This window comes from Natrix helvetica (genome assembly GCF_964273705.1).
Source record: "Natrix helvetica genome assembly, chromosome: 1".
Lineage (NCBI taxonomy): Eukaryota > Metazoa > Chordata > Lepidosauria > Squamata > Natricidae > Natrix > Natrix helvetica.
The window spans coordinates 245,228,257-245,289,204 of record NC_138548.1 but is presented as its reverse complement, the minus strand read 5'-3'; the positions used below and the strand labels follow the sequence as shown (position 1 = coordinate 245,289,204).

The window sequence follows — 60,948 nt, the reverse complement described above, 5'->3', positions numbered from 1 at the left end:
CAGCAACGATCAGCCTTCTGCGAGAGACCAGCGGATCCTGCCTTGACATTCTCAAACCAACCTGTTAGAAAAACGGCTCAGCCCGCGTGCACTACCAGGACGTCTCTCCCATGTGCTTGTGCGCGCGTTCAGCTCGGTTTTTGACTCCTGGCGACTGCCTGGACCAGTCTCTGCAGTTTCCTTGGTAATATTTTGGGGGAAGTGGTTTGCCACGGCCTGCTGCCTAGGGCTGAAAAGGTCGACTAGCCTAAAGTTACCCAGGCGCCTCTCAGCCTAAGACAGGGCTAGATCTCACCATCTCGCGGCTTCAAACCGCTACCCCAAACTAGCCCCTTGAATAGGTATCCAATTTCCTTCAGTATAACGGCAGGGAGAGCCGATCCTCCTCCTTTCTCTTGTCAAAACAGTTACACCCCCTTCGGTGACGCTGGGGCACGGCGGGGAAATTCTGCAGAGGGACTCTTATGGCGCGGCCGGCTCTGACGAGAGACCCGGTGCTTCCTTCCCACTAGGCCCCGCTATCCCCGATCCCTACGCGCGCTTTTCGGCAACGCCCTTCGTTGCCCAGCAGCTTCTCCCGCCGGCGGAGACGATGATCTCCGCCCCCGTCGCGCTTTGGCGCCGCACAAGCTGTAGCCTGCTGCTCCGACGCCGGCCCGGGCAGAAGCGGACCCCCTGGACGCGCAGGTATCGGGGCCGCGCCGCAGAAGAACCGAAAGAGAGGCAGGCTCTCCTTCGCCGCCCCAATTCCTCGGCCTCTGGCGTTATTTATGCATTTGTTTTGGTCCATGCAGGTCACATGCTGGCGGTGTTGACAGGCAGATCTCGCGCGGGGTGGGGGTGGGGAACCAAAACAAATCTGGAGCAAAAAGGGAGGAGGAAAAATGGTTTCTCTCCGGAGTCATTTTGGACTCTGCTTTCATTTGACACTGGGGCAACTTCTCTGTCGGGGCCAGCTCTTCTGAGCTGCGTAACGTTCGCTCGACCTGGAAGAGATTCCATCTCTTCTGTTGCCGTTTAGGAGACTCTGAGAAGGCGTGGCTAGTTTTGATCCAACCCGGAGATCTGGAGGAGTGATCTTGGCCGTTTGCATGTCTACGGCGATATCTAGGGTCCTGCTTCGGAACCTCACTGATGAGGTTTCCCGTAATGGTATGCATAGATTCAGTGGGACGTGAAGAGCAAAAAGACCCGTGTGCGTTCTGCAGGCAAAGTCTGATAGGACACACAACTGCCAACTTTCTTTTTTTTCTGGCACGCTGATCCAGTTGGAAGCAGACTGGGAACTTAACTTTGGTCCTCCACCTGCCCGTTCTGTGACCTTGATACAAACTAGCTTTTTCAGGCCAATGTTGATTTTTGAGAACCAGTGAAATAGCTTTTCCTCCCATTGTTGCTCATTACCTTTTTGCTACATCATTATTGGTGTTTACTCCCCAAGTCTTCTTGCCCAACTTCCCATCCCTTTCTCAAAAAGCTATGTAAATTTAGTCTCATGCTGAGCAAGCCATCCATTACAAAAATTGAAGGGTTAAATCAGTGTAGTGTAAGAATCTTTACCCTATATGTCTTAAAATCTTATTACAGAAAAAAACCTGGGATATATGTGCTCTAAATAAAAATCAGTATTTAATATACTGATCTTTATTTAGAGCACGTATATCCCAGGTCACGCTGCTATGAATAATGATAACATACATTATAGTGACTTAAAGCCACAAATACATAATATTCATTATACTCAACTAGTATAATCGTGGGCTGGAGAAAAATTGAAATTGTAGCCAAACACATCTAGGAGGTGTCAGGTTGGGAAGACTGACATTATAACCTAAAAAGTATATTTGTGTAGAACATTGTGTATCCAAGAATACCCTAAAAGATAAGTGAGTATTTTCTTTGGTTCTGAGGGATTCATGGAGTCAAAGGCCTCACATGCAATGCACGCACACATGCACACTTTACCAAAACTCTTTCCTTTGCTCAAATTCCAAAGGAGGAAGGCTTATAAGGGTCCCTTTCTGTTTCCCACCCTTTGCCCGCTGTCTCCTAATATCTAGCACTTGTAGCCACTTTTTTTTCTGAAGTCCTCATAAAGTCCAGTGACTGAAGTACTAACATTAGGCCAGAGTTTCCTATAATCTTATACATAAATTCAGTGGGACCTGAAGAGCAAAGGGACCTGTGTGCATTCTGTAGGAAAAGTCTTACAGGTCACGAACTACCAATTTCCTTTTCTCTGGCACGCTCATCCACTAGGAAGCAGACTGGAATTAACCTTTAGTTTTAACATTAGGACAGAGCATCAGATACCTTGATTTCTGCAGTGAAAAGAATCTTTGGCTCCTGATGGACCAAGGATGCTTAATAAATTAGAGATAGTGGCAACATCAAGGGATGATTTGACCCCCCCCTTTTGACTTCCAGGGTGTTTACCCAAGAAGGAGTGATGCGTTAAAGGCTCTTGGATGGCAAGGTACAGTTTGAGGATTGTAATTTGCTCATCACTGCTAAAGAAAAATCTCAGTGACATTTTGGGAGATAAAATTGAAATATTTATTTCAAATTTATGGGCTCCGGACTAAGGTTGTATAATACGCCTCACAGATATACTATAAACATGATAAATAATTTATCTGAACATAGGACAGAAGAGGAGAACTCAGCCAGCTAAGATTCCTAGTCACATGTTTCTGCAGCAAAAAAAAAAGGCAGATTCTATTATATAGTGAGAGGAAAAGAGAGAGGAAAAAAACAGAAATAGTGGAAATAGTATAGTGCTATGAGACCACCAATATGGAAAATCACAAACTGATTTACAATATCTAAAAAGATCTGGGGGTTTTCCAGAGTATTGTATTGGTTCAATATAGTGCTTACTTCAGTGAATTCTTACTGCTGGTGATCCAGGTTACGTTCTGGAATGTGGGTGGAGTCAGTGCCAGTTTGAAAATCCTCAGCTTGAATATGTCAACCCTCCCAGGTAAACACAGACAAGAAACACAACTAGAAGAACTAATTCTATTTTATTGTAAGGCTACATTAACAGAATCTTGCAAGAGTCTGAAGGTACAAACTTCCCACTTTTGAGCCATTTTTAACCATCTGGTCAATTAGTTTTTTCCCCCCTGACTGTTAAGCCACTGGGAGCTCCTGCCTCTCTTGTCTGATCGTTTCCTGGACAGCATCTCTACTCAGTCACCAAGGTCATCCACTCATTCCATTACAGATATGGATTAGTAATGATGGTAGAAATAGGCAAAGGTCTTTGAAAAGGCTGCAGGAGAGGCTGTTCTATCTCAGTTTTAAACTGTGGTAGTTCTGAACTATCTTAGAAAAGAATAAAGCATTTAGTTATATTTAATGAGGGGCTCTTTTTTAAGCATTCAAAGGAATGCTTAGGAATAGCAGATTTTTGAATATTATAATAATAATAATAATAATAATAATAATAATAATAATAATAATAATAATAATAATAATAATAATAATAATAAAAATAAAAAATATTTATTTCTTAGCCGCACCCTCTCCCGAAGGACTCGGGGCGGCGTACAACAAAACATAGGAAATAAATATATAGACAAACATACATATAACAAAAACATATACCAGGACATATACAAGGAGGAGGTGAACTGATAGATAAAAACAAGTAAAAACACAATGTTTAAAAACCCCTAAATAAATTGAATGCAATTAAAATACCCCAAATAAAAAACCCGTCAGGAGCGATATAGTTGGATCAAAGTTGAGCCAGGCCAGCAACTTGAAATAGGTGGGTCTTGAGCTTTACACGAAAGGAGCGGAGGTCAGAGGAATTCCTAATATCCGGGGGGAGGTCATTCCACAGGGCTGGGCCCGCCACAGAGAAGGCTCTACTCCTAGGCTCCGCCCCCCGGCACTGCCTGGTGGACGGCACCTGGAGGAGACCCTCTCTGTGCGAGCGGATTGGTCGCAGGGATGTATGGGGAAGAATACGATCCCGCAGGTAATTAGGTCCTGAGCCATGGAGCACTTTGAAGATCGTTATCAAAACCTTGAAACGCACCCGATAGACCACAGGAAGCCAGTGCAGCTCACGCAGGAACGGTGTCACATGGGAGTACCTAGTACTCCCCATAATTACCCGCGCGGCTGCGTTCTGGACCAACTGTAGCCTCCGGGTGCATTTCAAGGGAAGCCCCATGTAGAGAGCGTTACAGTAGTCCAAGCGAGACGTCACCAGCGCATGAGTGACCGTGCGTAAGGCGTCCCGGTCCAGTAGGGGGTGCAATTGGCGCACCAGGCGAACCTGGTGGAACGCCCCCCTTGCCACGGCTGTCACATGGTCATCCATGGACAGCCGGGCATCCAGGAGGACGCCCAAATTGCGCGCCCGCTCCACGGGGGTGAGTTGAATGCCCCCGATGGCCAATGATGGGATTAATTGGCTGAACCGGGGAGCCGGTACCCACAGCCACTCCGTCTTGGAGGGGTTGAGTTTGAGTCGGTTGTCATCCATCCAGACCCGTACGGCTTCCACACACCGGGACATCACTTCGACGGCCTCGTTGGGGTGGTTCGGGGTGGAAAAGTACAGCTGAGTATCATCAGCGTACAGACTTCTAAAGTCATATAAAAGACTTCTGGACTCCCCAAAAGACTTCTGGACTCCCCAAAAGGGAAGGAAGTTTGACATTAGCACTGAGTTTAATTAAACATCTTCTATTTATTGTGGTGCTGATTGATCTCAGACCTCACTTGTAGTTTCATGTGGTGTACATATATTTATTGATATTTATATCCCAGTTTTATTATTTTTTTAAATAACTTAATGTGGCAAACACACACAATATTCCCCCCTCCTCCTATTTTCCAACAATAACTTGGTGAGGTGGATAGGGCTGAGAGAGGGACTGGCTCAAAGTCATCCATCCGGCTTTCATGTCTAAGTTGGGATTAGTCTCCTGGTTTGTAGCTTAATGTTTTAACGACTAAACCAAACTGGCTCTCAGGGAGTTAAGCTGCTGCAAAATGATGAAATATTCATGATGAATGTCACACACATGACAAGGTTTCCCTACTTGCATCAGAGGTTGGGATGCACATACATGTGGGTGGCATTTCTGTGCACTATATGTGTCATAAGTTTAGGTTACTAAGGGTTGCCATTGTACAACTTCAAGCAGCTGCTTCTATTGTACTGGTATTGTCCACATTTAAGAGGTTCATTTCTTTCATTTGCGCAACTTCCCATAATATAGAGAGGATTTTTTACCTAATGTTCTCAAGTGCTTGAAGTTTTATATGCATTTTCCCCAATTATGTGCAGTTTCTACCAAATATTTAAGCCACAAATGATGGATTTCGTGCATCAGAAGTACTATACATTATTGTTTTCTGTGCCCTAATAGGAATATGGTCTATGCGGACCTTGGCAGGTCACTAAATTTGTTTTTAAAATTGGCAAGATTTCTTCTTACTTTGAATCTTTATAGCATTTAGAAAGTTTTAGACCCTTGAGGAATGATCAGCAACCCTAGATAACAAGTGCAGATTACAAATATTCCTGAGAAGATTATGAGAGCAAGGGGCTGTTAGTATACCAAACATAGAGTAGAAAATTGTATTTATAAAGCAAACAACAGGAATAAAATGAGTAGAAAGTTTAGGGATTATGAGGTTACTGTGGAGCAAGGGAAAGGCTTGAGGTAAATGGGCACATTGGTAATTTTGAGAACTTCTCCTCGTCACATTCATAAAATGGCTGCCAATCATAAAGCACCCATTTTTCAAATTGTAAGGACTGGAACTTAGCTTTATGGCATGGTAGCTTCTTAAACAAGCTCTATAGGTATAGCAAATGACAACGTGTGCTGGGGGCAGGGCTGGAATACGATTTCTGCCTTCCCCAGTGCCCTCTGTACATGGCTTGGGTTTCCAATCCTCACTTTCTTTCAACTCAGATGCTGGCTGAGAGCTGAGATGGTCTGAAGAGGCCTGAGGTAACTGAACTGAAGGCAGTAGTTGCAAAGCTGAAGCCCACTTCTGCTGCCTTCCTCATAAATATGAATATGAATTTTGGAGATACTATATCCTTTATGGTTGTTCTGGGAAGGGAATCTTTTCTGTAGTTTTTTTCCCCCTTTCCTGTAGGCCCTCCTTCCTAGCTAATATGTAGTAATGTATAATAAACTTTACCCTGGCCTCAGAAAGAAAGAACCACATGAAGGGTAAAAACCGCCCACTCCATTAACAGCCTGAAATTAAGAAGACAGTTGATAATCAGTCTTAGTATGGAGATTATATAATAATTGGAGCAGCTTAAATTCTGTGACAATATCTAACATATCAGACAAGGACATTTGTCTGTCCCAGGTCCTTGGAAAGGACTCAGTGGTGGATAAAAATGATAAATCCAATGTAAAGATTTGTCTGACTGTGAAGCCAACAATAACAAAAACAACAATTTATCATAAAAATTTATCTTTAAATTACCTTAAAGAGCTCTTTGGGTTCTTGGTTAGGACTTGAACTGTTAAGTTTTTACCAGTCCCAGACTGTGAATCAAATTGAAGATTAAATCTTAAATAACAACAACAATAAAGAGAGAGAGGGGGAGGGAGGGAGGGAGGGAGAGAGAAGGTTTCTACATTTTGAATGATGTGTTGAAACTCTGGGCTAAAAAATAACTTCCTTCTGTTATGCTTAATGTGTGTAAATTCATGATTTATTCCCTGGAGCCTGTGCAAGGAATTGCCTTGAAAAGAAGCCTGTTTGACTGAAATCCACGTGCCTACTGAGCCTAAAGTCTAGCAGTAGGCCTCCTAGGTTCCTTTGTGATTTGAGTTTCCTTGCTTCCCTGCTTATTAATTGATTGATTTAGACAGGTTCGTTTGTTGGCTCTGCAATTTTGAGTTGGACAAAATGCCAATTTGTTTGTTTGTGAATTCAGACGGGTCTGTTTCCTGGCAATGCAGTTTTCAGTCTGATAAAATGCCCATTGAGGAAGTTTATGCTGTACATTGTCCTAGAAACCCAACCTGGAATCCAATCCACATCTAGCTGCTTGGGAAAGAAACTGACCAAATTGCCTTCTGTCTATATTTGGCATTTCTTGTTTCAGGACGGTCTTTCTGAGGACCACCTCAAGCATGGCCACAGGCGGGAAAGGCGGCCAGACCAGCAACAATCTCTATACTAACCGTCTCATCCATGAGAAATCTCCTTACCTCCTTCAACATGCTCATAACCCTGTTGACTGGTAAGGAATTTTGTTTTGCCTGTATCTTACTAGGCAGAGGAGTGAAGTGAAATAGATAGGCTTTATTATTTGGGGATATCGCCGATGCTCTTCTTAAGAATCTATCATTTTCCTTTAATATTTCCAGCAGCCTCCAGATTTAGCATTCTCATCAAAACATTTTTCCTTCTGCAGCTCAGTCTGTACATTTATGTATGTATGTATGTATGTATGTATGTATGTATGTATGTATGTATGTACGTACGTACGTACGTACGTATGTATTTACTTACTTACTTACTTACTTACTTACTTATTTACTTACTTTGTCACTCATGTACAAAATGACAGGAATAAGAATAAACATGAATAACAACACAGGAAATGAGTATAAATAAATGGGTACAGTAGGACAGGGATGTTAGGCACGCTGGTGTGCTTATGCATGCCCCTACTCTCTCAACTTTCAAATCCAGATCCTAAGCTTAATTTTTCCTTTGTTTCTGATTTCCTGTTTGTAGCTTGTTTCTGAGCTCTTCTGGTTCATCTGCAAAGGAGATAAATTTAAGGTTAATATAATCATACCTGTTTATACTTCTTCCTTGTTACCTTTGCATCACTCACTCACTTCAATTCTTCGCTATCATTGAGATTTGGATTTCCTCTTCCTCCTTCTCCTCGCCTATTTTTATTTTATTCTGTTCCGCATATTAAGAGATTATATGAGACTGCCTAAGCCCTATTATTAAGTGCTAGGACTCAAAATTGCTGAAGGTTGGACAGATGGTGATTAGGGACAGTGACTGAGATCTGCCTTGGATAATGAGCTAAGAGCTGACAAGTGCTAGGTATGAGGAGGTGTCAGCACCTCCTTAATTCATATGTCTTTTCCAAGATTGAACCCAGGAAAACTTGCAGCACCTTTGTGGAAGGGCCAATACACTTCTTTTCCTTTTCAGCTCTGAATTTGAAATGTATTTCGGTAAAGAACAAAAGGAATATTAAAACATCTTATTCACAAAGTTGTTTTAGTTGTTTCTTTCGTTTTAAATGTTTTATCTTGTATTGGGTTACAGTTAATCTTAAGTTTTTAAAAAGTTGCCCATTGTGACTATTTTGGGTCAATCTTATTGGAAAACATGGACTGTCAATGACTGCCTTGATCTGTATCTTGAGGTAAAATCTAAAACATTTAACCTGACTGAAAAGCCGAGACATCTCTGTGATTGATTTTAGATATCTTTTATTCTCTAAAACTTAAAGATCATATATATAACAGGTGTCCTTTGTTAACTTTTGAATTAGGATGTTGTTGAATTTTTTTGACAGAAGAGCAAGGAGATTTTTGAACTGTCAAAGTTTTTGAAATTGTTTTGCTTCTGATATTACTGTCTTAAGTTTTCGATGTTTTTCCCTTTCTTTCTAGAATAAATTTACATTTATATTATACTATCTCGCTGATATAGTATCATATATTAATTGTTTTCTGCAATACAATGCTCCTTGCTTTGTGGCTACCTCGGTTAGCAACCTTTTGTGCAAGTAAGATAGTAATAAATAGTAGTACACAATTCACTTTCTGATCCATGTGTTTACTTACAACCAAATTTATGTATCTGAAAGTAACATGGCAGAATGAAAGTAATAAAGGCATTGTTGCACAAGATAATTTTATCTAAATGAGACAGCAGCAACCAATGATCTTCGCAACTTCTCTTGAATGATGTGAATGATGTAGTTCATGGTGACTGTTTTGTTCAATGATAAAGTAGCTGGAATGGAATGGATGTAAAACATTTTTTTTAAAAGCATTTTTTTAATATGAGATTAGAATCCTGAAATCTAATTCTCTGAACCTATCTTCCAAGAATGCTCATTGAATGCTCATCATCAATAGGATGTTTCCCACTGTGTATCAATTAGATACATAGTCTACTTTTCTTTCAACAGCTTAGGATAGCTAACATTCAGGTCTTGTTTTAATTCCATCTTCACAACAGCCACCGTACAAAGTAGATTAGGTGAAGAGAGTGTCTGGCTTGAAATTATTCTGTGAATTTTCATGAAGATGGATCTGAGTATGGGTCTGCCTAATCCCAGTCTAACACCTGACTGGCCAGAACACACTGATCGTTCACTACACAGCAAGCTACTTTTAATTAAAATTGTTTCATGGATACTTAAAATCAGCAGCAGCAATGAAATCAAATTCTAATTAAGTATACACTTGACACCTAACCTATGCTAAATTGCTCTGCTCCCACTCCCTTTTAGACTGGAGACCAGCCAGGAGAGTTACTTTGGCATAGTTCCAGGCCTTACCAAGTATGTTATTTCCTGTGCAAATAATTTAGGCAGCACTTTTTATAATGTACATGGTTTCTTCTGCTTGACAGGGAATGCTGTCTTACATCAAAATGCTTTTCCAGTAGTTAGAAAAGGCAGTAGCCACTTACCTACATTTAGGTATAATAGGTATATTACAAAGGAAACACTATAAAAAATCCAGCTTCTTTCTTTCCTCAATTTTTCTCAGGTATCCATGGGGCCAGGAAGCCTTTGATAAGGCAAAGCGAGAGGACAAGTTAATATTTCTGTCAGGTAAAAATGAATGTATGATATGCGCCTTTGAGCTTACAGATAAAAACAATACTATACCTTTGAGAGCAGTTTGAAATCCAAGAGGATAAACCTGTGAATAAAGGAATAAATGTTGTTCAAAGCAGTTCTTCAACTGCTCAATATTTTTTTAATTTTTTTTTCCTGAGGGAAAATGCGAAGCCCATCTTTCTTTTTTTGTTCTAAAAATGTGTTTCTTGATATACAGATTGCTTCTATAATGAGCCAGCACCCCCCCTCCCATATTAGTATATGATCTCTGGGCCTGGGAGCAAGTTTTTTCTGGAACGGCAGTAGAGTGGGCACCACCTGTATCTCTGGGAGGGGGGATGCTGTTTGGAGAGCAGCAACAGTGACAGAGAAGGCATGTTTCCTCAATCCCACAAGATGATAATATTTAATTGAGGCTACATGTAGCAAACAAGGAAACATTCAGCATTATCATTAATGATATTTCCAGATTGCTTTTCCTGGTTCTACAATTTTCACAATCTTTTTACAAAACTTCACCATCATAGTTTTTTCTTAAATATCCAAATCACACTAATTCAGCAATCTTTTATTATTATGCTAGTATTATTACTTCTTAGGAATAATATTTTCTCATTTTTTGAAAACATATATGGGGTTAGAATCACTAACATTACTTATTGTTAGCAATTCTTGTTTGATCTGCAGTTCTTGTTCTTGTTTTGCTCAATCCTTTAAATGTGCTGAGGGAGATTGTGCGTGAATCTCTTCTTAAACTCCCATTATGTCCCCGTCCCATGGACTTAAAACCAACACTTTGGAAACTATGGTTAATCAATTTTTTCATAAGTAATCTTTTTTTAATTGATACTTTTTCAGTTGGCTATTCAACTTGCCACTGGTGTCATGTTATGGAACAAGAATCCTTTCAGAATGAAGAAATTGGTCGGATTTTGAATGAGAATTTTGTGTGCATCAAGGTGGATCGTGAAGAGCGTCCAGATGTTGATAAAGTTTACATGACCTTTGTGCAGGTGGGGAGTTGGAACGTAGAGAAAACTTGGTTATTTCCAAAACATACGTGAAAGGAATCTGATCCATCTCATTCTGTTTCACTGCAGGCAACCAGCAGCGGAGGTGGTTGGCCAATGAGTGTGTGGTTGACTCCTGATCTCAAACCATTTGTAGGTGGAACTTATTTCCCACCTGAAGATGGAATTTATCAGGTTGGCTTTCGGACTGTTCTGCTTCGCATCCTAGAGCAGGTATGGGATTCAGTATCCGCAATTGTAATAAGATGAACGTGTTGTTGGAATAATACATGAGAGATTAAGCCACATGATAGTGCCAATTTTGAGCTTTTACTCGAATGGCTTATAAGAGAAAATGTAATGAATGAGAAATTTTAGCTTAAGCCCAGGGACAACAGGATTTAAGGAGAGAAACTGAGTTATAGACAGAACTTTCTAATGGAAAATATTCCATGGATAGAAATCTATTTTGGTTAAAACAAAATATTTTAAATATTTTACATGATGTTGCATGTCTCTGAAGGCAGGTAATACATTAACAAAAATGTCAGCAAACATTTTTGTGGATTAAAAATTCATGTAATGAATTGTTTCCTATGTGTTCATGATGCAGCAACTTAGAGCATCTCATTAACTAGGCTTATACATTAGATCATTTAATCTATGTTTATTGAAGGAACTATAGGTTGAGATCGTACAATGTTCTAACCCATAAGTTATGATATATAACTATAATGGTTCAGTTTACGTGGGAACAAACATATACAGTATATGTAAAAACTCAGTTGGATTGCCCCTAATGCATTGCTATCTTATTTTTAAATTGATATGTGAGAAGTAGCATCTATGATGCATCAAATCATTTTCTAAAGCAACTTGAAAAGTTATGTACTATCTAAATGAGGCATGGATAAAGAGCAGCAAACTATGACTTAGATATCTTCTCCCCACTTCTCAGTGGAAACGGAACAAAAGTACCCTTTTGGAAAACAGCCAGAAAATCTTATCTGCACTGTTAGCTAGGACTGATGTTGGCGTTCGAGGGGATGAAGCACCCCCTTCCTTAAAAGAAGTGACAACCCGATGTTTTCAACAACTATCAGAGACTTATGATGAAGAATATGGTGGATTCTCAGAATCTCCCAAATTCCCTACCCCAGGTTAGTTCAAGATTGTCTAGCTATTTCTGTAGGAAGAGCTACTATTGCATAAACAACTGATTAATGTTCATTACTTTACTGTTTTCTTTTATTCCAGTTAATTTGAATTTCCTCTTCTCCTATTGGGCTCTTCAACGGTCAAACACTGAAGGAGCACGAGCACTTCAGATGGCCCTGCATACACTCAAGATGATGGCATATGGTGGTATTCATGATCATATTGCACAGGTAAAATCGTAATTTGAAACTTTTCATTAAAGAATTCAGAAATAATGTTTGTCAGGGCCTGGTAGTAGTCTCTGTTTGTCTGCCCGTCCTTCCCTTTCCAGTTTATGTTTGTGATTTCATAAATCTGCTTTCCACTTTGAGAAGGTAGATAAAAAGTCTAATTAACAAGTACAAAATTGCCTTTGAAATCTAATAATTCTTAAAAATTGTGGCACACTTTTGCATTCTAAAAATACTCCAAAATGCAGTTTTTTTAAAGCACATTGTTTGCATATTCTACTTCGATAGAATCCTCTTTCTTGAGTCCCATTCATTTTTTCTTCTGGGGAATGAAGAGTTTAACCAATCTTCCCTTTCCAGTGTAATCATATCATGCATAACTTGCTAAATAGTTGGTTCGGTGGTGTTTGTAATTGGAAGGATATTGCAAAGGAGGAACTATCTAAAGATGGTCTAACTAGTCCCCCCACCACATTTTAATTTTGAAATCTTTTTTTAGTGGTCACAAACTTCTTCCAAGATGATCTCTCCAAAAACTGATCCTTCAGAATATTATAGGAAAAAAAAGTCTGAACATTTCTGAATTTTGTAGAAATAGACAAGTTGAGACATCCAAATATCTCTTCAAATGCCTTCATTGCTACCTACCAAGTGGCAGCCTGTGACATCTTTCTTGTCTGTGGATTCCTGTACTGTTAATAGTTGATCCCAAACTTTGAGGACTCCTGTAGTAGATCACTTTAGTATACAAATGAACTAATATGCTCCTCCCTACTTATATTAAAATCTTCTCTATTGATTTCTGTGGCAATGTTCACTTTGTCCATGGAGATCTTTAAAAATAGCTTCACAGTATAATTCAGGAAATAACCTGTCTAAGATAGCCTTTTAAAAAAAACCCTATTCTCCCATCCCCTTTTTCAATTGCTCCATCAGTCCTGAATTTTAATTGTTATGAGAAATGACTTTTAGATGATTGATTTGGAAATAGAATATATGTTTTGTTGAAGTGACAGATTCTAGAAAGATAAGCAGAAAATGAAGAAGTTTGTTTCCTGGAACTTTTACTGCATATGCCAGTCATCATATCATGGGTTGCCAAATCCGATGTTTACTATGCTTTTACTGTTTTATTCCCATCCAATGTATTGGCTAATAGATATTTATGTTCTGTGTATGAGTTAAATCATTGCAGATTGTGATGAGACTGACTTGCACTGACAGCTCCGTATTACCATTAGGCCACTTATCCACCAAATGATCATGATCATTTGATGACTAATGAAGTAATTGACCTGATCAGTAAGCTCTCAAAATTATTCATCTTCCTGTTTTGTACTGTATGTGTAGAAGATTGAATCCTAATTCTTACATGGCAAAAATAATGAAAATATTTTTCTATACTCCCCCATCCCCAATTATTCTGCAGGGGTTTCATCGCTACTCAACTGACCAACGTTGGCAGGTCCCTCATTTTGAAAAGATGCTGTATGATCAGGGTCAGCTGGCGGTAGTTTACGCCAGGGCATTTCAGGTATTCCTTAGTAAAATATTTTGGCTACCATATTAAGGTCTGAAAGAACTGATGAATTAACTCTGTTTATTTGAGTCAGAAAGCAAGTTGTAATGGTGCCCAGAAAAAAACAAATTGGGTGACTCTCATGTTTTCATTAACTTTCTTTCTTGCTGATTTAGATGAATGGCAAAGTGAAAGTTACAGTTTTACCCAAGAATAAATCTTGTGATGCCTAGCAGCCCCACATTTGTGGAACAGTAATATTGGGGTGAATAGAAAGCCTACTTTTCAATGTGACAGAGTTGATCAATCTTGGGGGAAGTCTATTTTCTTGAATCTGGAACAGTTGAGATTCAGATTAGTCTTTGATATTTGAACGAGAATATGTTATTATTAATGATTAGGGTGATTCATTGAATCCTTTTTAACGTTAGAGTACATTCTCCACTTACTGCTGAGTGAACATGGATATAACCAAGAATTGTGGGGCAAAAAGAGCAGGATGAGGCAAGAAGAAGCTATTGTAGACTGACATTTAATTTCTTTATGTCAGTTCTTGCATCCAGAATTCATTTATTCAGGTACAGATAGAACAGAGAAGAAAGGTTTCTTCTTTCCTTTGTTCTTTTTATGACATCAATGACAACTAAAGGGAATACTGATATTGTTGATATAGCTTCCCTATGCCGCCATTGTTACTTACTGCTATTATTTTTAGCAATAATTTTGGCACCCCAATGTGATATGAAAAGCAACATTTAGACATATCACTTGGAACATTACAGAATAGCCAGTATTTACATATCGTTGTTGAGAGGAGGAAAAAAACCCAAGAAGCAGTTCACTGATGTGGAGAATATTGCACTTCCTCTATGCAAATGTGTTCTGGGGTTAAATGAATTTGCTTAGTACTCCAGCCAAAATGACCTCTTATGACATTTTGGGATGTTAGCACCGTAACCCAGGTAGCACAGTGTTACAGTACTGTAAAGATGCCTGATACTTCCAATATTATTTTTCACGTGTGATTTCCAAGTATCATAAATGTGTCCATCCACTAACACAATGGACTTCACAGTCAAAGGCAAACACTGACAGGGGAGGGTTTTTTTGTCATCCAAAGAGAAACTAAATCAGAATTAAATGATACAAGATAGCCCTTGTCCCATTGGGTCATTTTTTCAGAGATATTTCCGTACCAGTTTCTTCAAAGCCTTGAATAATGATAGAGCTTCTAATGTACTTTTTTCTTCAACTGGAAAAGTTGGGATACTTTCAGATATATATCTGCCTTGAAAATAGTCATGTTGAACTGTATAACACAAACATCAGCACAAGAAATGTTTTATGCCATTTTGTATTATGTCATAAACTGCTTTGTGATAATGTAATAATAAATACTGAATTTTGAACATATTCTATAAGTTAGCTCATTTGAGGTACCTTGGTTCAAAAGGTTTTGTCCTTATGGTGCATTATTTTGCCCCGTTAAAGTTTTATAGAAATCAATTTTAGTAGTATATAGATCTTTCATTCTTCACTTTATGTTAGCAATATGGCAGGATACCTTTTGGTTTGTAGCTTTTACAAGAGAACCCACATAATTATATGATATCCCTTTGTTCTTCAAAGTCTCTTTCCAGATTCTAGTTGTCCTTCATAACTAATTTGTTTGCTTTTCAAAAACATTTTATGGTTAATTCTACTATTTATAATGCCATTCCTTCTCTTGAAGCAATGCAAATATGTACAAATAAAAATGCACTTGAGTTGTTAGATCCTGTAGAAATCCTGAAATGCTTTAAAATAGATAATATTAGAATTGTACTAGAGGATATATCAAATATATGATAGGACATGTATTTGTTTAGATTTTGTAAAAATAAATTGGAGTCACCAGGTTTCAAATCCATGATTATCATATTACAATATGTATTAAAAGGCATTTTTGCTTGTTTGTTTTTACTTCATGCTGCTTAAAATTACAAGAGCGATAGTTTTGAAAGCTGACTATTCCTCATTTTAAATGAAAATGGTAATGTCATTTCACAAATGTTCTGTCTTTTGTGGCATTGTATACCTCAAAGTTGGGTCTGTAACCAATTACTGTTTGTTTATATAGAGCACAAGGCCTTTTCCTGTGGCAGTTTTTTTTTTTTTTGCAAAATAATCTCCCATAAAAGGTGTACCAAACATGTTCCGTTAAAATCTTCTGAACAGCTATATTTTTGTTATTCACTCTCAGGTTTTGTGGGAATCAGAAATTGAGGCATAACTCTTGTTTATGTCAGTTTACAACTATGTTTCATTATGGGCTAAGAAATACCAATATTTTAATATATTTATAATCTGGTGCTATGGAAATTTATGGAGAGTATAGTTCTTAGGCCCACTCTCCACAATCTGCAGAGGCCTAAGCATCCTGCTCATTTTTCCTTACTGTCGGCTGATCAGATAAACGGGAGCAGATTGTTGTGATGAAGGATGAAAGTACAGACACTTATAATTATTTGGAGTTCTTTATCAAAATGTCTATTTTCCATTTTATTAGTATCAGCAGAAAATAGTGATCATTTAATTATTTGTATTTATTTATTTGTAAAATGTATTGGCTTCCCATCATACCATAGGGTAACTCCTGCAGTAAATTAATAAATGAATATACAACTATTGATGCAATGCTGCAATGATGAATTTTAATTGTAAGTTGTGTGATGGCTCTTCTGAGACAAATAGGTTGGATAGCCATCCAGTGATTGTACATATGACACTTTGTTCACATTTTGGGTGAAGAATTATGGCTAAAATGAGCATGGGTAGAGAAGAGAGCTTAAGGATAAACCCTTTTTCTTTCTCCTACTCTGATTTTAATTGGTCTTTATCAAGTTGTGCAGATGGAGTTCAAAAAGGATTTCCAACTGTGAAATTCACAAGAATCTACAATTGGCCAAATCTCAGAACTGGATTTAATCAGGAGGCTTTTCTACGTTAATTTAAGTAGTAATATTTGTGAAGTATATTCTTAGGTATTTGAGATTATAATGATTCCATGGTTGTCTGTATATTTAGGATTTCCAGCACGGTTTCCACCCGGTTTTGCCCCAATCTGACATAATTTTTTAATAGAACTTTTTATGTATTTAATTTTAAGGAAGCAGGCAAGCTGCAAAGCAAAGCATTGGCCTTTAATAATATCTTTATTTGCAAGATTACTTGTTTTGCTCCATATGGGCTGTATTTTTAGAAACCAAAAATGGATATTGGTGATTCCAGCCTATTACTTTGTTGGAAATTTGCCACCTGTTCAGGAAACAAAAAGATAACTGTAAAACAGCAAAATAAAGAAATAGAGTGGGGGTAGGCAAGACCACTTTGTCTTCTAGTAGATGGGAATATTGGGTCTGGTTGTTTTCCACCTTAATAGCTGCTTTAGGAATCGTCAAGCCCTCTCTCCTCAAAGCTTTTGATATTAATCCTACAGCAGTTTTTCAACATTCTAAATATGCTTATTGGCCAAATTCCATATCTCGTATAAGTTTAAATGGTTTTAAAAGATTAAATGTGAGCTATTACAGCTGTAGGGGTATTAGATACTTCTCAGATGTGAAATAAGAATAGTAAACATCATCTCAGGATGTGATTGAATTGTCTAACATTGCAACATGTAAATGATATCTTTTCAAACTTCATATTCTGGCCTAGATATTAGACAACCTGTGGTTTCATGGTTTTGTATAAAACTTCTCCTTACTCCCAGTTTGGCTTTTTACATTGTTTATTCCAAGAACAGAATTATTGCATAGTGTTTTCCTTCCAATTTCATTTTTCTGGAATAATGTTTTCTTGTATTTTGTGCAGATTTCTGGTGATGAATTCTTTGCAGACACGGCAGCAGATATTTTGCTTTATGTTTCTCGGGATCTGAGTGACAATGTAAGGTTTACTGCTACTAGATGGTGATAAGCTGCTGAATTGCCTGCAACACCTGGAATAAATGCATCTATGGCTAAAATGGGTTGTCAAGACCAAGGCAATTGTGCCATATTTACTCAGCTAAGGATCACCAGTTCTGCAGATGTGTTCTAGAACAGAAAACTCAAAAACGTTAAAGTATGGTAGAGACTGGTGGTTTAAAGCAGAGTTTCTTTATTTAGGAATGTGTTAATTTTAAGTTCAGAAATGTGAAAGAATGTATCTAAATTTTGTTCCTCCTACTTATTTATACGTGGTTATACTGTAGAAAGTTCCTAGTTTTTAAAGAAAAAGTCTAGTTTTTTTTCCTCAGGCAACATTCTTTATTTTTGCCTCTGAAGAATAGGTTAACATCTGGGCCTATTGCAGACATCACCAACTCCTCATTTAGTTACTACCTTGCTTTGCGACTATTTGCAAATACAATAGTAATTTTAAAAAATCTTTTTCTGACAGATGCACATGCAATCCACGCTGAGTGAGAGTAACGGTGGCATAACTGTACGAAAGAATTTTACCTAAATGAGATGCCACCATCTCTCTGTCTCTCAGTCAATCACATGCTCACTTTGCAAATATTTCACTTAATAACCTGGCCATTGGAACAGGATTATTCAACAAGGAATGGGTATATTGGGCAGCCTCAGGAGTGAAAAAAGGAGACCTCTCAATCAGTCCCGTTTCTTAGGCAGATCTTACCACCTTGCATTTATACTTTAAAAATTGGGTTATACATTAAAGTCTATGATATTGTTAATTCTTTGGTTTTCAGTCAGGGGGGTTCTACAGTGCAGAGGATGCCGATTCATACCCTACAGTCCAATCAGAGAAAAAGCAAGAGGGTGCATTTTGCGTATGGACAGCTGAAGAGATCCGACAGCTCCTGCCAGACCCAGTTGAAGGGATCCAAGAGAAAAAAATTGTGGCAGATGTTTTCATGCATCACTATGGAATGAAGGAAGATGGCAATGTGAATCCAATGAAGGTACAATTGGGAACGGTTGGCTTAGAGGGCCTCTAAGGGTGGGAAAGTTGAGTCCCTTATTAGTGACAACACATGTGCTAGCCCAGGGGTCCCCACCAGGGGTCCCCAACCACCCCAACCATGGTTGGGCCTTCGGAACCAGGTTGCAGAAGTGTTGGTTGAGCACATGCATGCATCCTTACTTGCATGAGTAGCAGGTGAATGTGCGCATGCGCTCCATTTGCACAAGCGGTGGGTGTGCATGCCTGGCACTTACGCAAATGGAGCACTTGTTTGCTGCTCACACGGAAGTGTCCCTTATTTTCCTCCCCCCCCCCCGCAACTCTGCAAAGTAGGAAAGGTTGGGGAACTGTGTGTTCACCAACAGGTGACTGTGTCTTGCTGGGCACAGGATTCTCAGTTCTGATGAGACAATACACTTTCTAAGATCTCAGAATTCAGGATCACTAGTTCTTCTCAAAGCTGATAGGATACTAGAAGTTTTCATTATTTGAAATAAATATCCAGTTGTCTTGCCCCTTTTTAAATTCTCTTGAATACTAAATACAGGTAGTCCTTGTTTAGTAACCACAATTGAAACTGTCAGCTCAGTCATGAAGTGAAATGATTGCTAAGAGAAACTGTGATTGTGCTTATGGTCTTAGCTTCCCTTTGCTTTACAGACCTGCAAAGATTGGAAATGCAAAGATTGGTCATGAAGTTACTTTCCCATCATAGTTGTAACTATGAGTGATTATTAAATGAGGCAGTGATTAAACAAGGACTATCTATATCCATGAGTTGTTTATTAATAAGGCTTGCCTTGAAATATAACCTTGAGATCAGTGAAATGTTACCTAAGACAGGCTTAGGGAAATCAGCAGCAACAAGTTGCTGGTTCTAATTAAGAATTCTCACTTTTAGGACCTGCATTTGATAGCTTTATTTGTTTTGCCCTGATTGTATTGAACTATGTTGTGTTTAGCTAATTCATTGAGGCTATCCATTTTGTTTTGTTTTGCTCTGGGAGCAACTTATCAAGGGAAACTGACATATCTAGATGATCCCACAGAGATAAAGATCAGACAATGTTGCATTCTCACTTGGTCATTCTAGGGAGGAAGAGAATGGTAGGGGAAAGCCCTGTGGTGCTGCAAGATATTCAAGGGGTTCTTTGTTTAAAAAAAGATTCAGACAGTAGTTGCTATGTAAAATAAGGCAATACTAGTTGCTTAAAAAGTTGAACTTGAACTTGAAAACCAATTTCACTATTTGATGCTCCCAAAGTAGTGGAAAGGCTTTATAGGTAATTTGGTCTTTTGACAGAAGAGAATAATTACTTAAGGAAGTCCAGGAACAGTGGTGGGTTGCAGGCGGTAGGCCCCGGTACGGGCTTTCCGGAGCCTGCCCGGAGCACCGGGTACCGTTCTGGTACGGTGCTGTGGAGGGCCTGCCCGCCCGCCCGAGTTCCTTACCTGTCCTTTAAAGCCTTTGACGCTTCCACATATGGCGCATGGTGTATACAGCACCTGTGCGACGCTCCGCTGAGCAGCTGGAGGATCGCGGAGGCTTGCGGAGGCGTCACAGGCAAGTACAATGCATGCACGTGCTATGTGCGCACACTGCGCACGTCCATGTGGATACCACTGGGCCAGTTGGAACGGGATCCAGAACCCACCACTGTCCAGGAAGGACTATTTTGTTTTGATAAGGTCATGACAGTGTTGTGATAGATGAAGTAGTTAGGGATATTCAACCTTTTTCAAACGGCAAAACCTTTACAATATTTAAGAAATCTTTTAAACACCTCCCCCAACGGCAGAAATAATGCACATGTTAAAAAAAAATCACACACACACACACACACACACACACACACACACACGAATAATATTGGAAGGAACCCATAAAATTTCCCATCTGAGAATATTCCATTGATGGGTCACATCATATATATCATTCTCCCAGGGCTTAAGGAGGCTTTCTTTATTTTTTTACACTGATCTTCTATTTCAGGACCCTCACAATGAATTAAAAAGAAAAAATGTTCTGATAATGCAATATTCCCTGGAACTTACAGCTGCCCGATTTGGACTGGGGCTGGAAGAGTTGAAGACGTTGCTAGTTAAAAGTAGGCAGAAACTATATAAGGCACGAACTCAGAGGCCACGGCCCCATCTGGACAGCAAGATGCTGGCATCCTGGAATGGTGAGGTTTGTTCTTTTGCATGGAGCTCAGTAACAAACACCCTTACCAAACTGCATTGACACCTGGAAGACTTCTGTGAGGGGAGAGCAGTATATTCGTTGCCATAAATTCTTCCATTGTGCGGCCGTTCAAGGGAAATAATTTGGTGAGCAGACTTAACCACACCTGATAAGCCTGCTTCTGTGGTGTTAGAAGAATAGTTTATAAGATCATTGAAGTCAGCTAGTTCTTTTTTTCCTCTTCTGGTTTTTGCTCTTTTGCTCTTTTTTCTTCTGGCCAAAAGTATTCTGGAACACTGTTTATTGAAACTCTTTTGGCAGCAGGGGGCAGTAGCACCTTTTTCCTATTCCCTTACAGCCAAAAAAATATCTTTGTTAATCCATGAAGGTGTTTATATTATTGTAGTTTTTCACATTATATGAATATAGAGGGAGCACTCCTCTCCTTTATGAAATGAAGATACTTGAACATACTGTATATAATGAAAAAATAATAGACCAGCTCAATTGCTTTCTGTCCTGGTAATGTGTATGCTGCCCAAATGGTTCCAGAATTCTCAGGTAAGCTTTCATAAATCTTCCATTTAAGTTTCTAAGTTCATTTTTTAAAATAGTGCAGGAAAAACCTTTCAGAGCCAAGAAGACCTACTGATTGGTGATCTTTGCAGGGTATTATTTTACCCTAACTTCTGCGAGTGAATCATGTGGGTCATGAGTGGGGAAGATACTGTCCATTTCTTTTTCCCCCCGAATCACTGATTAAGAGCAAAAGAAAGCATATAAAATAATGCTCTGGTCATGTGACAAGTGAAGCATTTGAGAAATGATAATCTGCTTTTACCTGTCTTCAGCATATATGAAAAGAGCCATTTTAAGGAAGAAGTGACTTAAACTGATAATCTATGAGGAGACTTGTTCTGGCTCAAAAGAAATACAGGTTGAATGTTCTGAGGGTATGAATTCAAATGAGCAGTCTCCCACTAATTTGCTTTGTAGGACTGATGATCTCTGGCTTTGCTCAGTGTGGAGCCGTTTTAGGCAAGAAAGAATATATTGACCGAGCTGTACGTGCAGCTTCCTTCCTGCAAAACCACATGTTTAATGCCAGCAGTGGAAAGCTCCTAAGAACCTGTTACCAAGGACAAGGCAACACAGTGACCCACAGGTAAGTTACAGGCAATCCCAGGCACTACAATGCCATCAAACAGAAGAAAACATGGACCAAGGGAAAATGGGACTTACCTCAGGCATGGACTACCTGCTGTAAATGCTGAGGTTCTGATTCATCCTCCTGGATCCAGTTAAAAGTATTAATTAATAGGCACAGGGAAAGATTTGTGCCCAGGTCCATGCAGAATTGTTGCCAACTAAAAGCAAAACTGTACTGGGATGCATGAATAAATACCCTGGCCTGAAAAATAAAACCCAGGCATCTTTCTTACACAAATACATGGCCACTGCATTTTTGTTTCTGTGATACTGAAAGAAGTGTGGATGAGAAGAGGCAGTTCATATTGGAGAATGGTAGACCTAGAATTTTCCTGGGGAGAGAAACCAGTGAAGCCTGCAAGTTAAAACATGTAAGGGCATGCTAGGCAGATGTGGCCTATATATACTTCCTTTAATCTTATTATACATCTGGACATGAAATTTGGAGTTTCCAGTCTGGGTTTTTCCCCCTCACTTGATCCTCGGCTATATCCTTAAACAGGCTACCGTATCTGACCTACAAAGATACAGTTGACATTTAGATGGTACAAAAGACTTTTCTGCCAACCGGGAAGTCCAGATATTACAGCCATACTTAAACTGGAGAAACAAATCATATTCTAAAGAACAAAATGATAAAATTCTCACTAATATCAAGACTAGCTTGAATGAGCAGCACAATATCTGGACTTAGTAAGTATAAGGAATTTATCATTTTTTTGTTCTAGGTATTGTTTTTTATTGTTCTTATTTTTTAACAACCTAGTGGAGAGAGTAATACTTTTGCTTATGTGCTCATCCTGCTTCGTGTACTCCAATCTCACGGCCCCTTCATGGAGACCGAGTACCCAATAGGCAAACACTACTATTCTTGGCTGAGGTTGAACAGAGGATGGTTTACATTTGAGATGGCAATTTTCAGGTTGCACTTCTAAAATAAGTACTCTGGAGTGTCAGTATTTAAATGATAGCAACGTTTCACTGCGGACCTGCTGTATAACCATATTGATAGTAGTACAGTATGCCTAACTTGTAATGATAGCTATTAGATAATGCCACAGTATACTGATAATATGATATTATACAGGTAGTCCTTGCTTAACAACCACAATTGGGATAAGAAACTGTTGCTGAGCAATACAGTCATTAAACAAGACATCATGTGATCATGGCTTGCAATTTTATTGCTGGTTTCTCCATTGTCTCTACTGGTTGAAATCCAGCTGTGAAGCACACAAATGGTGATCACATGATCACAAGTAACGATCATAAGTCTGAGGATTGGTCACAAAGTAACCTTTTCAGCACATCATAACTTTGAATGATCACTAAACAGGGCAGTTATTAAGTAAGGACTACCTGCACCATATATTTGTGTGAATAGATGATACGAAATATCTAGTATATAAAGCTCATTAAGGTCAGGCCAGAGTGGCAGAAAACCTTATTCTAGAAGATTGCGGCCTACTTAGTCTAGGTGGAATGATGCATTCAAGGAGATATAGCAAAAGTTGCTTTCAAAACATCAGGTAATTCCCATGAGAACCGGATGAGATGAAAAAGTACTAGTCATGAGTAAACTGCCAAGATTGGATAGTTGAGCCATTCCATAGGATCAAGGAGTGTGCATAGCGGGGTCCTGCTTTAATTCTTTGAAACTCAAATCTTTGAAACTGTAATTCAAAGAATTAAATCCTGCTTTAATTTTTTGAAACTCAAATCCAGCCATGCTTTTAGTTGGGTAGATATGAATGGGCATTATGTATGTGAGAGTAAATGGAGGTTTTACACAGTGAAAAGTAAACATTGAAAACCTGTATTTGTTTCTATGTGTCTTGTCTGTGGATGAGCAAGAGTATCCAATAACACTGGAGGCATTGTAAGACCCCCTTGGCAGACAATTAAGATTCCATCTGAAGGAGGAAATGTTTTGATTATAATTAGGTGTATAGTGGAAGAACTTGGAGTACATTGTAGTTTAAAAGGCCTTTTACTGCCTCTTGCCTTTTCATAGGAGCCAGTAGATACCTCTGTGAGATTGGCTAGTTGTGCAAATATCCACTTTCTGACAGGCTATGCCATCTTAAAATTGCTCTTCTCTTGACCAAACACAAATTACATATATGTCAATAGAGTTAGGGGTAATCAGAAAGGAAGGGTGATTTGCTTCGTGATAGCAGCAGTTCCACACCTGCTTTTTACATCTCAGATTGAACTTTGCTTAAGTAGCTAGCAAATTGAGCTGGTGGGAGAAAAGATAGTGAGAAGAAACAAAGAAGGGAAGACTGAAGAGATTACGTTGAAACTATTTGCGCTCACCTTTTCATGGATAAATGGTTTGCTCCCAGGTTAATTTCCATTTTCTTCACCTTTGTAATATCACTTCAAGGGAGATCGAAGTATTATTTTTCTTATTTGGTCCACACATTTGGAGAAAGAGATTGGTTCTCTACTTGCCTTGTGTCCAAAATACAATAGCCACTGTTTTCAAGAGAGGTTTATTATCCTTCACTTTCCATCTAAGAAGATAGAAAACATTTACACTGGATTTCAGAACTGTCTGTGCTGTTTTTCCCCCCCAAATATCCAGAGCAAAAGAAGACATTTAAAAAGTATATATTTTAGTATTTTATATATTAGAATGGTGGGAGAAAATGTTGGTCTAAGAGTAGGACGGAATGTGTGTTTAGACGGATACATATATTTGTATATATCCACATAAAAATATTATACCCCACTCCCTATATTGTATAAAATGCTGCTAGACTCTCCAGCAGTACTTATGTGACAATCTCCTATGGCAGTTTCTGGTATGAGAGTGACAGTAAATTCTCAGAACAAACACTTATTCTCACTCTCATATTGGAGAAGACAAAGTCAAAGTCATTGCCACAAGGTAAAAGAAATAGAGTTCTGCCTGGATATTAGAGAATGTCATTTAAACAGTTAGAATCTTGGATCTTCCCTTGGAATATCAGAAATGGCTGGAAATATTTCACATACATTTCTTTGAGAGTGCTCATAGCAAAAATTGGATTTATTAATGATAGCTATGAACTCCTATTATGAGGCTGGATTTTTTTTCTCCTTTGTTTCCCCCCAGTTCTGTGCCTATCCATGGATACTTAGAGGACTATGTCTTTGTAATCCAAGCACTCTTTGATCTATATGAAGCCACATTGAACCCTAGCTGGTTGGAATGGGCTGTGCAGCTTCAGCAAAAACAAGATGAACTCTTTTGGGATCCGAAAGGTTTTGCCTATTTCTCCACAGAAGCTGCTGATCCTTCCTTGCTCTTTCGCATAAAGGATGGTATGTATTTCTTCCAGAAGGAGACTCCAGTTTCTAGTGGTGATTAAATGACAGTCTATGATCTAGGTACTGCATTAGTGATACAGCTCACCTAGAACAGAGTTATTCAACAGTTATTTCAGGGAAAAAAATCAATTTACAATTAATTAGAACTTGGATTTTCTCCTGAGCTTATTTTAGAAACAAATTTCCAGGATACTTAAAAGATTACCTCAAAGGAAAAAAATCCCACTGTTTCTCAAGCTCGGATTAATGTCTAACCAAGGGAGGATTTCCAACTTCTCATTCATTACCATGTACTGTCTCAAGGGGCCTGCTTCACTTCATCCCATTCTTACTTAACCTCAGGTACAGATGTGGCCAGCAGCAGAGGTATCAAAGATATAAACAGGAAGATAATCAGACTTTTTATTGGCTGATGGAAAATCCTTGACTTGCCACCGTTGATATTGCTCTCTCTTTGCAGTTGAAACAAAGTTAAGGAACAAATGTGTTGGGAATTAAAGGACTGGCGTAGAGGAGTGATTTTTTTTTTTTACTCTGTAGGCCCTCCTTGTTCTAATTTTTGATTTGTCTTTGAAAATTACGTGGCTTTTCAAGGGAGGAATCAATCTGAAGATAACTATGGGTTCTCTTACAACCTTTTAGCCTTTTGCTGACTAAAAGCTAGAAGGTGAATATGCAAGAATAACAGAAGTCGCCCAGCTGGTTTTCATGCCTAAGGCAGGACTAGAACTCCTGGCTTTTTGCCTGGTGACTTAACCAGATATTTCTAAGCTAGCTGAAGCAAGTTAAGCTTTATTTGGCAAAGAACACTGTATGTAACCATAGTATAATTTTTCTTTGAGTGACATTGTGATAGGTGCTTATGAATATGGATGAGCTTTGCTAGGGACTCTAACAACCTGGTACTTCCCCAGATACCTCAGAATTCTCCAGCATTGCCTTAGAGACGATGGAGATTTCTTGTCCATTGGGAGAGTTCACAGTAAGAATATTTAGCATTCCTTTCCTGATTAGCACTGTGATATTTAGCACAGGGGGCCCCAACCCCTTGGCCATGGCCTACTACCGGGCCATGGCCCATTCAAACCGGGTCATGCCAGTGGCAGTTGAGCATGTGTGTATGTGCAGCCCCACTCATGCTTACACAATTGAAGCTGTGCATGCATGCCTGCTTGCCCCTTATGCAAAACCATCCCCTGTCCCCCCCCCCCCCCCAAGGCCACCAACCTGGAAGGTTTGGGGAACGCTGGTCTAGCAATGTCTTGGTCTTTCTCTGTAACAAAATGTACATGAATACTATATGGTAGATCAGGTTCCTTCTGATATGAAAATGCCAAAAAGTAGTTTCTGTGCTTTTTTTCACTATGCAACCGTCTGCAAAAATTAATGCATAGTATCTGCTTAAGAGGGGAATCTGATTAATCAGAAGACCCAGTTTGTGTTCTGGTTTTTAGTCCTGATAGGTACAAGTGGTGAGGCAGCAAGTATGGAACATTAATGTGTTGTGCAAGTATGAATAAGGCAAACATCTCTCTTGGCACATAGTTTGAGGAAATAGAAAAATTGCATTTCTGCAGCAAGCTTGTTATTGCTTATACATTTATTGCACTTTAATGCTTTTATGTTATTTAACATGTTCTCAGTAGCGTTGGTTGTCATTTGTTGGTATTAAGTAGAACAGTCTAGTTGGCACAATGTCAGTGTATATGTAGACTATAGTGTGACTTAAGTGCTCTTTGGCTATTGTCTAGGTAACCTGGTGTGAGGTAGGAATTGGGTAGGCCCCCTGAGAGCAGTTGGCTGACTGCAGTCAGACATGGGGGAGCACACAGTGTGAATACTAAGACCCAGAAGCAAATCCCTGACAATTATACAGTGTAACAGTTCTCACCTATTCCTATTTTATTGGGATTTGGCCCCACTTAATTTAATGGGATTAAAAGAAATTGCACCTCTTAAGGCTGAAACACTGAAGAACTTGACAGTTGAGAAAGAAACTGACGACGTAAGAAAACTGAGAAAACATGCCATGAAAGTGGAATGCAAACTGCAGTTCCTTTGAATTTGCATGCAAGTCACAATGTCCATTCAAAAAGGGGCTGTCCTTGTATTGTGATGACATAATGTTAATTGGTTCCCCTTTGTGCCCCCATTTCCCATTTCAGCTTTACAGTCTAGAACAGAGGTCTTCAAACTTGGCAACTTTAAGACTTGTGGACTTAGCTGGCTGGAGAATTCTGGAAGTTGAAGTCCACAAGTCTTAAAGTTGCCAAGTTTGGGGATCCCTGGTCTAGAAGATGTCAGAGCATTACAAAAATAACCTTTTCATTAAAAAGTGTGTACATTCTTTTGGGTTCAAAAAATAGTTGATTTACTGACCTTTGTTATAGATCAAGATGGTGCAGAACCCAGCCCCAACTCTGTTGCAGTTTCTAATCTGCTCCGGGCAGCGAGTTATACTGACTGTGAAGAATGGGTGAAGAAAGCTGGACAGATCCTAACTGTCTTCTCAGAGAGACTTGTGAAGATTCCTGTTGTCCTCCCTGAGATGGCCCGAGCCACTGCTGCATTTTATCTGACACTCAAACAGGTACTGTGCTGGACAGGGTAATATTAAATATGCAGCATTTAGAGCAATGTTCCCCAATCTAATAGTTTCTTGGGAGTTGAGAGATAACTCCTCTATTATCCTCTATGGTTATTAACTATTGATTCTAGGAGTTGTGGTAAAACAAATCTGAATGGCACCAAAAAGCAGAAGGCTAATTTAGAAAGAGAGAAGTAATAGCATTGTGTAAGAAATGTCTGGGATATCAAAACTCAGATAGTCCTCAGCTTATAATCACAAGTGACACCAGGATTTTAGTTGCAAAAGGATGTGGTTGTTAAGCAAGTCATCATGTAACCTGACCTAATTTTATGACCATTTTTACTGTCATCATTAAATGAACCCCACAATTGTTGAATGATTCACACAGTTGTTAAGTGAATCTTTCCCAATTAATTTTCCTTGGTGGAAGCCATCTGGGAATAACACCAATCACAATCATGTGAGCGCAAGGTGCTGCAAACATTATAAATGCAAGCTGGCTGACAGGCACCCAGTCACATGGCTGCAGGAATAGTATGATGATCATAATGTCAAGGATAGGTTGTAAGTTACTTTTTCTAAGGCTGTCATAGCTTCGAGCCATTGTTAAATGAATGGTCGTAAATTGGTGATAGAGGGAAGATTTGAGATTTTCACAAGTAGAATTATTAAAGTTCTGCCCTTTTATTTCTTGAGTTTGCTCTGTATTTTCCTTGCCATTAGTGTGATCTCTCTGTCCTGGGACAACCTCCACACTGGTTGTCTTGACTCCTGCTCTGAGCCTTCATTAACTGGTACAGTGTGAAACAAGGCTAATCTGCACATGATTTCATGTTCTTTTTCAATTGTGTTACAATAACTTCAGTAAATAGTTCGTTATTGCAGTTTAGTTTCTTTAGAGTTACTGTTTGGTGATTGATACCATTTTTTGTACTTGTTTACTTTTCTCCCTTTCTTTATGGTTATGAATTGTGACAATTTGTATGGTGTTCTCTTTTATCATTGTCAATCTAAAAGCCAAGGTCATTTTTTTGGTAAAGCTTAACTTCTATTTCTCTTCTGATCTCAAGGATTTGTGGTACATTTTGAATAACCTTAATTTAAAAAGTGAATTAAACTGGAACAGAAATCTCATAAGCCATAAGAAAAGCTAAAAAAATATTTCTAATTTCTAAGTTTTGGTGGGAGACTAAAAAGAAAGAGCAGCTGGAAAAATACTATATCTAATATGACTGTTCCCAATAAAAGAAACACATGAATTTGGTTCCATCCGTTGAAAATGTCAGTGAATTCAATCTAACACTCTTACGTTACGCATTGAGAATGTCCTGTTCAGTGCACCCAGGGAGAGCAAATATTTCTCCTAAGCCTAAGTCTGTTATATTTGATCAGTAAGTCTCTACTGGACAATTTTCTTACTGAACTACTCTTTAGAAAGGACTAAAAAATGTAAAGTTCATTAAAAAATCAATACGCTACGAGATGCTGAATAGAACAAGAGATGATCCGATTATACACAATAAACAACAACTAACAGTCCTAAAACAGGTACCGAGGAGAATCAGAGAACTAAGAAGGCCCTATCAATTTTTAACATCTATGCTGAATAAATACGAAATTAACTTCAGATGGCTGATGCCGGAGGGCATACTGGTAACTTGGAGAGATAGAAGATTCAGAATAGACAGGGTGGAACAAGCGGAAGATTTCTACAATAATCTTGTTGGGCAGGAGGATGAGGAAGACGAAGGAGAACAGTTGGGAGCAAGGATGCAAGGACTCAGGGCACAGATAAGAGAAAAGGAACTAGTGGAGACAAGAAAGGAGAAAGAAGTTGTTTTATAGAAAAAAGGGGAAGAACCAAAAAAGTGAGAGAGATAAGGGCAACAAGAAGCACACGACCTAAATACACATAGAATCATGTCAGGAGAAATCAAGATTCTATCATTGAATATCAATGGTCTAAACTTACCACAGAAAAGGAAAACAACCTTTAATAAAACAAAACATTTGAATTACGATATAATTGCAATGCAAGATGTCCATATAACTAAACGACAGATCCAGATCTTGGAATATCCTAGATTGGGTAAACTTTACACAGCATTAGCTGATCAAAAGAAAAGAGGAATAGCATTATATGTTAAAGACATGATCCAGACTAAACTAATTTATCATGATGAGGAAGGGAGAATATTAATTGTAGAAATTATATTAAACCAAAAAAACGTGTCACTGGGTGTAATATATACACCTAATGAAGGTCAGGAAAATTTTTATTATAGACTACATAGCATTATTCGAGAGATGGGAAATGAAAATGTCTGTTTAATGGGTGATTTCAATGCTATAGTTGACTAGAAATGGCACTATAAAAGTGGAAAGAAGAGAAAAGGAGCTAGGAGAATTTTGCCCAGGTCATTCTTCCAAATGGCCGAAGAATTAAATATCTATATTGTATGGCGAGAAAGATGTCCAGCGGGAAAGCAATATACCTTCTACTCGAATAGACATGAATCCTGGTCAAGGATAGATATGGTCTGGATGTCGATGCAGTTAATTTCGGAAGTGAAGGAGATAGACATAGAACCCAATTTATGGGCTGACCACAATCCCATGAGGATTATATGGAAAAAACAAAAGGGCAATTATCATTGGTTATTCAATAGAACAATCCTAAAGGATCAGGAATATATTAAAAGAATTAATCAGGAATTGAGATTTTTCCTCAAAGAAAACTGGCCAGGAAACACATCAATACAAAACCTATGGGATACAACTAAGGCATTTATAAGAGGGGTCACAGTATCGGCTACAGCTAGGAAGAAAAAAATTGAGAATCAAAAAATAAAAGAGTTGAAAGAAAGGTATAGAAATTTAGAGAATGAACTTCAAAAGAAACCACAAAATAGAAGTATAAAAGGAAGTATGGAATTGATTAAACATGAATTGGCTATATTTGAAAAAGCAAAATTGGCACAGTCTATAAAAAAAGCAAAACAAAATTTCTTTGAGAATGCAAATAAACTGGGGTGGTGGCTATCCTATAGGCTGAGGAAGCAGAAGCAAGAGAATTGGATCAATAAATTACAAGATGAAAAAGGCAAGATCTGCTATCAACTCGAGGAAAAGAAAAGGATTACCCAAGAGTTATAAACCGAGACTATACAAAGGAAGGAATAATACAATATCTGGAAAAGTCAGATCTGCCAAAGATACCAGAGGAAATAAAATATATGCTCAATGGAGAAATTAAAACATCAGAGATAATTGAGGCTATACAAAGACAAAAGAATAATAAAGCTGCAGGGTCGGATGGACTGCCAGCAGAAAGAATATAAAGAATTCCAGGATATGCTTGTTCCAAGAAAGACTTAGAAAGGTGGAAAAACCTACAATTGTCCCTGGTGGGTAGGATAGCAGTCATAAAAATGAATGTATTACCAAAATTTCTTTTCCTATTTCAGAATATTCCCATTAAATTAGAAAAAGGTTTTTTAAGGATTTGAATCAATTGGTTTCTAAATTTATTTGGCAGGGAAGAAAACCAAGAATAAAACTCAAAGCTATTCGAGACACTAAGGAAAAAGGAGGAGTTGGCGTACCAGATTGGGAACTTTATTATACTGTGGCCATTCTAAGATTGTTAAAAGAATGGATAACGTTGAGAAATAAAAGATTACTCAAATTGGAAGGTCATGACCTCCAAGTAGGATGGCATGCCTTCCTTTGGTAGGAAGAAGGATATGCACACAAATATTTCAATAGACACTACATCAGACAGTCCCTGTTATTAATATGGAACAAAATTAAACACGACCACTATATCAAAACACCCATTTGGCTATCTACAATGGAAGCATACATACACTCAAATTTAATTAATATGGAAAATGCAGTTACATATAAAGAGTTATTGAACAGACAGGGGGAGATCAAAACTAGATTAGAATTGGCATCACAAGGGGTACAAGTAGAATAGTGGTCCTACTTACAGATACAATCAAGGTTTGCACAGGATAGGAAGAAGGAAGGTATTGCCAAAGATTGCACAATATTAGATAAACTTTTGATACAGACAGAAAACAGGCTGATCAAAGTGTTTATAGATTTTTGAGGGAATATAAACTAGAGGAAGAACATGTCAAAGAAACTATGGTCGCCTGGGTGAAAAATTTCAGTTATAATGTGGAATTGCCTAAGTGGGAAAAACTTTGGATACTTAATCAAAAACTAACAATGGCTATGGCATATAAAGAAAATCTTTATAAGATGGCATCTCCCCCCAGCATGGCTCTCCAAAATGTTTAAAAATCTGGCCCCAAATTGTTGGAAGTGTAAAAAAACATCAGGCACTTTTTATCATATGTGGTGGACGTGCAATGAGGCAAAAAAATATTGGAAAATGATTCAGTCATGGTTAGAACAAATGGTGGGAGGCCAAATCTTGTTTAAACCAGAAATTTTTCTCCTAGGTATAATACCGGAGGGGTTTAAGAAAGATACACTTTGTCTAATTATACATGTACTAACTGCGGCACGCATAACTTAGGAAAAAAGAAAATACACCATCAGAACTAGATATAATCAGAAAACTGTTGACCTGTGCGGAAGCAGATAGGCTCCCCCTTGAACTTAAAAATAAAAGGGAATCAGAATATTTTGAAGTCTGGAACAGATTTTATGATTGGTATAGGACAAGGTGACAAGACTGGAACAAACTGTATATATTGTGATTGGACAGAAGGATAGACAATGTATTAAGTAGGCTAATAGTTAATGGTTGAGACTAGCTGTATATAATGTGAATGTATGGTTACTTTGACTTCGCGGTACTGCATTGTTTTAAATGTAAAAATAATAAAAAAATATTTTTTAAAAAGGGGATGGACTCAAAAATGTATTACTTTATACTTTGAACAGGTTGTCATTTGTGGTGATCTAAAAGGAGAAGATACCCAAGAGCTACTGCACTGTTACTATTCTACTTACACACCTAATAGGGTAAGAGCCATAAGCTAGAAACTGGCTTTTCTCTTATTCCTTTTTTTAAGGTAGTCTGGCTTTGATGTTTTTCTATGCAACGAGATGTTTCCATATGCAGCATTTTCTGGGCTGGGGAGTAAATTACTTTCATAAATTCAAGACCATCAAAGGGTGTTCTTCAAGAACCGAAACATTCAAGGATTTCTCTTTGGCCCTCTCCCTTTTCCCCTTATAGTTTTTCACACTTGATGGGATGTATTTCAGGTCCCATAATCTCCTTTTAGCATGTATTTTAGCATGTATTTTATTTTACCCTTTACATAAAGGCTGCAGAATCTAAGTTGGTGGATCTAGAAATGGCAAATCATAAGTTGCTTTTATCTGCCCCTCCTTTTGGGACATGTAAGTCTTTACATAGGGTTTTCATTATGTTTTCTTCATAAGAAAATATAATTAATATGATATACCTGGCTCAGCTCCATCTTTGGACTGCCCATGTAACTGTTCATAAAATTGACAGAAATTCTGTATGGAAATGTATGGTTTTCTTAGCAATGAATGGGTTGGGTAACAGCAGGGAAAAAGTTGAATGTGCCATTTATTTAGTTTTTATGGAGAGAGGCTAAATTTATGTTGGAATTTAAATGGATTTAATTACATTAAATGGTTAAGCCCTTAATCCCATATATGCTTTGATTTTATCTAAGTTCATGTGCAGTTTGTCATACCTGTCTTTTTGTTACTAACATTTAGCAGTGTTTAGGTATATTTTCTGTTTAAATTTAGCCTGAAAATATTTCTACTCCAGCAACCCACAATAACGTAAGGAAATAGTTGGAAAAAATCAGTTTGGGGTGGGGATGAGCTAGGCACTATAGCTGCTGTGCATATCTGTTAATTGGCCTGCGCAAAAGGAGCTTTATTTGAGTTCAAATCAATAGCAAGGATGGGACCTGGCTTGCCTGACCCAGACATGTGCTTTTACCTTATTTAAAAGAATTACTTAAGAAGATTTCAAGGTAAAAGTGAATGCGATATCTGCCAGAGAATCTGGGCAATGGGCAAAAAAGGATTTTTTTTGCTTGGGAGGGGTTGCTATTCTGCTGGAAATGAAGGAGCTATCTAAAAGCAGCTTTAAATAACGGTTGTTACATTTGCTGTGATGCATCCGGTCTACTGAATAACACTTGGCTTTTTGGAGAATATATCCCATTGAATAAAACGGGGAGACAGATAAGAGAGGATAGTAGTAGCTATGTGCATCTGGCTTAAGGGTATATCTGAGAAGCTAGGTGTCTTGAAGCAAGCTGTATAAATTTGTAAACTTATCTGTAATGTACTAATCCGTCTCTTAATGCACATTTCTCAAAGACGGTGCCCTTTTTATTTCAAAAAAGCACAAGTGTGGAAGGCCGGAATAGTGTAGTGCAAACATGTTCAATCACTTGCACCAGGGTCTCCAATTTCTAATTTCCATTAGGACATACTCAGATAACCCTTATATGAACACGTACTTTGACTCCTTTCTGGACACTTGCTTCATTGTATTTTCAGAATGCAACAGGGGGCAGTAAGAAAGGAAGAAGCCTTATAAAGTGGCAGTACTTGCTACATAGCAGGTAGACTATCATAAACAGGTTAAATAAGTTTTTTTTGAAGGACTTGGCTTGAGCTGCTCTGTGGGCCATATTGTATCAACTCTTGAGCTATCCCATCTCAAAAGGTGTTGAGAAGATGAAGGGAAATAAGCATACACCCACGCATATTTATATATGAAGAGCAATGTATGAGTATGTATGTGTATGAAAAATAGCAGGTTGGAGAAGGGGGAGAAAAAGAGAGCATGTGTGCAGGGAGTAAGACATGTAAGAATTCCTCAAGAACTGTCCAGTGCCACCAAAGAGAATTGCTACAGTAGGTGATCTTTCAGTGAATGTTTGCTCTACAAGCATCTATTGGAGGAAGAAGTGACTATCTGACATCTTCTGAACTTGCTCCCGGAAGAGCTTGTCTTCATTGTGCTTTTCATTGCCCATGTCTCTTTTTGCTTCACCTTTTCTCATGTTTTATCATATGTTCTTTGAGAGGGACTTAAAGCCAGTGACCCATTTTTCATGTGTTGAAAACACCACATTGGCGGTGGGAAGCCACGTCTGCCTGTGTCAGCGTTAATAACCTACTCTTTTCTCAAGAGCTGTATCAGCTTTTTGTTCTGTGCAGCCTTTATATGTTCTGGGAGAAACTCCCAGATGAACTAGGGAGTAGGGAGCGTGATCAAATCAAACAGCCTGGAAATTAAATTCTATTCTCACAGTTTAATTCAATTGCCTCGTGGGGTTAGGTAGTTGGCTATAACTTTTTCTCTATTTATCCATGAATAAAGAGGGGAGATGTTCTGTCCCTTGAGAGAATGATATGTGAACGCCTTCAGCTTTTAAAGACTCACAATGCCACCAGTCAGCTTCATGCATGCATTTGTGACAAGTTGCCACCACCTGGTGGTAATTCAGAGGAGGAGCCGCAGCTTTGCTAAGAAGAAATCTCTGGCCATGGGCTTACCAAAAGATACCAAAAAGATAGGATCAGTTCCTTCCTTTAGCAGTAGGGAATTTCACAGGTTGGTGAGCATTGTTATTGGAATCTGTACTGAATTCCCCAATTAACTTGTGTAACATTAAAAGCAAAGTTACACAGGGAATATGTTCACAATAAGCTGTGGCTGTTCAAATCATTTGAAAGAGGTACTTGAACTGTAAAAGCAGCCAGATCTCTGCTTAGGCACATATGTATAGCTGTTTTGCCAGTTGCTTCTTCTGACTCCATATGTGCATGTAAGAAAAGCTACATTTAGACTTTTTTCCTGGTTTGGGCTAAATTCACTGTATCCATACCTTTCCATATACCAGTGCATACATATTAATTTTGTTCTTTAAACTTTACACATTGTTTTCAGGGTCTCATCAACTCTTATTCTGCTATGATTTTTTTTCTTCCCTCCTTCCTTTCAGTCCATGGATTCTTCCTAGATTTGTTTGCAATTTCTTTCGTTCTCTGGAGGACTAAGTCACCTCAGTATATTTTCATAATGGCCACTCACTTTTCAATTTGGTCTATTTACTTCTCATTCTTTCCTAATCTTTTTCTGTGTTACCATATATATTTCTTATCTAATCCCTTTCCATTGTAAATAGTCTACTTTTATATGTCTTATTCCACTCTCAATTCTATATAAACAAAGTAGGCAGAAATATACTTTCAAACACAGGTGTTTTTGCTTGTCAAACTAATGGCAGACTAACCACTAGTTTTTACTAGTGTTTGCCATTTATCTCATTTTCCCTGTGAAGCCCAACTACTATGAGGCATGGTGGCACAGTGGTTAGGGTGCAGTACTGCAGGCTACTTCTGCTGCCTGTTGGCTGCCTGCAATTTGACAGTTCAAATCTCACCAGGCTCAAGATTGACTCAGCCTTCCATCCTTCAGAGTTCGGTAAAATGAGGACCCAAATTGTTGGAGGCAATATGCTGACTCTGTAAACCACTTAGAGAGGGCTGTAAAGCTGTGAAGCGGTATATAAGTCTAAGTATTGTTACTTTGGTTGTATGTATGTATGTATGTATGTATGTATGTATGTATGTATGTATATATTTGCAAATTGTCGGTTCTTAGCCATCCACACAGCATCATGACATAAAATCTCTATGGAAACGTACAATATCACTGCAAGTATTCCTTATGCTTTCATAAATAGGTATATTAAATAACCAAGGTGGCATATGGTTCTTAGCTCGTTGTTTGTTTTGAATCATTTGGTAATCCTTCACTATGTTTCACTTTAGTGTAATTTTTGCCTTTCACATAAAACTTACTGTAATTCAAACCTGTTTACTATGTCATATGTTTTTTTCTGTATCAACAAACATGGAATGAACTTTCTCGCATGTCTCTCAGCGATCTGCTGAAAACCAAAAATATAATCTGCACATACTCTGTTTGGCATAAACTCAAATAGCAGAATTGTACTTCTTATCGTTGGCCTTTCTTACACTTTTTCAATCAGGATTCTGTCAGATAACTTCATAAGCACCACCATTAAATAATTTGCCAGATGATGTGGGAATTAATGTACAATCATTCTACAAATACAGTCCTCCATAGTTTAAGTCAGCATCTTGACTTTTCTTTCATTCAGTTCTTCTGGCACACTCCCATTTATAGCATTGATTTCAGTTTTGTTTGTTGACATATCACCATCATTCTCATAAATTTCTAAAATGCTCCTTTAGCATTCCTTCATTTAGGTTTTATCCTAATTAGTTTCATAATTTCTAATTCTTTTTAATTTTCTTGCAACTCCTGATCCAGTCTTCTTCATCCACTTCCATAGCATTTAAAAAATATTTCAATCAAAATTGCTCTGCATTTACTCTGATTCTTTTTATTGTTCCTTCCTCTGTTTGATTACATTCTTTCACCTATCCTTTCCTTCATACAATATTGAATAAATCTCTCTTTTTTTGTAACAATCACGCTTTAATTTGCATTTTTCTCATATATTCTTTTTCATTCTACTGTCTTTTTCACATTTATCATTTGCATAATCTGATGTATTTCTGTTATATTTTGCAATATAACTTCAAGTAACTACTTCCAAGCAGATTCAATATTATCTTTCCTCATGTCTACTTTTCATTCATTTTGGTATGAGACTATTATCTTTTAATACTTTCTCATAAACGGCATGTACTTTCTTTTCTTGGAATCATTCTACATCCATTGTAGATTATTTCTGCCTTTTTTATTCCATGACAGTTTTTTTCCTATGATCCATTTTTGACACCACTAAAAATGATTGTCCTACATTCAGAATCTCCAATTATCCTTGTATCTTTCACTGTTTCTCTCCATTTTTTGTCATAAACAATCAATGCAATCATCTTTTTAAATCCTTTTTTTGGGTAGTGTTAAGCTTAACCCATGAAACAAAACAGCTTTTATGAGTAGATACCTAACATTCTCATTTTTTTTTAGTTGCACTTGTGAATGGACAATAACTTTTGGTATACTGTTTCATCTCATTCTCATCCATCCATTTATGTCATATAACAAAATGTCTTTTTCCTCAAATTTATTCAAAATGTTGCATTTCCCCCCACATTCATTCTTGTTTTTTTAATCACCCCCATAACCAGAGTTTATCATCCATGTGTCCCCAGTCTAGGATTTTTTAATTTTCATATGTATTCATTACACTGCAGATGATACACATTTCAAACTTAGATATTAGTCCTTTTATACATAATTAAACTTACATTTTTACTTTGTGGCATGTGTTCCTCTACTTCAGGACATAAGACTATTTGCATTCAGAACTATTCTCTCCTTCCCCTTTCTCTTGGTTTCATAGACACAATAGTTACCTATTGTATTTCGTTTATTAATTCATGATCTTTACCATTTATTCTTTTATATTCAAAATCACAATATTCTGTTCACCATGGTCTTCACCAGATGAGACCATAAATATGGATTTCACTGCTCATCAAGCTTTCATATATTACACTTTAGAAAGATAAAGACTAAATTATATTACCAGGTATAGTAACAGCATATATAGCAGGCCCGCCTAACAGTGTTCTAATATCCACAAATTAAAAATTATAAATGAAGATGATGTAAATATAACAAAAAAAGACAATGCTAAATATTGTCAGAGCTGAGGGAATGGGAACAAAATAAGAATTTGTGCTTTGGTACATGGGATCTGTTGAAGCTTATCTGTACTATGGGCTGCACATATTCTAGCTAAGCAAAACTAGAAGTGTTAAGTCTGTGGAAAAATCAAAAGGAACTCTTAGCCTAAGGTTTGGAATGCAGATGATATGGATAGAGAAGGTGGTATTTGCTAACTAGCCTGAGAAGAATTATCCTCCTAAATTGTTCCATGGCCTTTTGCAAAAGGCAGCTCTTAATTTTCTTTGTAGCTTCTCTTTTCTATTCATTGATCCTCCTTCCTGTAGGTGATGAAATAACTTGAACTCATTTTATTCTATAGATGAGATTGCTGCTCAGGCAAGCCAAATAACAGGATTTTAAAAGAATGTACTATTGTTTCACTTGAAACCTCTCTTTAGGCCATAGCAGCAAAGTATTGGTAGCTAAATCTGCTGGGGTGAATGTAATGAATTTGATGCTCAGTAATTAATTTCTTCTGGAAGAATACAGCATAGTCAAGATACCCTTGAAGCGGAAAGAAAACAGTGACACAAGAAACCACCTTTACTTTGGATATAGATGCTGGGCATGTTTTAACTTGCATCTGTCTACAGCACAAATGTACCTTGGCAACTTCTTTTTTTATGCTATGTATTCACAATGTTGTTTTCATCTCATTCCCAGGTCATAAGTAAGATAAGCTTAAACAGTCCTCAGCTATAGATAAAATAGCAGTTTCCCCCCCTTGTTTCCAAGCCTCAAGGTGTATAAAACCGCTTAAGGTTTGTCACTCAGTACCCTGGAAAGAAATCAGGTGACTGCGGTGAATAGAAGCGGGATTGGGATCAACACCAGGGCAACAAATCAATCTTGGCATTGTTTTCTGCCCACTTAAGAATAGTTTGGTAGCCTTTCAACTCGATGGCAAAAGACTCTAGGTTTCGAGGACGGTTACTGTTTGTACTGAGGTAAAAATCTCCTCAAGAGTTAGTTGCTCTTTTTTCACTGCAAACTGGGACCACAAACAGGGGACTGTTAGCCCTTTTCCATCCCCCCCCCCCCCCCCCCGGACAAGTAGGCCCTAATTTGTAGTTGAAGAATCAGTAGCTAAGTTTTCAGGATGCCAAGATTTAATTTACAGGTGAAACTTGAAAAATTAGAATATCGTGCAAAAGCTCATTTATTCCAGTAATGCAACTTAAAAGGTGAAACTAATATATGAGATAGACACATTACATGCAAAGCAAGATAGTTCAAGCCGTGATTTGTCATAATTGTGATGATTATGGCTTACAGCTCGTGAAAACCCCAAATCCACAATCTCAGAAAATTAGAATATTACATGCAATCAATAAAACAAGGATTGAACATAGAACAATATCGGACCTCTGAAAAGTATAAGCATGCATATGTACTCAGTGCTTGGTTTGGGCCCCGTTTGCAGCAATTACTGCCTCAATGCAGCGTGGCATGGAAGTTATCAGCCTGTGGCACTGCTGAGGTGTTACGGAAGACCAGAATGCTTCAATTGAGGCCTTCAGCTCTTCTGCATTGTTCGGTCTCATGTCTCTCATCTTTCTCTTGGCAATGCCCCATAGATTCTCTATGGGGTTCAGGTCAGGCGAGTTTGCTGGCCAATCAAGCACAGTAATCCCACGGTCATTGAACCAGGTTTTGGTGCTTTTGGCAGTGGGCAGGTGCCAAGTCCTGCTGGAAAATGAAGCCATAAAGCTCGTCTGTGGAAAGAAGCATGAAGTGCTCCAACATCTCCTGGTAGACGGCTGTGTTGACCCTGGACTTAATGAAGCGCAGTGGACCAACGCCAGCAGATGACATGGATCCCCAAATCAACACAGACTGTGGAAACCTCATACTGCACTTCAAGCATCTTGCAGTGTGTGCCTCTCCATTCTTCCTCCATACTCGGGGTCCTTGGTTTCCAAATGAGATGCAAAAGTTGCTCTCATCAGAAAAGAGGACTTTGGACCACTGAGCAACAGACCAGATCTGTTTTTCTTTATCCGTCTGTGTGTGGTGGCTCTTGATGCACTGACTCCAGCCTCAGTCCACTCCTTGTGAAAGTCCCCAACAATTTTGAGTGGCCTTTTCCTGACAATCCTCTCCAGGCTGCGGTCATCCCTGCTGCTTGTGCACCTTTTTCTTCCACACTTTTCCCTTCCACATAACTTTCTATTAATGTGCTTTGATACAGCACTTTGGGAACATCCAACTTCTTTTGCAATTACCTTTTGAGGCTTTCCCTCCTTATGGAGGGTGTGAATGATGGTTTTCTGCACAACTGTCAGGTCAGCAGTCTTTCCCATGATTGTGACTCCTACTGAACCAGACTGAGAGACCATTTAAAGACTCAGGAACCCTTTGCAGGTGTTATGGCTTAATTAGCTGATTGGAGTGGGACACTTTGAGCCTAGAATATTGCACCTTTTCACAATATTCTAATTTTCTGAGATTGTGGATTTGGGGTTTTCATGAGCTGTAAACCATAATCATCACAATTATGACAGATCATGGCTTGAACTATCTTGCTTTGCATGTAATGAGTCTATCTCATATATTAGTTTCACCTTTTAAGTTGCATTACTGAAATAAATGAACTTTTGCATGATATTCTAATTTTTCGAGTTTCACCTTTATTCCTTCATGGAATCCCAAAAGTGCTGACCAAGGCTATAGCTAATTTTAATGTGGAGAAGGAGGATGAGTGGATATTTTCTGGAGAAAATGTTTCAGAATTAAAGTTGATATTGATTGGTGATTTTCAGAAATGCAAAATAATGCAGAATCCATTAAAAAAAATCACCGTATTCTGACATGATGGTCCTCTGGATGCTGAAGAACAGAATTGGTCAAAACAAAGGTACTTGGATGAATTAACAGTAAATCAATAGATGAGACCAATGAGGCTAAATAAAGAAAATATCAGTGAGAGAAAACAATAGTGAAGGAAAGAAAAAATGTTGAACAGTCTGAATAGTTTGGATAAAGGTTAGCTATCTTTGTTGTTTGCCCTCAAAGGCAAACAACAAAAACAGAGAAAAACCCAAACTTGTTCTAATTTAAGCATGACACATCCCTTCTCTTATAAACTACAGTACCTTCCCAAGGCAAAAAGGAAGCGGCATATCACTCTGTTCTGGCGGAGAATCAGAGAGCAATGTGGGTAGACAGTCATGATTTGGGAATGGAGAGTTAACTTTTTGGTTTATTATTCCCTGCCCTATTAATAGCCAAAGGATAATTGTAAAGGATTTCATTATCTCTACTGTCCACTGAGTGCTAATCTTCTGTTTTTCCTTTATCCTGCCTGACCAAGAAGACCTCAGGGAGGCTGTGAAAAAACCCAACAACACCAAATTAATGAATTTCAGATTGGACATGAATTGGTAATTAATCACTCCCAGAATTCAAGATAAGGCCAACATAAAAGAATGCCAGGGGGGAAAAAGTAGGAAACAAAATACATCACATGTTGATAGTGAAGAGGGCTTCTGTCTATCCTGGAGGAACCCTGAATGTATTAAGTTGATTTCCTGGCAAAAAACATGGCCAGTAGGAAGATTCTTAGTATTTCATGGTAAAATAGGTGGACAATATCAGTAGACTTGGAGTTTTTGGAAGGGAAATTGTGGCAATTTATCTTCCCCGAAAGGTAGAGGTGACATAGGTAGGGTCAGGGATTGACTCCTTAGACTGGGGAAAAAAATAAGTAAACAAAGAATCAGGGCTAGGAAGTTTACAGGGAAAAGGCAAAAACAGCTAAGCTTATGAAGAGAATATTTGGGACATCTCACTGAGGAAGAGGAGAATTGGTAATACACTGCATTCTACCTAGTACAGAATCAAGAAAAAAATTGATGTTGCTGAATGGATACATATGGTTGTGATTTTTTTAATCTCACAGTACTCAAAAAGTACAGCGACATATATGCACAATAGATACTTGGGGTAAATAGAATACATGTGGATATATTTGAGACAGAGTGGTGAAGATGTCCTTATTAAAATAGGTAATATATAGGTAATAAATACTTTAGCTGTGCTTTTATTTGGAATGATATGTGTGTGTATGCTGCTTTCTCTTGCTTTCCTGTATCTAAGTGACCTTGTTAGTGTGTCAGAGATGACTTATCACTTCTTTCCAAGATAGTTGATGTGAGAAACACATTTCTGAGTTTCATAGTTGCATTATTTTTTTTAGTTTGCTGAGTTTATTTTGAGTTAGTTGCATTTTCTTAAAAAAAATATGTGTGGATATGTGTATGAGAATGCACATGCATGCACTCACACACACAATGCAGTAGTCTTTGTTTTCAACTTGTGGTTGGGTTTCAATTCATGTAGTTCAAGCCAAAATATGCAGAATGATTCTGGTTGGAAAAGGCTGGATTAAGAGGTATTTACATTTGCTTTTGTGATCCAATAAGTTTTCTCTGCCTTTGTATATTGCCCATTGCAGGTGGATGGCCAATACGTTTAAATAAAATAAAAATTGTTGATCACTGGTAATCCTTTCTGTTCCTTCTTCTGTTTATATGCTAAACAATGTAAGAGGAAATCCCTTTAATAACAAAGATGCTGGGTATATTTTCCAGTATTTTTGTTTCAACAAGGCTAGCTTTGTTTTATACCTTGAACCAAGGTAAATGATAGTCATTCTTGACGAGTTTCATGCCTTTGCTCTTTCCATTAGCTTCCAGGACCTAGGAGAGCTAATAATAATTTCTGTATTGTAAAAATTAATTAGTGCTGCAGCCATTCATTTCTCAGGCATGATTAAGGATGACCTAATGACACTGTAGCAGGAATTGCTGCAGTTTTGAACTGGCCAAGAAAACATTCCAGAAGCCCTAGTTTAAACTGTGGTGGGAAAGATGAGAAGTGTTTTTCATAGGTACGTTGAATAACAGAAAATGGAGAAAAGGAGGCCCTTGTCAGAATGGAGCCTAACACATCCTAAAGTTAAGTTCTGCCTAACAGAAATAGCATTTAGAGAAGCAGTTGGGTATAGTTCAATTACAGTGCATGTAAAATTAAATCAACAAAATGAGTGGAAAGAGGAAAACATAGAGGCATTTACAATTTAAATGTCCCTCTGGAGAAGGGTGCAGGTTTTGAGCAGGCTGGGAACGTAAGCAGCATACTTAAGAAAAAAGCCATTAAAAAGCCAAGCACAATGGACAACAGGCAGGAGGAGATAGGATTCCCAAGAGCTGCCCTGTTTTGTCTGGAAGTAAGCCAAAACATAAGATCTGATATTAAATTAGTACAGGGGCTCTGGAACTCAGACACTGCGCTATTAACTAGAATTTTCTTATCAAGAGAATAAAAGAACTTTTGGCTTTGCTTTTCACATCAGCAGGAAAAAGGGTCAATTTGCAACGCTAATTCCTGAAGTGCAAAGGAGCAGTTTTCCAAAATGATGAGGATAGGGCCACTTATCTAATGGGGGATGCTTTGACCCTCTTGTAGGGATGACTTCCCTGGTTGACCTTATATGGATCAGTAAAATACTTGCAAGTGTGTTTGGATGAAGTTGAGCTGGCATCTTCTACCCCAAAGACTGCTGGTGAGAAACAAGATTCACATTTTCTGCAGAATGTTATCTTGTCAAGTTCAGAATAAAGAATCAACTGTTCTGTGTGATATCTTCTGAAGATGAACCAAATCAGGATAGGAAACTTATTTTCTGACACTTACAAAAAATGATTTGACTATGGGAATGAATAATATTCAGGGAAGAATATAACTGTATGAAGTAAATTTGAAGGTGACATTGGCAATTCTCACCTCATCAATAGAATTAAAATCGGAAAATGTGCTGGATATGTTTACATAGTAGAGCTGTTTAGTTATTAAGAGGCTGTCATCTCTGACTTGTTCCAAATCAAAAACATCTTCTGGGCTTTAATAGTTTGTTGAATTTGTCAAGTTTTGTTCTCTTTGCACAGTTTCATTTTCACAGATTAACTAGGAAAGAAATTGAATTTATGTAGAAGTGAGAGGTCTTTTCTGTCTTTGAAAACAGAAAACCAGGCCCTGAATTTAAATGTCAGAATAGCCAAATGCATCAAGATTGGTTTCTACCTGTTTCTTGAAGGAATGAGCAAGGTAGAAGAGAGTGACTCGTCTCTACTAACACAGTAGAGAAAACCAGGATTAATAGACACTGCAGCTATATGGGGACATAAGTGGTATCTAATTGGCTACAAATCATCTTCATTAATTATTATTGATACTCTTGCCTTTGCTGATGGGTTTTCCAAAATAAAAGCAGAATGATTAGAAACAAGTGCCTTTTTGAAATATGTGAATACTCTTGCGGGAAATGCTAGATATTCCAGCGACTGGGCTGAGAAAAGCCATACAAGTATTCCTGATGTTTTATTTCTTTTCTATTTTGCAATAGAGTCCTCCTAGCTTTGCAAACCGTTCCCCAAATCCCACCAATCTACCCATTAATGGTAACATTAATGAGAAAGGCCTAACACATTATATAGTTTGATTCCTTTGACTGGAAACCATGCTTGTCATGTACAGCTCACTTCTTTTTATTACCGAAGGGAAGGAAGGGACTTCCCATTAGGGATGACTTAGTGTGGAAGAGGTCTTTTGGCCAGGCCATTCCTTCAGAGAACGTTCCTATGAAGACTTACTCTGTTGCTTATGCCAGCTTTGGACATAGAAAAGTCCCATAAGTATAGTATTGATCTTCATTTCATTTTATCTTTAGCTTAATATTCAACTCCTCACATAATGTTCCAGCAATTCGATATTCAGGGCAGAAGCACGGGGATAGACCACTAGTTCAAACTTCAGTTCCTACATACAGGAAGTTGGCATGCTGTAAAAGTGATTAATGCAGTTTGAATTCAATTAGAGTGATGTTTTTGAAGACTGCTGGGCTAGTGGGGGTGGCGACAGTATGGTTATGTTGATTACAGATTAGTTGTGGCACAGATGGATTAGAAGTGGAGAGGGCGGCAGGGAAATAGGAGCAGAAACACAAACCCCCTTCACCAAACTGCCACACAGATCAGAATCCCTGATCACAACTGTCAGGAATTGTGAGAAGAAAAACTATCTTGAATAAGTCATAGTGATATATCTCCTTAATTAGTATTGAACCAGAATAATATATGGACTTGTATAGAGAGCCGGGCTCCCTGATTGTTTCAGAGGCTCTTATTTATAGTTTGTTAATTTGAGTCACAGCCTACTAACCCTCCAGTTTTGTTATACAGGTCAAATTTATCAATTCACTTGGACAACATTAGAATTCCTGAGTACCTGAAATGGGAGGCAGCTAACGTAAATTGTCCTTTACTAAAATCAAGTTGTTATGCTTTACCTCAGTCTGTCCAGAATGCTGATCAGGATCATTGTATTACTTTCAGTGCATGTTCTCTTGCAATGAAAACAAAACAGAGGAAGAAATTGCTGATGGTTCCAAAAACTCTTTGTGCTTTATTTGAATCTTATGACTGGAAAGGATCTGGATCTAGTTGAAATGTATAGTGAGACAGATTCCTATCTCCCAAACAATCCTATCACAAGCTATTTAGTTGAAACATACTAGGGCTTTGGGAAGGGGTATTGTATGTTGTTGCCAATCAATTGCATACATTATTTTTTATAGTTTCCTTCTAACTTTTGGGAGGGAATGTATTTGTGGTATTTTTTTCAATGTAAAATTCAGTCACAATATATGCAACTAAAGTATTACTGAGCCTTTTTAGAAGTGCTAAGTCTTTGATTAGAAGCTTTCTCCTTGTAGTTTCTATCATTAATATCTTTCTTTTGAGCATCTACACAGCCATACTAATTAAGTGCCTCCTTGTTGTTTTCTGCAGAGAGTGATGGACTTAAATTACCAATGTACTTTCCTTTTTAATTATGACATAGGTAAAGGTTGCAATTAAAAGAAACAGTGAAGAAAAACCATATTTTTGCTGAGCAGGAAGCAGCAGCTGATGCCATGAATAGAAGTTGCAAAAGGAAGCTTCTAACTGAAGTTGCAGATCAGCTCCCCCCCACCCCAATTAAACTGGATTTACTTTAGAATAAATATGAAAGAAACATCATTGGATAATATATTGCTATATTAAATGACTTTTTATTCTGTCACTTTATTATGGAGAAAGATTGCTTTAGTAGTGCTATATAGGTTCTTAATCTGAAGAGTTAACTGATGGTATGAAGAGCACAGTGAGAGATATGTTATTACAGAGGTGCCAGGAAAAAAGAGTAGTAGAGAAACAACTAGGTTTTGAGCATTTGTCGGAAGACCCGCAGGATCAGGGCCAGGGCCAACCTTATTTTGGGTGGCATGATGGTTCAGAAAAGCAACAAGTGCTCCATGTGTTTGGGGATATGAAACGTCAGCAATTTTATAAGGTTTTCTCTGTGTTAATCAAATCCATAGTGCTTGGGGGAGGAGCAAATTGTATTATAACCGTGGACTTAGCCCCTGATTTTATTTGTGATAAATTTGTTTTAGGTGCTGATTCTTGCTGATGGGGATACAACAGGATTCCTCTACCATCAACTTGGTTTCCTCTCCTCTTTGGAAAAGAAAGATGGAAAAGCTACTGCTTATGTCTGTGAAAACTTTACCTGCTCACTACCTGTCACCTCCAGCCAGGAACTACATCGCAGGTTGCTGTCCTAAGTTAACGCAGGTTGCTGTCCTAAGTTATTATCCTTGGTAGTCCTCAGATTGCAATAGATTTGAGAAGGAAGAGGCCAATATTGGCAGTGTGGATCTTAACAATAAAATCATCTTCAGTATAAGCTGGCCCAGGGTCAATTTAGTTTGCCTCCCTCTTGTTTTAATAGCATCCTCTTCCTTATAACAGGAATATGCACATTCAGTTGTCCTGAAATGTATTTATTATTTGAGGACAAGGCAATGTGTCTTAAGGGGATTTGCAACCTGCATTTTGAAGATCCTGAAGACTGAAGTTTAATTTAAAATAAGACAGGCGTTTGATTTCTGTGTAATCTCAGTTCTTGTGATGCGATACAGCTTTGAGAACAATGTTCATTCTCATATGCTGCATAGAATCATAATTTAGACCTCTACAGCCTATTCTTTTAGATACAAAAGTCAAGACCCAGGGTTTTTTTGGTCTCTTTATGTTTCGTTTTTGGTTTGCGAAGGAAATAGTAGGCTTCTCTGCCTTTACTCCTCAGAGTAAAGGTTCTAAGGATGAGGATCCTCTGCTTATTTGATGTTAGAAAAGAACTCCTCTTATCATCTTTGTGTCTTTCTGTAGACATGTTATGAATACTTTTTATTCAAATAAGATTTTACAAAGATTTTAAAAAACTACAAAAACATAGAAGAAATATAAAAGGGAAGATTATAAAGGGATAAAAGAAAAAGGAAAAATAACAATGAAGAAAAAGTAACCTAAAGAAGCAACTTCCAATCTTCTTTGCAGCAATTACAAGGATAACAATGGTCATCTCCACCCTCCCATTTTGCATATCTAGAGTTCTTTTCTTCCTATAAACAAATCTTTTTAATCAATAAATCTCAAAATTAGGAGTTCGTTTTTTTCCATTTCCAATAAAAAAAAAAATCTTCAAAAAGTTTCAATCTTTTTCCAGTAGTTGTAGTTCCCTTCTTAATCAAACAAGTCAATATAGCCATTTCTGCAGATTCACAAGCCAATCCTCAATTGTTGGTGTTTCTGTGGTCTTCCATCTTTGTGCATATAACAGCCTTGCTGCAGTTACCTTATATAGTTCCAATTGTCCATGAGCTGATAGACATTGTGTGCATGCATGTGTGTATAATAAAACAATGGTTAAGAAAAGAGTCACCAACATAAATATGCACAGCAAATCAAGATGACCACAAAATGACATCACACAAACGATATGATGCTGCAAACTTTATCTGTGTATACTTGCATCAGATGTTGTCATAAACAGTTCCACTTAGGTTTGCCTCCTCACTCCTTGCAGAAACCTCTGATTGCCAGATATCTCCATCCTGCTCTGTGGCATTAGCAGCAAGCCTTGATTGTACCACAATGACCTCATGTGAGAAGTGATATGAAAAATCCCTCTCTATGTATCTTGATTGACACAAATGCACTGTTGTGGGTTGCACTTGATGGCACATGTCTTTGTTATGTATGTACACACACACATATCAGACACCTGTCAATTCCTGCCCTGTTTTAAACTTCCAGAAGTATCATCACTTCATAAGTGACTCTTATGAATCAAGATTCTCCTGTGACAGATACTTCCAGAAACATTTAAAAACGTGTATTGTCCTACTGTACTGTTGAAAAGGAAGGTTGAGTTTATACATACTAGTGTACATGAAAAGTGGGGACATGAGATGAAAAGAATACAACTTAAAAGTACTCAAAATCTAGACAACTATATCACTCAGGTTGTTATACAATTCAAGAAACAGGCATGAAAAATAATGTTTCCATTTTCAATTTTAAGAGAAAAACAAGTTTCATGTTTGAAAAAAAAAAGTGATGAAATGTTCCATCCAGGTTTATTTTAATTTATAATAATAAAAAGTAGAATCAAATAAGTTTACAAGGCTCATGATAGCCAGTAATTGCACTGCTACTATTATCCTGCCAGAGTTCTAAACTTCCTAATAATCTCTCAAATTCACTATAAATACCATAAAAAGTACATTAAACTTGTATTCATCTTAGGTATAATTAGATTAATTTGAATATTTTTATTAATGCAGGGCTTAAGAAATGGTTTTGCTATGTTAGGTGCATTTTGATATTACAACAACAATCCTAGATGGTGACAAGGGCCAATTATTCAGGACAGCTGTTTCTGTGCAGCTAGGGAATGTGTATTTTCACATAGCATCATTAATGATCTGCTCACTGGGGAAGTTAAGCCTACTTTTGCACTTCCTTCCCTTTTAATCTCCTTCATTGGATGGCAATGATAGAGTCCTCAAGGTATCTTGGGATTAACTGCTCCCCAAATTTACACCCAGCATCTTATGTCTACTTATGATCCAAGAAGTTGCCTCTTGATACACCAAGTCAGGATGCCAGGAAAGGGGAATAAGGTAATAGACTCTAATGAAAAATCAAGTCATTATTTCTTTGGATGAGGAATTGTGTTAAGCGCTGCCAAGGCCATTTCATGTTGTCAGTTCCCCACTGATGAGGAAGGAGACATTTCAACCAGAATTCAAGAAAAAAGAGCCAGAATGAGCTGATGTGGAAGCCAAGAAACTTTGCTCTTGGGCAGAATCGCATTTACTGCTGCTCTGGCTGCTCCCTATTGCCATGTCACAGCAATAGAAGCTGAATTATTCAACGCTTGCCTATTGTGGAGCTAAATCTGTCTCCATCCAAGCAGCACTCTCATTCCTTTTCATTTTCCTGTCTCAGGTACGCAAGGAGCTGCCAGGTATCAATCTATTTTCCTGTGCCAAATGCCACAATGAGTGAAGAAGTGAGGTACTAAATGTGCCTTTCTGGAAGGAGAGGTGACACTGGAATGCTTTCAGGCCATGCAAAACTCCTCCATATTAATTACTCGTAAATACATTCGAATGAGGGCATTTCCTACATTTAGGACATTTTCTTCTCAGTTTTAAAAGTGTGTGGTAAATACTTAGCTAGCAGAGCAACCACACGTTTGGAAATATTTAGTGAATGCTAACAAGCTCCATGTTGAGTAGAGGAATAACTAAATTCAACCAATTATCTTCTAAAAACCCCCCTGTTTGGTATGACTTTGAACTTGGCTTTCTTGTAAGGCATTGCAGAGAAACGTATGATGTAATGGTGTGTGGATGAAGTCCTCCGACACAGGAAGAATGCAGCGGTAAAACCCTCTCTTTGACTAAGTACATCCTGTGGTTCTGCTTATGACGGCCTGTTTCACAGACCGTTGGCTGTGATTAGAAAACCACAGCAAAGAAGAGAAAGGGAGTCTTGGGGGATTGGGTTGATTTGGTTGTTAAATCCAGCTCTACCATAAAGTGAATATGGTGTGTTAATGTGTGCAACAGGGTGCATTTGGTGGATATCCGGTGGGGAAGTTCTGTCAATCTTGTCATCGGATTGGCACTTTGACCTATGCCCATCTCCATAGGTAGAGAGCTGCCAGCCAAGCAACACCAGAGAAGCCTTTGCGCAAGACTGAAAGAGCCATTTGGAACAAGGAGGTGTGATTGCGTAAAACAGAAGTGGTGGCTGTGCACTGACAGTGATGGATAGATTTAGTTATGGGGTCGCTTGACCTGCTGCTATTCCTAGCAGTAAATTAGATAATGGCACTTCCAGACCCGATAGGAACCGTTTCATTCTCTGCTGTGCCAGTTCTCTCATCAATTTTTCTTTTGACAAGGGGCTTCATCCCAGCTACAGAGTCAGCCTATACACCTTCCTGTATATTCCTCAACTTATGGCACAATCAAGTGTTAAAATAGGAAGAGTGGGACGTTTGGCAGGGCTGATGCTGGCACTGAGGATGCCCCAACAATCACAGGATGCTCCCAGAAAAAAAAAGCCCTTCCTATGGCCCTGCAGTAGCTGTGTTTGCCAACGCAAGGATGATTTTTTGTACAAGCATGGAGTGGGAAGAAGAAATCAGATAGCTACAGCTGACTGCACATTGCAGACACTTTAGAACAGCCAACAGGTGAATTAGCTCTCTTCAGTAAAGGAAGAAATATGTCGGGATGCATTCAGATGAGAGGGGGCTGGGTGAAGCCAGGGAAAGGAAGTGCCATATTATACAATTGTTAGTTAAGGTCCAGTGTGTTCAAATAAGTGTTAATAAAACATTGCAGTCTTGACCCAAGTGAGAGGTGACTGTGACTCAGTGGCAGGACAAATGCTTTGCATGTGGGATTCAATCTCTTGTCAGAAAAGACTGGCTATGTTTGGCTAGTCTTAAACTTGATCTATTGCACTTTCCTGCTTTCTCATACAAGAGATTTACCGCTATCCCTGAGTGGGTTTTTGCGTGTCCACATCTATTTCCATTCTGTTGTAAAAATGAATAGTCCTTCTCTTGCTGACTTACGTAGCAGCCAGCAGGATATTGAAATGTACATATGGCACCTCTTCTTGGACTCATTGGTAAAATCCAAGCAGGAGCGATAAAGTGATGCATTCTCTTGGGCCCCAAAAAACATTGTGTTCACCCCCCAAACCTTCCAATTTTATGCAGAATTGATTGCCGGGAAGTTTATTGTGTGTGTGTGTGTGTATACATACATACATACATACATACATACATACATACATACATACATACATACACCAGCATACACACAGGCACACACCAGTAAACACACACCGGTACACACATGCACACAGTATACTAGAAAATTCTCAATAATATTTTGGACAATGGTACTAGGGTAATGGCCTAGTCCTCTCAAATCACATCTAAGTTTTCATACTCCCATAGAGCAAAATCGATATCATGTCATCTAAAATTTGCATCAGTACATTCCGATTGGGACGTTATTCCATTTGTGGGATCTCCACGGGTTGTTTCTAATAAGAGCATGTAAGACTATTCACTAAAAATAGACTTGCCTTTGCTTCCAGAAACCTTAGTCCAAATATTTATAAACAATGATGTATATTTACCAACACCATTTCTTTTCACAGTGTTGTTTTCTTCCATTTTGTTCCCAGCATTAATTTTTCATTGTGGGGTGGTATTTGCTATGGTGGTCCAAATTCATTGGAAACCACAGAACTGTTTTTAAAAAATTCATTGGCATTTAACAATGTTTTTAATAAGAAGATAATAAGGACCAGATAAAATGTGCACATTTTACGATGAAACAAACAAGCGTTAACTATGAAGAAAAACCAGTACTAAACTGTATAAAGCTTAGATACTTTAATTTTTAACAGAAGCAAATATAGACTTGCATGCATTCTGTTTGCAAGAAAATGGGAAGTCCTTGAAAGATTATGTATTTTTTAATATTTCAACAAATACTGTATGTATAATATCCATTATATTTATTTAACAACATTTCTTTAAATAAGTTTGCTTGTGGCTTCCGCTGCAATGTTTTGGTTACGCCTTTGACAAAAAAAATTCCCAAACACTTTGGATTTTAACCAGTGTGGGTTTCAAATTTTTTTGGAACCTCTTCTGTAGGTGTGGCCTGCTTTGTGGGAGTGGCTTGCCGGCCATGTGATCAGGTGAGAGTGGCTTGCTGGCCATGTGACTTGGTGGGAGTGGCTTGGCGGTTGTGTGACCGGATGGCAATGGCTTGGCAGTCATGTGACTGGGTGGGAGTGGCCAAGACAATGTCACTGAATTCTTTGCCCCAATGGATGATCTACAAAAAGATATAAAAAAGGAAATTTATTATTTTGTGTGCTTACTACTTCAATAAGATTAAAATAAGTACACAAAACAATAAAAGAGCTACTTACCAAAGGAAGATGACTGTCCTTGCCAGTCTTCAATATCACTGACTCCAATGAATGGCCTGCACAAAGAAGAGACATAGAAATGAACTCTTTCATTGCATGCACTGCATTAGGATGAAACTAGCACACAAAATAATAGAAAAGGAAGATTACTGTCCTTTTGTGTGTTGAATTCACCCACTGACCACCTTGCTCCAATGAATGGCCTGCATAAAGAGATACATAAAGGAAGACTTTAATTGCTTGCACTACTATATTAAGGATGAAACAAGCACACAAAGCAGTAAAACAACTACTTACATAGGAAAGATGACTGTCCTAGCGGTCGTACTTTGTTGCTTCTTCATCCTGTTAAATAATACTAACTGCAGAAGAAATAAAACAATATTGGATTCAGTTGTGGTTGTAAGCTGAGGACTACACTACAGGTAACAGAAGGGACCTCTGTTTTCACCCAACAATGTACAGTGTTTTCAGGAAGGATGTCCCGCAATAAACAGGAAAGTTTTTCATCTAAGAAGTTAGATCAAGAATGAATGTCATAGGGAGATTCACAGAGCAATACAGATTTCGTTTTCTGAAATTTATCCCTCAGTTCAAAAAACAGGAATATATGAATTAGGTTCAGTATTTAGGACAGACCAAGTAGCTATTCAAGAGTTAGTGGTGTCACGGTTAGAAGCAATGGTAAAGCAAGATATGGATTTAAAACCAGTAATATTTGATTGGGCATTTCAAAGGGAATACAATACATATTTAATTTTACACATGTTAACAGCTACTGGAATTGTGTTTGCACAACAGTGGAAAAACAAAGATGAAAATGAATAAATATTAAAATGTGCAGGAATAAATAAATTGACAATTTAAATCAAGAAGGCTTTGAATACTTTTTCATGTGAGATTTGTTTTATCAATTGCTAACTAAAAGAAACAGAAATTAGAAATCTAAAAGTATGAAAGAAAACACCAATTATGTAAGGAAAGGTCACTAAAATGTATAAAGAAATATTATTAGTACTTGATCATTATTAATGTGTAGATAACTGCGGGACATTACACACACACACACACAATGCCAGGAAAACACCAAAAATAACAATTTCCCCCCAAAAGACTGCAAACGAAACCAGTTTTTTCCCCTAACCCTAAGGACAGAAAAGACAAAGCCACTGGAATAAAAACCATCAAGGCATTGTGGGAAATTATAAAGGACAGTGCCAGGAAGTTCACAGAACAAGCAATCACCTCAGAATTACCTAAACAACCAGGTATTCTATAAACAATAAATAAAATATTCTTAAAAAAAACATTAAAAGCATAAAAGAAAAAAAAACCCAGGTCACTTACCAGCCGGCAGAATCAGCAGCTCTCCGATGCGATGGATGCAGCAGGGAGCAAGCAGGTGAGGCAGCAGGTAAGCTGGACTGAAGGGACAAGGGACAATCGGGTCAGCTAGGCCCGCTGCCTGGCAGACTTAGCCAGCCAGGCGAGGTAGGTACTGGGGGGGGGAGCAGGAAACCCCCTTTTGGCCACGTGGTGTACACTAACTCGCGGCTTTCCCGAGGGAAGGCCTGAAGGCCTTCCCTCGCGAAAGCCGCAAGTTGATGTACGCTAGCTGCTGCCGCTGCCCACCCTCTTTCAGCCACAGGCTAGCATACACTAGCTGCCTGCCGCCGCCGCACCCCTTTCGGCCACTTGGTGTATGCCAGCCTCTCGCCGCCACTGCCGCCCACCCCCTTTCGGCCACATGGTGTTTGCGAAAGCTGTGAGCTAGCATACACTAGTCTCCTGCCACTGCCGCCCACCCCCTTTTGGCCGCGGGCTGGCATCTGCTAGCTTCCTGCTGCCGCCGCACCCCTTTTGGCCACACGGTGTACATTAGCCTTCCGCTGCTGCCCCCCTCGCGCTTAGTTATTTACCTGTGGGAAGCAGCAAGCTGCTGGAAGACAAGGCGAAGCAAGGCGAAGCGAAGCGAAGCGAAGCGAAGCGAAGCAAAGCAAAGCAAAGCAAAGCAAAGCAAAGCGAAGGGAGACCCGATCAGCAAGCGCAATGCAACAGCTGCTCGGGAACGAGAAAGATTCTTTTCAAAAGAGGAATGTTGGCCGTTGGCGCCGCACTTTTAAATGTGTGTTAGAGGCCGGCGGGTCGACTCCAGCTCACTCATTGATTGGCTGGACTCCAGCCAATCAGTGAGCGGCGGGCTGGCTAGTTTAGTGCGGACGGGCGAGGGAGCAAGCGAGCTGTGACGGAACGGGTAAGGTGACCGAGCGACAGGGCCGGGGCAGGCCTTCCTGAACTTGCTTCCGGGTCCACCAGTGGAACCTCTTCTAACCGGTATGGTAGATTTGACGAAGTTCTTCTACCGAACTGGTAAGAACTGGCAGGAACCAACCTCTTGTTTTAACACAATAAACTCATTGATACATGAGATGTTCTCACTTCTTTTTTCTGGTTCTCAATGCCCTTTCTCCCCTCCCCCTATATTGTAAGCAGTTTTATGGCAAGCAGTGTAACTTGCTAAACTACAGCTGAAGTGGTACAGCTGTGTGTCACTACCTGGACGGACCAACAGTTGCAAAACAATGGAAATAACTTAGAATAACTTTATTGTCACTTTGAATGCATGCTAATTGACATACATTAAAATGAAATTTCATTGCATACAGTTCTCAAAGGGTCTCCAATATACACTACATAAACATGACTAAATAAATAAATAAATAAATAAAATACAAAATTATGCATCTACCCACATATATTATAACAACACAGTCTAGTTCAGATGTATACATGTACATAGCATGAAAAATGAATTGTGCGAGTTTACCAGATGGATGGCATAGGGCTGTGATGGAGAACCTATGGCAGAGCCCTCTCTACAGGCATGCGAGCTGTCGACCCAGCTCAGCTCCCCCATGAATGTGCATGCGCCCCCTGCCGTCCAACTCGTCTTCAGGTCTCAGCTGTGCATGTACATGGGGCATGCAGAAAATGTGTGAGCATGCATGTGGGACAGGACTCACGCAGGGGGTCTCGTGCATGCGTGGGGGTCTTGCGTACATGCATGGGGGATGTGGTGCATGCAGGGAATTGTGTGCGCATGCGTGGGGGTCACATGCATGCATGGGGGCATGGGGCTTGGGGGGTTGTCCCACGAGCATTGCATAATGGGTGCACGGGCTTTTGGCACACGAAGTCAAAACTGTTAGCCATCACTGACATAGGGAACAAAGATGTTACACAATCTGGTAGTCCTGCTAGAAATATTTCTGATGCAATTGGATATTACATACCAGTTGAGTAAACACAGGAAAGCAGCTTAAACCTGTACACAATGATAGAATGGGAGAGAGAGTTCTTGTATCAACACTGGAGTTCTTTTCGTTATTAAGATTAGAAAAGTAGCTTAACTCCATATAGCATCCTTTGTCTTTGGTGAAGCTACAGTAGCCTCTCCAATGATGGGATTTAGAAGAAATGTTTTAAATATTATCCTCTCTAGGATATTCTGCTTAAAATGCTAGCAGCAAATTGCCTTAACCCTGATGTTTTGAAAAAGGTTACAAAACACTCCCCCACCTGCCCTATCACTTCATATATCTCTCAGCCTTCATAATGGCTGTTGCAACCTAAAGGGAGTAGGGAAGATTCTGTAATGTGTGTGGATAGCTGGTTGTGTCCAGAGCTTTCCAAAAGGGCGTTCCAGGAAACAAGGAAAGGCAGCCAGCAGAAATGCCTTTGGAACCAAAAAGGAATTTTTCACTTCATTTCTTTGTTTTTCTAGTGAATCTTACAGGAAAGTTTGGGTTGGGGGGAAGATGGTTCTTTTCAAAGTCACCCTACCTATCTCTCTCTCTTTTTTTTTGTGGGACCATACAACCATACTTCAGTTGTAATTTCCATTTTTTAAAATGAATGTGACAAGGCGTTGGAGAAACCTCTAGGACAGTGATGGCTAACTTTTTTGTTCTTGTGTGCTGAAAGCATGCGTGCGTGCACGTTAGCGCATGCCCACACCCATAATATAATGCTCGCGTGTACCCACCCGTTCATGTATGCATGACACCCCCCCCGCACCACATTTTGGTCCTAGCAGGCGTTTCTGAAGCCTCCTAGGACCAAAAATGGGCATGGGGGGACCGCACTCCCATGCTTCCCCCCCCCATGCATACCTATGCTGTTACAGGAGTTATATTTGCCTTGTATGCAGCTTTATTCCTCTCTAGCATTCCTCTCCATTTTCAGTGATGCATTTCCTACCTCTCTAGGATTTACCTTTATCTGCTCCTGTGAGGCACTTCCTGTTGCTGTTGGATGTATATTGATGGCTTGTATAGTGTTTTTGCAGAGACCTGAAAATCAGCTGGCTGGCGCCACATGGAGCTCATCTGGGGCTCTCGTGCCAGCAGAGATGCCTCTGCGTGCCACCTGTGGCACTCGTGCCATAGGTTCGCTATCACGGCTCTAGGATGACTTGTGAAAATCATTAATGGATATGTTAAGCCAGGGGTCACCAACCTTTCGAATCTCAGAGACCACTGAATTCATAATTTTAAATCCTGCAGACCACTAATATCATCTGCCTAATGACCAGCTGGGTGGGCGTGGCCAAGTGGTCATGTGACTGGGTGGGTGTGACCAACTCAATGTCACTCACATCGAGGGGCACCTTGATGGCCTCTACTCACCCCCTCCCTCCCAGCCACTCCTCGCGTGCCTGCTTGGGCTCCTTAGGGCCCCAACAGGAAGCAGTTCTTTTCCAGAGAGAGCTTGGGGCTTAAATTGGAATAGTGCTGTCTGGATTTTACTTTTTTACCTTTGGTTGTTTGCCTCCTTTTTAAAATTTAATGATTTTATTATCTACTGTGGACATTTTAATTATGATTATGTATGGTTGCAGTGTCTATGTTAATTGCTGGATGTCCTTGAAATGTGCTGAAGTGTAACAGCACATGTTACACCTCTGTTCTGTGAGCGCCATTGTTTTCCGGTTTGCTTTCAAGTGCCAATTCAAGGTGCTGATTTTTATCTTTAAAGCCCTTCATGGCATGGGGCGAGTCATTTGAGGGACTGATTCTTCCAAATTATATTTGCCTTTCCCATCAGATCCAGCAGAAATGGTATGTTGCATGTCCTGTCTGCTGAAGAGCTATATCTGATGGGGCCTGGGAGATGTGCCTTTTCTGCCATTGTTGTTCAACTAGCAAGCCATATGGCAGCTGCAATTACAATGGTTCACTTTGCCTGTGTTTAGATATATCCCCTTTAGTTACAGTATCCTCATTCCACTCTCCAGGCATGGACTTAAGAGCTCCTCTGCTCAGTTCCACTCCACATCAAGCAATCTCTCCACCAATGGTTAATTTCAAACAATTCCAGTCAAGAACATTCCCTCTGTGCATCCCTTCCTGATGTGTATCGCTGCCACCAACTCCCACCAACATCCATTTCTATGTGCTTTTTCTTGACACTTTAGAAGAAACTCCAGCTTCTTGGGGAAAACTTCACAGTCAGAAGGCCCATAAGCAAACAAGATGGCACAAAGTCTACCCTATTTTACTTGTTATGGTAACTGATTTATCTCAACATCATCCCAAATTCATCCTGGGACTCTGTATATCTGTAACATTCTTCACAATGAACTCCGCTATATCACAAATGCTACCAAATGAAAGAAAACTTTATTTGGCAGCAATGATGCTCCCAAAAATCCTATTGGGGCAGCTGTGGTTGTTCTGTTTGCATCATGGGTAACAAAGTAATGACTTCTCATGCCCCCGTTAGAGTCTGAATCTGCGGGGGCATGACACTACTCTTGGAAACACCTTGCTTTTTACTTCAAACAGACCTCTGCTTTACATGTTTCTACCCATTTCTTTGCTGACTTCTTCACAGAGAGCAACAGGGATTGAACCAAAAGCATTCTTATCACATCTTGAGGCCTTGGCAGCCATGGCGCATCTGTTCCTCCATCTCATCTATATTGAGAATACGTCCACTTTCCAAGTCAACCAAAATTCCTTTCTGCATATCATGGACCAATCTTCTCTGGTCAATGTCAAACCCCTTTGTTTTTTGGGTGTGTGTGTGTGTGTTTGTTTTGGTTAATTGTAAGCCACCCAGAGTTGTTGTGGCATTGTAAATTAAGTTGAAGTCCAAGACAATGCTCATCAACCTCCTGTACCAGTTGAAATGCTACATATGAACTTCAGCAGTGACTTTTTCTTCAAAGCTAGAGGGACAAGCAAACAGGAACAAACAAGAGCTTTACCTGTCATTTCGCTGGATTTCTAAATGTCTTTATGGTATTATGGGAAGACTCACAGGTCAGAAATTCAGTGGAAAGTGCACAGTGGGTAAGGTCAGAACAAAGAACTTAGCTTCTCTTCAAAAATAGTTTGTGCCAGCATGCTGAGCTGTTTGCGTTCTCTCCATTTGTGTCCAGTTGCTTCTGTCCCTCTCACACAGCCATTGAAAACATGTTGTCAATTTTAATTGGACTGAGCTAAGGTGAAGAAGTATTTCGATAAAGGAAAAAGGTAGGGACACTGAAGTCTTTTCAAGACTGCTGCAAACAAAATCCTACAAGAGTGTTCAACTATTGAAAGAAATTTCAGGGCATTTTTTTCATGTAGGACATAGATTTTTATTACCATTCTCTTCTGTTCTCCCTGAGGAATATATCAAGCCAGGCTAAATAGTTCCCTGGTTGAAATATATATATATATATATATATATATATATATAGATAGATAGATAGATAGATAGATAGATAGATAGATAGATAGATAGATAGATAGATAGATGATAGATAGATAGATAGATAGATAGATAGATAGATAGATAGATAGATAGATAGATAGATAGATAGATAGATATATATATATATATATATATATATATATATATATATATATATATATATATATATATATATATATATATATATAAACAAACATTTGTATTGCCAAGCAATTCAGAAAAAAAGAGGCCTAGATCATAATCCTGACATCATTTTAAAGTATTAGGTTCTATTAAATAGTGAACCAAATTGAATACATCCAAGAACAAAACTTGTAAGAAACTTGCATCCAGTTTTTTAAAAATCAGATTCATTTCAGATTCCAGGACAAAAGAGAGCTGTGATGATTGCCCTATTTTCCTTCCTAGCTTACAGAGCCCACTATTCCCATTAGGGATGTGCTGAAGGGTTTCAGTGGGAACCTCATTGGTGGCATACTTTGTTCCTTCATGATGGGGAGCTCATAGCTTGAGGACAGGGGATCTATGATAAACCAGTATTGCAAACTAGTTTGGCCTGGCCTGATCTGGGTAACTGGGTATACGCCCATCCCCTCTCACACACACATCCCTTCTGAAATTAAAGATGGAAAGATTTGATCAGCATTACCCATTGTGGAGGAAAGGCTGGTGAAATAAATAGATCTTGTTGAGATGGCTAAAACTAAGCTCTTTGATTAGAGAAAAGATAATCAAAAACCCCTTATGGACTTTTTGCATAAAAAGAAAAAAAAAGTCTTGCGATTTATGGCTTTGATGATTAGACAGGATAGATAATAAGAATAAGAGATTCATGAAGTAACTTTAAAGAGAGAGGTCAAAATATAGTCGTGCATTTATTTGTTTTACTTATTTAGATTTCTTTTATCCACCTGCATTAGTTTTATAAATAACTCAAGGGGGCGAACGTACTTAATACTCCTTTCTCCTCCCATTTTCCCCATCTTCACCCCTGTGAAGTGAGTTGGGCTCAGGGAGAGTGACATAT

At 38.7% G+C, this 60,948-nt stretch overlaps 1 protein-coding gene across 2 annotated transcripts; it reads left to right on the top strand.

Moving 5' to 3' along the window:
* The first annotated feature begins 407 nt into the window (after positions 1-407).
* On the top strand, positions 408-48,820 carry SPATA20 (spermatogenesis associated 20). 2 transcript variants are annotated; one of them, XM_081938092.1, is made up of 16 exons: positions 408-687; positions 7,109-7,246; positions 9,762-9,826; positions 10,694-10,848; positions 10,936-11,079; positions 11,804-12,005; positions 12,103-12,233; positions 13,663-13,767; positions 17,608-17,682; positions 18,494-18,706; positions 20,702-20,894; positions 21,890-22,058; positions 25,206-25,414; positions 27,811-28,010; positions 32,934-33,014; positions 47,231-48,820. In XM_081938092.1, the coding sequence occupies exons 1-16, from the start codon at positions 593-595 to the stop codon at positions 47,399-47,401; spliced, it is 2,346 nt and encodes a 781-aa protein (XP_081794218.1). In that variant the 5' UTR covers positions 408-592; the 3' UTR covers positions 47,402-48,820. The 2 variants fall into 2 exon arrangements, with proteins under 2 accessions (XP_081794218.1, XP_081794219.1); XM_081938093.1 differs by lacking the exon at positions 408-687 and adding an exon at positions 5,970-5,987 and having other exon boundaries at positions 47,231-48,819.
* Positions 48,821-60,948: the final 12,128 nt, after the last annotated feature.

Coding starts and splice junctions, on each gene's coding strand:
- SPATA20 (XM_081938092.1), top strand. CDS start 593: ATGATCTCCGCCCCCGTCGCGCTTTGGCGCCGCACAAGCTGTAGCCTG. Junction 10,849..10,935: donor TTTACATGACCTTTGTGCAG/GTGGGGAGTTGG, acceptor GTTTCACTGCAG/GCAACCAGCAGCGGAGGTGG. Junction 22,059..25,205: donor GGCAACACAGTGACCCACAG/GTAAGTTACAGG, acceptor GTTTCCCCCCAG/TTCTGTGCCTATCCATGGAT.